The sequence below is a fragment of the Atractosteus spatula genome, chromosome 1 (assembly GCF_055471065.1).
Source record: "Atractosteus spatula isolate fAtrSpa1 chromosome 1, fAtrSpa1.hap1, whole genome shotgun sequence".
NCBI lineage: Eukaryota > Metazoa > Chordata > Actinopteri > Semionotiformes > Lepisosteidae > Atractosteus > Atractosteus spatula.
The window spans coordinates 49,826,760-49,891,077 of NC_142706.1; the positions used below are offsets into that span (position 1 = coordinate 49,826,760).

The window sequence follows — 64,318 nt, forward strand, 5'->3', positions numbered from 1 at the left end:
ATGTGCAGTCCCACCTGGATGATGCCAGAACGCTCACCACACATCAGCTATCAGTGGGGGGGAGGGATAGAGTAATGAAGCCAATTCATAGATGGGGATTATTAGGAGGCCATGATTGATAAAGGCCAATGGGAAATTTGGCCAGGACGCCAGGGTTACACCCCTACTCTTTTTGAGAAACAGCCTGGAATTTTTAATGACCACGGAGAGTCAGGACCTCCGTTTTACGTCTCATCCGAAGTACGGCGCCTTTTTAGGGTATACTGTATGCCGTATATATAATGAGGAACCGTCTATTTATTGTCCAATTCAGGAAAGGCACACAGATACAGATCAGTGGTAGTCACCGGTGTGGCGAGCAGACGCAGTGGGTTTCTAGGCTTCGCGCCCCAGCAGGTGGAGCTGCGGCTGGTTTCGCTGGTCCCGCCCCGGCGCCGCTCCTCCAATAAGGACCAGCAGCCTCACGCGCACGGCGAGGCATACAGGCCGAAAGAGAAGAGGGAGACACCGGGAGAGAAGTAATTACACCGGCACCGGGGGGGATGAGACTCAGTGGTGTGCAGGACTGTTTCATTAAAAATACGAGGAACCCCGGCGGAGTAAGACGGAGATTCGGAGCTGAGCCGCTTGTTGTTTAGCGCTGCGGATCCGCACCTGCAGACTTACCTCGGCAGGTAAGTACCTCTCGTCTCCTTTCGGACAGGAGCCTGGTTACCGCAGTTTCGTGAACAATGGCTCTGTTTTCTTCTTGGAAGCAGCGATTAATTAGTTCGCATGCAATTCAGCTATGAATGCGATAACAGGCTTGGTGCGGTGGAAGCAGACAGGCGAATTAAGTCTTCTGCGCCGTGGCAGCTGTGCGAATATGAATTATAATTCGGTGTTCGCTGTCGAGCTGTAGGGGACGTTTTGTAGATCCCCTATTGTAGAACGCAGCCTTCTTCCCCTTCCTCCTCCGCAGGCTGCTACCAAAGACTTAGACACACTGGTTATTGATCGGTCAATCGATAGCAAGTGAGCGCCTCATTAATATGGTGGATGATGTGGTTTAGCTGACGGTTCTGCACTTGATGTACGATCAGCGCTCATTTAAGAGGGTGCTGTAGCTATGCAAACTGCGGTTTAAGCGGCGATGCTATCTTTGCAGAGCGCTTTACCCGTGACCTGCTACAAGAGCTGAGCACAGATAAACATGCAAATAACTACAGCGGAGCTCCATTTTCTCTGTCGCAGCTGCCGGAGCGGGGATTCCTTCAGCCACCGAGACTGTGCCTGCGGTGCGAGGAAGGGAGGCAGGGCGCACGCTATAGGAGCGCTCCACTGCTGACGGCCAGCAGCCCTGCTTCGTCCCTGTGTCCCGCTCTGAGGCAGGAGGCAGGCTCCTGCTCGTGTGTGCGGCTGTATGACTGGGGAGGCCCGGCGTGTGCGGGGACATCATCTCCAGGCACACCTGGAGGGGAGGAGGGGGTCGCTGTCACACTAAAACACGTACACGAAGCCACTCGGAGAGACAGCACCGCTGCATGGAGGTTTCTTCTGTTTTTCTGAAGGAGAATGCTGCGACCTTTTAAAAAGACTTGGGGAATGTACAGGACACAGCCTACCAAGGATTTGCTGCGCTCGCTGTCTGTGTGCATCAATTCAGTAGATCGGTTTAAAGTCACTGGCGTGGAAGTCGTGCTGCTTTTTCCTGTGTAACAGACGGAGCGGGAGAGAATTGTGACCCTGGGTTAATATTCGGGTGTCTTGACTGCTCTCTCCTGGGAGTACATTATTCGTTAGGGAAACGCTGGTGTCGTGCGGTGAAGTAAAGGGAGATGTAAACGCTGCTGAAAGGATTTTAAAGATAAGTGTTTGCTGTGGGATTAACAACATGGACCGGGCCGAGCCGGACCAGGAGTCCAGTGATCCCTCAGTCATTGGGGCGGCCGGGCCAAACCGGCTCCGACCCTCTTCGTACCGGGCTCTTAGAAGCGCCGTATCCAGCCTGGCCCGCATCGATGACTTCTACTGTGAGAAGATCGGCTCCGGCTTCTTCTCGGACGTGTTCAAGGTAAGACCGGTCTTTCTGACAGCTTTAGCCTGAGTGCGTCCTGTCCGGGTATGGACGTACTTGTACCTGTTCACCTGTCTCGTTTAAACCTCAGCCCACTCGCTTCTTCCAATCCTCACTGTCGGCCTGCTTATCTTTCAGTTTGCTGGAGAACCTTGGCGATGAGTTCAGACGTTTGAATTGAGACCTTTGTGTACAGTTGTTACCCTTTATGAAATGTGTGTGATCCCTCGCCAGTGAGTTGACAGGCGGTTCACCTCAGTTCTTTGCGATGAATCTTGCTCTGGGTTCTGCAAGTGGGGATGTGTTATTTGTGCCAATACAGCAGATTTGACCTCGTGGCGAGCTTTAACGCAAAGAAGCCAGCTGGGCTGATCAGCAGCGAGCGCCGAGCTCGGAGCCGCTGTCCCGTGACCTCGGTAAGGCGCTCACCTTGACGGAAATTATCGCGTGGCGCCAGGGCTGAACAGACGGCGGAGCACTGTGGGAGAAACTTTCTATCTAGTATACCTATGTACTGTATATGACAGCCGTTTGAGCCATTTGTAGGATTTTACAAGTTGCAGACTGTTTTCACAAACTATGGATTTAGCAGAATTCAGTGAAGTCCATTTTTACATAACTCGCTGCTACAGAAGACAGCACCAGGTAGACACATTGGCCAGTGGGAGTCCAAATCATTGTCTTTTTTTCTGGCATAAAAGACCCCAGTTCCCTGCCTCATCAGTTTGCCTTGCTCGGGACCCTCCAGCTAATGAAAGCTGAAACAGATACAGCTGCGCGTCTCTAACTGAATTTAAAAGGGGTTTGTTGGTTTGGGAACAGGCCCCACAGCTTCAGCAGACTGAGAATCTGCTGGGTATGGGATGGCCCTGCTGGAGGTGAGCCCTGGCCTTCTCCACTGAGCGGGGAGTAGTGAGCTTTGCTGGTGCATCACAGCTCCCTGCCAGCTCCTGTCTTCCCACAAGGCAGACCCACAGTCAATTACAGTTTGGGTGGTGTAATTATCACCACAATTAAGCAAATCTGCTTAGATGCTGCCATGATATTAGGTCACCTCCTTTGCTGTGATTATCTGCTATCATTCATATTGCAGACAAATTACAGCTCTGTTTCCTATGCTCATTTTTTTTCAGAATTTAATTTGATAACTACATGTGATCCATGTCCTATCAAAGTGTTTGTGGAGAATGACAATTACAGCAGCATTGTTAGTGTGGCATTTGGAGCTGACTGTACAAACAACAAAGGACAAACTCTGCATAATCATAGCCTAGCACTCCTGATTACTTACACTTGAGTTCAGGGTAATGCAAAGCAGTAATTATGAATGCTAGTAAGGTCTCACCTGACCCAGCTTAATTGTCGTTCTGTGCTGCGTTTTCAAGTGAGTTGATCTTGTGCCATCCGTCTTTGTATTTTCCAGCACTGTGTATACAGTCAGGAGTCACTTATGTGCTCCTGGATGCTGAACAGTTACAGACCCTGAAGTCCCCCCCTATCTCACAAAGCATGTGGCAGTGCCAGCTGCACTGTTGCCCAAACCCCAGGGTGCCCAGAGTATCTGTATCTGTTATAAACTCATTCCGACGGAGGGCTTGAGCTGTTAAATTAGGATGGTGGGCATTTGTACTCCATCTGAGCAAATACGTTGTGCTGTTTGTCTGTAACTGTCTCCATGATCAGTGCTTGCTGGGTGTCTTAGAATGCATGTTCAAATGTATAGCTCTGTGTGCACATTGGAAGGGTTGTGCGCAGTGTCAGCGGGCTAGTAGCTTTAATATCAGTCTCGGGTCTGCCGAGTGTTCTGGCATGGCTGGTGTCAGTACTGAAAGGAATGTGTTGGAACTCGTTTGTTGTAAAATGAGACCGAGATAAGTTGGCAAATTAAAGACAGAAGCTTTCTCAGCAACCGTAAACAAGAATGTGAAACACTCAGCTCCAACTATTCAAGGATATCTTTCCTTATTCTTGAGAACAGGGTAACTATTTGTATTGTATGTGCTAAGACATGGGCCATGCTGTGTGTTACATAAAATACACATCATAGCACTGAATTTATCATAAATAATTTTAGTTTGCAATGATGAACTGGCTCTGCGTGTCCTGTTAGTGTATGTTGGACATACACCATGGTGCTCAAGTTCTATCTGCTAGATTTTTCAGTACCAGTGAAGGTAAGGAGATACAATGTAAAGACAAATCTGTAGAGAGGCTATTTATTTTGACAAGGGTTTTGAGAGTTCCTATCTGCAGTGGAGCACACAGCAGCCATCGTGTCCATTACTGTGGTCAGTCTCCTGGCCTGGAAGTCAGGAGGACAAGGTACCACTCTGAGGGCTCTGCGGTGCTCAGTTGAGCCCAGTGTTGAGTAAGATCTCTGCTCACTGGTGCTGAGCACAGGGCTGGTCTGCTCTTGTTAGTGAGATTCACGTGGAGACTTGTATTTTGTCTGTCCGCTTGCAATTCTGCTAGTGAATTTGCTAATTTAATTTCCTAATAACATTTCCTAATAACCGTTGTAGAGCTGGATTAGTACCCACTTATGTCATTATGTTCTACTTGCTGAAATAAACCTGCAATACCCATTGTAGTCAACCTTACTAATTCCCTTTAAAATCTCTCTGGATTTGGGAACCACTGGTTCCTGTGCAGGGATATGACTCTAGCAAACTGTTTCCCAGCTCGCAGTAAGATCTCTAGGAGCCCTGCCTCCTTTTCCTGTGCTGGTGGTGAGCTCTGTGTCAGACACACTGGTGCTCAGGCGTACTGTGGAAGCTCACTGGTGACGTGAGCTTCCTCCTGTGCTACTGTTCTCCTAAGCTCAGCTAGCATGAAGGGTAATTCAGTCTTGAGCTATAGTTCTATACGAAATGGCAGGAATCTGTTTATTTGCGAGGGCGAGACGTGCAGATTTGTGGTGGCGGTGGGGGTGGTTAGGGCTCTGGGCTTGTAACAGTGCGTCTGTTGGTTCAAGTCTGCACTACAGCCACGTCTGCTGCACCCCTGAGCAAGGTGATAACTTAATACCATAGAAACCGGGCTGAGCTCTGGCTCTGGACTAGACTATGTGTGAAGGAGCAGCAGTGCGAAAAGCTGACCCACTGTGTTGCTTCCTGAGACTGGGCAGTTCAGCAGGAAGTGAGTTCCCCTCCCCCCTCGCACAGGAAGTGGAGCAGTCCACTGTGTTCTGAGTGCGACCTTGAGCCCGAAGCAGATCGCTGAGGAGGACTGCTGGGAAGGTGATATCTGGACTGCCTGCTCCGAGCTGTTAACACTGGTGCTGGGCGCGCTGGCTGTGTCTCACAAACACAGCCTGCGTCTGCATTCTCTAGAGACGTCGAGCTGGGCCATGAAGTCCTCCTCTGACAGAGGAACTGCTTTTGTAGGAGGGGCAGGCACAACAGCCACACCTGGGTCTGTCATACTGTGCATCCAACCGAAGATGAGACTGCGAATTGCATTATTAAGCATCTGCAGGTTCCAAGAAGCGAACTGTTAAATCTGTAGGAAACTAATAAATACGGTCCTGTTCAGGCTTCCGTCATTGCTTCTTTGGCAACTCAGATGACGTCAGAAGCCAAACAGTTTGTCACCAGCTTGCTCTGGGTTGGCGTCTGTCTGGGAGTCTCACTGAGGCCTGCCCGAGCTTGTCTTGCCTGTTGTACTTAACAGCGATGGGTTTTGCAGATAAGATAACACTTATGCTCTTAGTCCTCTTCACTGGGCTGAGATGCAGAGACTCTTGCCCTCTGAGGCCACACCAGGGTCTGGCTGTGCTGAGTCTCCTCTGAAAGAGTGGCGTGTCATATAAGCTGTGCTCACAGTTTCTTGGAAAAATGAATATCCATACCCTATAGAACTCAGTATGTGAGCATTTGTGAATGGGGGGGGGGGGAGTGTAGCTCTTTATTGTAATGAACCAGCCCAGTCTTCAGTACACCTGTACGATAGTTGTCGGACAGATCCAGCCTTAATTACGGTAACAGATAGCAGGCTTCCGCAAGAACATACGACAGGTTGCAAACCCATCCAGCTCGTTGGGTTGTTTGCTAACATGCATTGTTTTTATTTGTGCTAAAATTAATAAAAACAGGTGCCCCTGTAATGTGAACCTGCAGGTAGGAACTAATGTTCTCCCCTGGGGGCACATTTATTTGAGAGCAGTGCAGATAGATATCACAACTGATGGCAGCTGTGGCTGAAAATTCGGGCCTCCCTGCCTGCCCATCTGCTGGTGGAGGTTTGTGTGAGCTGTGGCGATGCTGCACTCTGATTGCTGTCTGGATCCTGGAGTCTGGCTCTGCTGTCCGGTCGATCGTGGGGCCTGGCTGGACTGTTGCTCCCTGCTGGATGATGGGAATGTCGAAGACGTGAACAGCCTGGTGCAGTCCTGTCTCACAGACCAGCAGTTCTTTTTGTCAGAGCTCTGCTTGACCCGGTCTAGCAAGACACTGGCTTCAGGGGGATAGTCAAGCAGCTCCTCTCTGTCCTGGAGATGCAGCAGCACCAGGTCAAATTGAGTACCTGGCCTGGATGCTGACCTGGCGCCATGCTCTCTCTGCATTATTGTGATTCCAAAACTAAAAGCACTGGAATGGTGGGTGAGTCTTTTCCTCGTGTTGTCAGAGACGAGAGGTGGATCATATTGACAGCATTATGAAAACAAAAGCTCCTGGGGTTGTCAACATTAATATATGGGACCCAGTTCTTAATGATAACCACCCTTCTACTTCTTTGTATTGAGTCTGCTTGTGAAATCGTGAGCATCTGTTTTTTCCCCAGTGTAAAACAAAATCTTGTACAGACAGATTGAACAAGATTATTAGTTAATTCTGTCTCGCGTCGCTCTTAATGTTGTGGTCTTTCTAATTCCCACGGTTAAAACATACTGCTATTTAGAGCAAAATGTGGTGGGCCCCATCCAGGCACTGTTCCAGCACAGTTTAGTCAGCTAGAAAAGTATTTGTTTCTATAGAAATTGCCAGTCTGTGAGCTCTGAGGACAGACAGCAGGTCCCTCAGTGGCCAGATCCGTGATGCATGCTGTGCTGTGAGCAGGGTGGACAGGCAGACAGCAGGTCCATGATGCAGGCTGTGCTGTGAGCGGTGTGGACAGGCAGACAGCAGGTCCCTCAGTGGACTGATCTGTGATGCAGGCTATGCTGTGAGCAGTGTGGACAGGCAGACAGCAGGTCCCTCAGTGGACAGATCTGTGATGCAGGCTGTGCTGTGAGCAGTGTGGACAGACAGACAGCAGGTCCCTCAGTGGACGGCTCTGTGATACAGGCTGTGCTGTGAGCAGTGTGGACAGACAGACAGCAGGTCCCTCAGTGGATGGCTCTGTGATACAGGCTGTGCTGCTAGCAGTGTGGACAGACAGACAGACAGCAGGTCCCTCAGTGGACTGATCTGTGATGCAGGCTATGCTGTGAGCAGTGTGGACAGGCAGACAGCAGGTCCCTCAGTGGACAGATCTGTGATGCAGACAGCAGGTCCCTCAGTTAAACAGCACTGCGATGCAGTCTAGGCCAGGCAGTTCTGCGTGCTGTCAGCCTGCTCATTGGCCTTTGGCTCGTACCCTGCACGGTCCCACAGGGTCCTGGAGAAGGTAAGAAGAAGTGATGGAAAGAGACGGCTGCTGGAGGTGGTGCAGTGAGCCGGGGGCGGTGCTGTGTGGCTGGCCTGGGTGTTGATGAGGGTGGGTTAGTCTCTGTAGTGTGTGGGTTAGGACACGGCATACTGTAGCTGGTTCGGGATGGAACAGAGCAACAATGCTGGGCGAGTCCTGACTTGAATATTAGGCTTAAAGCAAAACTTTTTGTTGTGTTTTCTTCTTCCATTCAACTCAAGTTAAGGCTTGCCGTCAGTAATGCAGAGAGCGGTGCTGGATCTGACAGGACCTTATACAAGCTTTTCGAGCTTGGGTTGTAAATGCTGCACTCCCACCTCATCCAAGCACAGGACAGGAGAGGAGGAGAAACAGGCTTCTGTCCCAGAGCCTTTCTGCTGCAGTGCTATAGCCCATCAGACTTGGGGTCAGCTAGAGGGCCTGGGTCTGTCCAGAGTGCTGGGCTGGTCAGCGAGCAGGCCTTGTCCCTGGGCTCTGAGAGCAGTGGTCCAGGAGGACTGGAGCGGGACAGCAGCCTGTAGTAGGAGTTAATTTCACTAAACATGGGAGGAAATAATTGCTACTGTAAACGGGCCTCTTTTGCTCATGCAATTAATAATAATAATTGCTTTCACTTATATAGCTCTTTTTCTGGACACTCCACTCAAAGCGCTTTACAGGTAATGGGGACTCCCCTCCACCACCACCAATGTGCAGCATCCACCTGGATGATGTGACGGCAGCCATAGTGCACCAGAATGCTCACCACAGATCAGCTATCAGTGGGGAGGAGAGCAGAGTAAAGAAGCCAATTCATAGAGGGAGATTATTAGGAGGCCGTGATTGGTAAGGGCCAATGGGAAATTTGGCCAGGACGCCGGGGTTACACCATTACTCTTTTCGAGAAACACCCTGGGATTTTTAATGACCACAGAGAGTCAGGACCTCGGTTTTACGTCTCATCCGAAGGACGGCACCTGTTTACAGTATAGTGTCCCCGTCACTATACTGAGGCATTAGGACCCACATAGACCGCAGGGTGCGCGCCCCCTGCTGGCCCCCCTAACACCTCTTCCAGCAGCAACCTAGGTTTTTCCCAGGAGGTCTCCCATCTAGGTACTGACCAGGCTCACACCTGCTTAGCCTCAGTGGGTTGCCAGTTGTGAGTTGCAGAGTGATATGGCTGCAGTTGGTTATAATACTGCAAAATCACCAGCTATATCTGTACCTTTATAGGAGATCATTCTGCAGTGCACTGGGAGAAGGCGGAGCTGTGATGGCTCCAGGTACAGGGCAGCTCAGGTATGCGGCTATCATCCTGTCACTGTTTGCTTGTGATACAGCTGGGTGATAGCTGGACAAAGAACTGGTGGAAAGTCCAGCTCAGCCTGAGGCTGGATGGGAAGGACTATGTTTTTGCTCCAGCTAGACTCCTGATACAGTGCTGGAAGAAGGGTGACATTCTAGCCTTCGTAAGCTCGTAAAAACCAAATGACCTCCTCTTGTCTATAACCTGCCAGCCTTTCCCTGCTCCCTCCCTGGACAGCCCGTACGGGGGCGGGGGGTGGCACTGAGCTCTGTTTCTGTTGGCAGTTATAGGGGAGAAACCGGGCCATTAATCAGTTGACAGCAAGCTAGTTCCCCATTGATAAGCTTTATTTTCCTTCTCGGCACTGATAAGGCCAGGCTGTTTTCCGTGTGCCAGTGTGAGTCTCTGCCTGGTGCCTGCTCAGTGTAGGAAACTCGGCTGCTGTTCGGCCTTCGCTTTTCATGAGCCAGCTACCCGGCTCATTCCAGGACTCAAGAGCACTCAGGTTCTTTGTAAATATACCTCTGGGCAAACTTGAGTGAGGATTTTACGTTTTTAAACAAATGTTGGCCCCAGCTGTTTCAGTCTAAGGGCTTTTGTATATACTGTATATATGCTACTCTCTTGCCACTTGCAAATGAGCATGCTGCTTGAAAAAGCGTTTGTTACTCTGAGTGTTTGCCAGAGGCGTCGTGACTCAGTGGGAATTTGACGAACCATCACAGGCTGGAACTATAACTGGTGGTTAGTTTGGGTCTTGCTTTGATTTAATCTGGGTCTTGTCAGACCAAACTGGAGGTCATGAGTGAAGCTCGTTAGGAGAAGAGTTTTGATCCCTGATGGACTGTGACCCTGGTTTCCTCATCTGCTATTGCAGTGCTTCACCAGGCTTTTAAAACAACTTCTTTTCCCGTTTTAAAATCCACTTTACCTTCCTCCACAGTGATGTGAGCAGTTGATCACCTTTCTGTAGGCTGTCTGCGGGATTGACGAATGTGTGTGGGTGCAGCAGAGCCCAGTCCCTGCGCTGCAGAAATACAGCTCGGTCTGTACGGTAGAGTAGCAGCAGTCCCTAGTGCAGAACTGTCTGATCCATGCCAGCTTTCAGAACTTCTGAAAAGCTACAGATGAAAAGAGGCCCTGCAGCCCCTCTTGCTAGTTTAGTCATTAAATAGCGAAGTGAAGGTGCCCAGAGTTTGGACTTCAATCACCTGTGTGGGAAGCCTGTTCCAGACACTCACAACGCCTTGTGTAAAGACAAGCTTCCTACTGTACATCTTTCATGAGCTCCTCTTTAGCTTCAGTTTGAGACACCATGTCCTTTTTTCACTTCCCAGTGTGAAGCAGTTCCCTTGGTTGACCCTGTCTTTACCCCTTGGGCTCTTCTGTTATTTATGTAAATACCTCTTCTCAATCGCCTCTGTCTAGATCGTGGAGATTTACCTCCTTTTACCCATCTCTATATGACTGTGCCCAGGCTGGCTGTAGTAGCCTTTCTGTGGTGTAGTGACCGAAACTGAAACCCAATTAACTGAGGTCTTACTAGCGTGCTGTAAAGCCAGAGTATAACTTCCCTGGACTGAAGGACTGTGCTTTATGGAATGGGGATGTAGTCTCACAGCACTGCTCATGTCAGTGCCGAGAGACAGAAAGTGCAGCCAAGATGTTTGGCCTCTCAAAACTACAGTATTCTTTCTTTTGGGTCCTTTGGGGCGGTTCAGTGGCTGGAAGGTTGCCGGTTCGTATCCCGCAGCCGGCAGAGGAATCCTATTCCGTTGGGCCCCTGAGCAAGGCCCTTAACCCCAGCTGCTCCAGGGGTGCTGTATAAATGGCTGACCCTGCGCTCTGACCCCAAGCTTCTCTCCCTGTCTGTGTGTCTCAGGGAGAGCAAGTTGGGGTATGTGAAAAGACAAATTCCTAATACAAGAAATTGAATATGGCCAGAAAAGTGAACTTATCTCATCTAGATGTTTTTAATTGGCTTTGCATTGTTTCCGTTCTACTTTCAATATTTTTTAAAGGAACGGTGCTTCTGCACTTGAAGGAGGTTTTGTAACTCTGGCGGTATGGTCTGGCCAGCGGGATAAGTGTTTCTCTCCTGCAGTCCTGATGGTTGGAATTGGGCTGGTAGTCACTGAAGAGTGTGATGTAGTGCCATCTCACCTGGATGCTCCTTACAGGCTAGTGATGAGGATCGTTACAGGATGTTGGCCAGCCTTTTCCTGGATCCCAGGTCTCCCATCCCTTGAGTGTGACACGGAGTGTGTGAAGGGCTGAGGATCAGCCGAGCTGAACCGCCCCGGTACCTACCCGAGACTGAGTGGCACAGGTCAGGACTTACCACTGCGTTCCCTGAATTGGTGGTGCATGACGGTCACCCCATCTTCCAGGAAACAGTGCTGCTGAGTCGCTCGCATTCTCTTGATTGTTAATTCTGGACTGAACGGAGAATTGGTTTCATTTTGGATTGAAGACCCCGACTCGAACTGTCTCAAGTGCCTGTACTACTCCAGCATACCAGCGGCACATGGGCTGAGCAGTGTTCTTTCTTTCTGTCCTGTGCTCTATCTGATGCAGCGCGGTGCTCAAAATGTTAACCCCACCCCTTGGCCCCCTTCACACCAAGCCAGTACTGGATGGGTTCTGGAGCTGGAGTTTCATGGGTCAAATTAGCCAGTGGAACACTCACTCAGAGCTGGTCCACAGGGTCTAGATCACAAGGGGAAAGGGGATGTGAGCTTCAGGCCAGTGGGCCTGGTGGAGACCTGTAATTGAGACAGACCCTTTGTGGGGTGTGCACACAGACAAGGGGGATACAGATTGATGGGATGAAATGATGCAATGGCAGGTGTGCTCTGTAGGCATGTGGTCTGTGAGGTCAGAGGCTCAGTGGCCTGAATACTGCTGTAATGCAGATCAGGGGAATGGTGGGAAAGCCAGAAAGCCTATTAGTGCAGAGAGCCTGGCTTTGGAGGAGAGAAGCTAAAAATACACATTACCCTAGGACACTAAGCACGCACACGTACAGTCATACACACACTGAGTTGCCTGTGTGCACAATGAAGGATGTTGCTGAACAAACACAGAGGTGACTGTTTGTCCTGCTCCAATAAACAGTTTCCAGGCTCTCACTGAAGAAATGTTTATTCTCCCAGGTTAGGGGAAGCTACAGTATTTGTAAGTTCAAGATGATTGAGATATGACATTCCTGAGTGAGTCTGAAGTATCAATCAGACTGTTTCCAGTCTGAAAGTGAAACCCAAGGAAATTAAGTTCTAGCATCACTCCTTGTAATGAGGGGAGTTAGGGTCATTGGAGTATAGCTGTGTTTAAACAGAAGACTTAAGTACAAGAGAACAGCATTCAGTTGGACAGAAATGCAAAGTGAAGCTGTGTGGGACAGTCTAATAACTGTAAATAAACAGACTGCAATGATAGTCATTCTCTCTTTAACAGAGCTGTATGTGCAAACACATCCAGAAGCATGAGAAACCTCACCTCTCACATGGGTCCTGTCATATTCACTCAATCTGACTTCAGTAACTGGTGCACAAGTCCAGTGGTAAATTATTGGAAATTCTTTTTCTATTCTATTTTAATTTACCTTGTGAAACAATTAGTTAACTGTATAATTTTGGCACTGTTCTTGTATATATGAGTTAGTTAAAACCTTAATACTTTGTGTCACAAAATTCAAAAACCAGTATGCTCTCTTACAATGCAGGACAGACATTCTAAATCATTGAGATCATTTTTTTTTTACTTCACATGATGAGGTAACACAAACACCCATGTCATGCTTATTTACTTTGTGGTGTAGCAGTTCCTCTTATGGGCTTAGTCGCTTTGAAAAAACAGCTAAAGATAAAAATATAGCTTAATAATCTCCAAGTAAATCTCTCATGTATTCTTGTGCCATGCATGCACCTTTTTCTACAAAGTGCTTTAGTGTATTTCCAAATTCCAACATTCAGACATTAAGAACACTATAGCATTGGAAAATGTAATAATATGGTGTTCATTTTGTAGCGTATTGAGTTTTTTAAAATGCATTAGACAAAAAAGTAGGTTTTCATTACTTTATTAAGCTGGATTGGTACATGGGTTCACTGGTAGAAGTGCTTAAGGAGACCTGCCCTTGACAGCCCCTTATTACTTATGCTGATAATGTTCCATTGTCCTCTGTATTGCATACTGGGTTTCCATATAGTCAGAATGTATGGTCTGTATTTCCCCTTATCTCCTGTGTTGAATGAAAACTCTACTGCTGATTTTCCTGGCCTGGCTGCCTAGTGAACACCTGCTCCACAGTGGTGTGTAGAGATCGGTATTGCCACTGCTACTGATGAGAGTTGGGCCTCGAGGGGTAGCCCGCTCACTGCATTAATGAGCAGGGAGTCGTCTGTCACCAGGACATAGTTCCTCGTTACAGTGCAGTGTATTAAGCCTGAGACACTCCTACTCCCACACCCTGGCTGGTAGCAGGACAAGGGTGGAGAGGAGATCTCCAGGTGGGACTGACTTCGAGAAACAGCCATGCAGTCCCAGGCAAAAAGGGAAAAAAATTTAGCAAGCTATAGGAAGAAAAAAGTTTTCCAGTAAGGCTGAAACCATTTCTTGGTGTGATTCACAGATTCACCTCACTAGTAGTCAGTGCATTGGCACCTGATGGGATCTTCCATGTGGCTGACTTGGCTTTTACTGTACGAGAATTCATCTGGTGATTCCTCACCTGACTTAGTGGAATAATAAAATCTGGGCTGGTTGTGGTCGTCCTTGTGTGCAAAGTGCTGGCTGGTGGTTAGACTTCTGCTCCATGGCTGCTGTTCAAGAGTGCACATGCCTGCCTGCCTAGCTGCTGCAACTGCTTGCCCTTGTTAGCAAGGAATTGTCTGCAGGGATTTTGTAACAATTTCAAAAGTGCATAGAAGAGTACAGTAATGATCAAATTACTCAGCCAGGTTGTTGAAGCCGACACCAGAAGTAAACAAGATGTCCTCTGGTGAGCTTCTAGAAGAGGATTTGAAGAACTTGTGATAAAAATGACTTGGTAATCTCTCTCCTTCGCACTTTAATAGTTTAAGTTGAAGTACAGTAAAACATTAAAAAAGTGTAAAATACTCATGTGCAAGCGTGGGGCCCTGTTGCCGTCTCTCATTTCCGTTGTCATCTTCAGAAAGGGAACAAAGATCTGATCTAAGCGTTATTTCTCTGTCAGTATTTCATCACCAAACCAATACTTCAGTATCTGTTCTTGCTTCATATCTGACCGCACTCCGCTGATATGAATGCAGAATATGAATGCAGTCCAATTCCTGACTTGTGGCGCTCTGCTAGAGTTGACGCATCACAGAATGGATGGGAGTGCATGTTCCCGCTCTGTTCCTCTGCATCTTTCCAGGGCTGAGCATGAACGACTTGGTTACCCCACTACCGGTGCGCTGGGGTGCAGACTAGCCTGTACTAGCCTGGTGACTGGGCTTGTGCAGCCGAGGGAACTTGGTCACTAGCTGTGCCCTGTTGGCACTGGTTACCGCAAGACCTAGTGTCGGAGCTGGTACTGTTGTTCAGAAAGGCAGTTAAGGTATCTTGTGGGTTCATGCTGACTGAAATCATTTGAGACCTTATTAACTCCATTGCTGCACTGCTTTGAACTCTTGTCACCCTGCACTGTGGATTCGGGTGGTGTTGCGTGTGATTAGTTATTGTTTTGGGCAGCTATTCTAAATGCTGTGCGGAATTTTATGTTACTGTTTGTCGCTTGGGTCTTGCAAGTCAAGTTGCCATTTTCAGTTATTCATGGTTCATTGATGCTGCTGTGTTTGTCCTGCTAGTTCGCCTAACACGAAGCTTGAGCCTGACCTGTCCTCCAGGTCATTTCCTAAACCAAGCTCAGCTCAATAGACAAACTCAGCAGTGAAGAGGAAGGTGGGGAAGCTCTTCATGTTCAGTCACACAAGCAGACTTGACCTTTGGAGACGTCACAGACACACTGGTTTTATTCCTGCCTCTCAGTGTTGTAGGGAGAGAACAGTGAAAGCATAGCTCTTTATCTGTTAATTCCGTTATTAAATTGCCAGGATCACTTGAGAAATGTCTCAACAGTATGTTATGGTAAGCACTACAGTCATTACTGTTTATGTATTGCTCTGAACTGTATTGAAGACAAAATGCCACAGTCTTTGTGTTTCTGTTCCAGCCAACATGCATGTACCAACATGCATGTACCACCATGCTGGGACCAAGTATGTACAGGAATGGCACAGCGAGGTCTGGGTGTGGAATGCTGTAACAGGACCGTACAGTTCTGTGTGCTCTGTTATTGGCAGCAGCAGTGGGATCCCCTTGTGTACTCAGTGATGCTTACAGTCTACAACCAGAGCACTCAGTAGTTCTGTTAAACATGGTGGTTCAAAGCACTGGCACAGCTGCGGTGATGTTACAGTAATACTTTGTTTGACTGGTTGTTATAGCACTTCGTTAATCTGTCAATGGCCGTTCCTTTCAAGAGTGTTTCAGGCAGTCGTGTTCAGTTATAACCGCACCACTGTAAGGAGTGATGATATGCCTGCACACACATTGTACTTGAGGAAGTCTTCCTAAATTTCATCTGGTGTGTGTGAAAGCACTGTCTTTCCGTCATTTACATTCTTTAGACATACAAACTGGTGAACAGGGCTCAGTTTCCCAAGGGACTGTGTTGTTCATGTATCACATCAGAGGTGTGGAAACTCCAGTGCAAAAGGTCAGATGGTAAGAGTCTGAGCCCTACTGGTGGACTCTGTTATGACTCCAGCCCTAGGACACTAAGCCTTTACTGACAAATAATATTTTTGCATGTTTAATTCCATAAAAACCCCACAGCAGAATTTCTAGAGCTGATGTGACAAAAGAGCCAAGAAAACAACAACAGTCCTGGAATCAAATTCCTGGTTTCCCTGCAAGTCCTTGCTTGACTCCGGGGGCTCGGTTCCTACCTGTTCTCTCTCTTTGCAGTGGCATCCTGACTCACACCAAAGGTTTGTTTACTGTTCCCCACAACTCCACTGGTTAAATCACGTTTATTGAAGTGGGGAAAATCCCCGTTGTGCTGATTGGAAGGAGTGTTGAATGATTTTCGAAAAATGATCGGAGCTGGGCCTGTGTGGAGGGAGGGAGGGAGGAGAGGGAATGGGAGAAAGAAAACGACCTGGTGAGAGAGCCAGCAGCTATATCACCCTGCAACTCACAGCTGGCACACTATACTGTAAAAAGGGACTTTCCTTCAGATGAGATGTAAAACCGAGGTCCTGACTCTCTGTGGTCATTACAAATCCACAGTGTTTCTCAAAGAGTAGTGGTGTAACCCTGGCGTCCTGGCCAAATTTCCCCTTGGCCTTTACCAGTCATTGCCTCCTATTAATCCCCAACTTTGAATTGGCTTCATCCCTCTGTTCTTCTTCCCACTGGTGTGTAGTGAGTGTACTGGCACACTGTGGCTGCTGTCGCATCATCCAGGTGGGGCTGCACATTGGTGGTGGTGGAGCAGAGTCCCCATTACCTGTAAAGTGCTTTGAGTGCAGTGTCCAGTGTAAGGAATTTCTTAATTGTTTACCCAATTTCTTCTTTTCCCTGGTTGAGCAGCTGATTCGTGTCTGAAGGGACCAATGCATAAGCATAGTGGGTTGAGTGGAGAGGGGTGGGTTCACACATCCCCGTGAGTGTGTTGGAGGAGGATACAGGGCTACCTCACTGGGTGCAGGAAGAGGACTGATATTGCACAGGGGTGGGTGATATGTTGCACTGGCTCTGATGAGGACAGGACTGGCCAGGTCAAAGCAGTTTCTTTGGTGCATGCACAGGAATGAGTGCAGTGTTCTTACTGGGCCAGGATCTGCCTCATCTCTGTTGTCGCTACACCCTAGGATCTGGGGGTCTCTGCTCTGGCAGGGTGTGGGTGTTTCTGGTGTGGTTAGCGAGAGGGACTCGTGGATGATGTGTGGCTGCAAGGATCAGAGAGGTGCGGCTCAGGTTCTTCTTGCCAAAAATGTGAGGGCCTGACTGTGTCGGAGCATGCCTAGCTTTTCCAGGGTAGGAGAGGGTGTGGGCACTCGTCAGTCTGTTTGTTTGTGTGGAGTGATGTCCATTAAAGTTCTACAGTATATCAATTCAAATGCACAGTTTTCCTGGGCTAATGACAGGCAGGGAGTTGTGGGACTGCATGCTCAGACTATTAAATTTTCTGAGAGGCTACAGTCCAGCTTGCCTTTGGGTAGCAGACGGGAAACTGTTGTTGGAACTGCATGACACAAATGTTTCCTTGCAATGTGGTTACACAGAAGTTTTATACAAAACTGTGGTACTTAAGAAAGCATCTCAATTTCTCTCGTTTGGTGATCATCATCTCCTGGAATAGAACAAGGAAATGCTTTGTGGAAGCAAAATGTTTCTGGATTTATTGCTTTGATATAAGGGAGTTTGACTACTGTAGCTCTGGTCACTTTAAAGAGGTGTGGGGTTGTCTGTGATCTGGAAGAGAGGACTGGTGTGATCTGCTGGTTGAAGGTTTAGTGAGCAGCAGCTGGAGCAGGTCCTACATTCTGCTGTGTGTGTAAATACACAGCCTTTATCTAGACCCAGAAACGTGTCCACAATTGCAGTCCAATTTTCCTGCTCCCCTGTTGTGTGAAGCACTAACATCTCGGTACTCTGGCTTCTTAGTTGCTCTCGGGTACCTGACTAGGAGTGAAGTGACTTTCCAGCAGCTCTTGACGTAGCTGGGAGAACAGTAGCTGTAGCAGAAGCAGGAAGTAAAGGACAGTTAGGAGCTCAGTGATACTACAGCCTGCTTCCTGTAAGATCCCAGGGAAGGATGTTTCTTTCTGCACCCTGAAAGCTCTATGTTGGAAGAAAGGGTGACACTGGACGATGCAGTATGCTTCGTCTTGGCCACTTCATGACAACGGTGAAGTTTGACTTTGTCCCTCCATGGCAGCATCTGCGTTCCTCAGTCAGACCTTTGCTTAAATGTATTGTTGATGCCAGCAGGACCAGATCCAGGACAAGCAGGAAGGCTAAATGATCCCAAATGTTCCTTTGTACTTCCCTAGAAAATGTGCTTGAGAGAGGGCTTTGATTTATTTACTTCTGTGCTGAATTTGTTCTGCTGTCTGAAGAGTCCTGGGGTGGTTGTATTGGATATTTAAGACTGGCAGCAGTACGTGCTTGTAATTAGGGAGACCAAACTAAGCACTCTAATGGGATGTAAAGTGTAATCCCTCAAGGTCCAGACAGACATAGTTCTGTATCTCAAACTGTATATGCTCATGGTACCAGGAAGTCTGCTGCAAGCCCATGAGGGCAGTACTGGCTGTACAGTAGTACAGGATTTATGAGGGTAGGTCGTGTGTATCTTTTGTAGAATTTCTTAGCTGATTGAGATCATTGCTGGTCAGCAGGACATTGGCATGCTTTGCTTGCAGCCGAAGATAATCAGGACTAGAGCATCTGGATTCAGCAGTGTGGGATTTAATGAGGCTGGATGCCAGAGTGGTAGATATTGTATACGAAGCATGAAGGAACAGACAGTTCTTGATATTGGGTAATCTCAACCCCCATCTTTGCATTTCATTTCAGTTTAAGTTGGAATCGTGCAAACCCAATTTGTTATAGCTCCCTTTGCAGCTGTTTGCCACAGAGCACTTGACAGAATCATGTAACACTTAACAACGATGTATGGCAGTGATAACAAATTGACGAGACGGGCTTGCTGCAAAGCGATGTGCAGAATTGTTTCTTTTTTCCTCAACACTGACAAGCTCCAGCTCCGCGACCGCATTAATAAGGAGAGGATACAGCTGTGGCCAGTGCGGATGGTCTTTCCAGACCACCACGCCTTGACGTGAGGGGCGCGTGGCCAGGCGGGAGGCGGCAGTGCAGTCACGTTATGCTTGTTCTCTCCCTGCAGGTCAGGCACAGGATCACCGGCCAGGTGATGGTGCTGAAGATGAACAAGCTGGCCAGCAACAGAGCCAACATGCTGAGGGAGGTGCAGCTGATGAACCGGTTGTGCCACCCCAACATCTTGAGGTCAGCTGCACCTGCTCGGCCCGAGATGACCATCTCTGAAGGGCTCATAATTGAGATATGATTTAAGCGCCACCTCATTAGCACAGTGTTTTCAGTCCTGCTGTTGGTTACTGACCTGGCACCTCCTGAGGTCATTTCAGCTATTAACTGCCTTAAAGTCTGATTGACAATGAAAATAATCTGTGTGTTTCCTGTAAAATCTCTGTCCCCACTGGAACATTTTAAAATATATCAGTTTGATGGTTAACTGCCTAATGTTAATCTGAATCATTTTTTCACTGTATGGCTCCTCTTGGGACTGTAGTCTCAGTTTTGTGCTTTTCAAGTGTCAAAAATCGCCTCTCTGTCAATCTGTGAGTTTTCAGAAAGGCTCCAGAAATGAACAGAGTTCCCGTGGAAAAAAGACTGTTGCTCTTAAATGCCTACATGGCCTCAATTACTTTGTGATGGTTTTCCTTCTTTACAAATAACTTTATAAAGATCAGTTTTTATAATTGAGAGTTACCAGCTTCGTTAGTTACAGTTGAGTGTATTTCAATTCTGAAACCTGTGCGTGCACAGGGGAGGATAAGGGAGCGTGCCTATAGTTCTGACCACCCACCTATGAACGCTTCTCAGATAGAAGCAGCTGATTTCCGCTCCAACCGGAAGAGAGAGACATGCCCCTCTGTCCATAACACTGGCCACTGCATTGCTGAGAGAGCTCACTCCGTCCTCGGTGGCGCTCAGTACTGGGAATCCCAGTCACAGTTCGCATGACCCAGGCTCATAGCCACAAACGTAGAGCTCATTCTGCACTCGGTGTGCAAATGTTTTGGTTCAGCCTTATTAGTTCTTTAAACAAATCCAATTAACTACGAGAATTAACTTGGCGAGAACAGTTGTATGTTGTCTTGCCTTGACTCGGCCATACACTGGTGCTTTCTCGCTGGCACCAAGTTTTTTTGACACTTGGCCCCCACCTCCCGGGCCTTCCCTGACACACTGGCATACTGGCATGGCAGCTCTGGACACTGACTAGCAAAGGCAGCTGCTGACTGCAAACATGGTTTGGAACTGTGCCCTTCAGCACGCTAATGTTCTTCTCTCTTCCTCTTGACCCCTGTCTGTGTCTGCAGGTTCCTGGGGGTGTGTGTTCACGAGGGCCAGCTCCACGCTCTCACTGAGGTACTGTCCTTGGGGCTGCAGCCTCTCTCCCTTGGGCACGTCTGCTCTGCACGGCAGTAAAACGGGGCTCTTCGAAAAAAGACTTTTTATATGGTCAGACAGCACTACACATGACAGTTCACTTGCTTGTTTGTAGTGTAGATTACTTGCACTTCGTGCTAGTTACAGATTACGTGGTGGACATAAATGTTTTCATTACTACATAATTTATTTAAAAAGAGAATTTCAGAACCTTTGCCAGTTATTACACATAGATTGGCAATGGTACTCAGTGTAGCACCAGACTGTGGACTTGTAACTGGGAGGCTGTGGGATCTAAATGGGAGTTCTGGGTGGAACACTGCTGTCATGCCCTTGAGCAAGGTGCTTCACTCGGATTGCTGTAATAACATCCCCAGCTATGTAAAATAAAACACTGTATGATGATACTCTTGAGCCTTTCATTGAATCCATAATAGTAATAGTAAATGTTTTAGAAGGTGCAGTTCATGCTTTTTATGTTACAGTAACTGACCAGTACTCTTCTGTAGCTTTCCAAGAATGTAACCTGATTGGATTTGAAATGAGACTGAAGGGGACAATAGCTCTGTCCTGACTCAGGGCTCTGCTGCAGTGTTCAGTTCTGAGTAGCTTAGGCAGCTGGTCTCTCAGAACAGCCGGAGGCTCTGCTGCCTCATGAAAGATTCAGTAGGCAGGTGTATCATTTTTCATTCAGCAAAGCAAAGAGCATCCTTTGTCACCTTTGACCCGGACACTGTGTGACTGAGTGGCCTAGGCACTGTCACTGTCTCCTTGTCGCTAATTGTGTCACTGTGGCAGTGTTTCACTGCAACCCTACCCTGGTGTCTTACTAATACCAGGTCTCTACCAGGTCTCTAGTGTTACTTCAGTGGGAAAAAGAGTAACATACTGTTCCTGCTCGGATTATTGCAGCACAAACAAGAGAGACATGGTGTTCCTGCTCTGATAATCGTGGTTTATTCTTATCTCTCGGGGCCCTCAGAAGAGAGTTACATAAACCCACTCTTCACTATTCCAGTTAAAAGTTGAGAGAGAATGTGACAGTGTCTGTCACTCTGTTCCTGCCAGTGTTTTTCAAGTTAACGGTTTGTGTTTCTGCAGAGTAATCGTGGTTGGTTTTCAGCTCTGTTCTCCAGAAAACTGTACAAGTGGAATTGCTGAGGACAGTCAAGAGATTGCTGGTTGTTCCAGGCACTGGTGGTGATTCTTTGGATTAAAGGGACAAGTGCAGAAAAAAAGCAGTTCATCCTGTTGAATTAATGAAGTTAAGGTTTTTTTCAGGCTTTACTTGGTTGATTAATAATTAGCAGTTTATAAAGCTTTTCAAGCATTCATTGAGGATACCCCCTTTTAAGATTTTACTGACTTAAATGGTGTTTATTGCCCTTTATTAGCATCTTTGTTGTGTGTGACTCTGTACTAGTGTGATTTGTTGTGGATTTTTGTGAAACCAGGGCTCCTCTGGGTTACAGTGGCTCCTGCTGTGCTGTAGCCCTGTTCTTTTGCAGTCAAGGTCATATTGCCTGGGGCAGTGAACAGTTAATTACCCACAGAGGTGCTCAGGTGGTCTAAGAAAAGTGAGACCAGCCCTTGGGGTTCAGACTGAGGGACAGAGTCATGCCCCTGTGGTCTCCCTTTTGCTGAGCCTTCATTTTTCACTGCAGTGTATCACTGTAAGGTTATTGTTCCTGCCACTCATGTTGTTGCAGTACATTAATGGCGGGAACCTGGAGCAGCTGCTGGACAGCGATGTGTACCTGTCATGGACGGTGAGGATGGGGCTATCTCTAGACATCGCGCGGGGACTGCAGTACCTGCACAGCAAGGGCATCTTCCACAGGGACCTCACCTCCAAGGTACAGCCTACAGGCACTGCATGATGCACTGTGCACGTATACAGTGCAAAGAAAACATTCACTGCCAAGGCACACTGTCTATACATACAGTACCTCACAGACACATCATGCACTCTGTATAGAGCCATGTATCAATAATGCATCTGGTCACTTTGTGTATACTGTACTGTACGTACTCGACACGGCTATGAGCACAGGAAAGGTTACAGTAAAGAGGAGGTCATTCAGGCCACCTAGCCTGTTTGTTAGTGCTTAAGTAGTCCAGGGATCTCATCCAGCTGTTTCTTGAAGGAAACCAGGGTGTCAGCTTCATATACAGTGTATAAACACTTTTTTTTACAGTGTATATACAGACAGAGAGGAACCTCCCTCTGTGTATATAAGCACTTCAGACTATTCTTCTGTAGACATGCACAAGTCTAGGTGAGGACAATGACATATCTGAAGAAAATAATGTCTAATGTTTGATGGGTACATCTTCACTGCCATTCTTTTGTTTCACTCGTGCACGTAAAAATTTTGTCCACTTTTACTGAAATATGAGGCTTTGGAAACTAGTCATTCTCAATGAAGCCCAATGCAGGTGAAGGCTGGTGTTCGCCAGCCCTGTTGTACTGTACATCTGCTCTGTCCACAGAGATACTCCTTCATTCACCCACAGTGGAACTCCTCTAATGAACCAGATGTGAATATCTCAGGAGCCTCTTCATTTTGTTTCCAGTCTTCTCCTCTCTCGATGTCCTCCTGCTCTTTTTTTCTCTCTCTGCCATGTCTCACTCCTCCTCCTCTCTCTGTCCCTGCAGAACTGTCTAGTGCGCTGTGAGAATGGGCTCTTCACTGCTGTGGTGGGAGACTTCGGGTTGGCAGAGAAAATCCCTGACTACAGGTCAGTCTCCTCCCATCTTAAATAGCAACAGCAAATCGGCGTTCAAATTACAAGTTTTGTTGGGTTTGCGTCTCTTGACTGTGGAATACTGCTCCACTACTGTCCTCTTGGATTGTCTTGTAGCTCTGTTGGCTTATGCCTCTCTCTCTACGTCCCACACATTCTCCTCTCTCCAGGCTGTCTGCAGACTGTGAGTACTTTATCCGTTCTGGTGGTTTGTCATCGGCCAATACTGCATAAAGTGTTGCCTCCATGCAGGATATGGTGCCATTTACGCTTCTTTACCAAGATGCCAGTGGTCCAGATGTTGTCTTTGTCTTCCCTCCAAGGCTGGTGGCTGAGCTCTTTGAGAGCTTGCCGGCCGATGGCGCTGTTTCAGGGAGAGGTCTGGGCTTCGAAGTGCTGTGTGGCGGCGGGATACAGGGTGGCTGCTGTTCAGTTGGGACAGAGAGCATTGATGAGAAGAAGCCCAGGGCGAGGTCTTGACTCGACTCCTGGATTGGTGGTGGAGGTGTTTGCAGGATTTTTGGGAAGCCTTTGCTTTCCTTTGTATTGTAGTCAGGTACATAATTTACATTCAGGTGGGTAGCTGTGTCAGCATGCTACACTGTGAACACCTCTCACACCTCTCTACCTCTCACACCTGAAGAAGGCTCCACAGCCGAAATGTTGTGTTTTCTTTCTTATTTTTTTCAGCATGGAATAAACCTATTACTTGTTCCTTTAAATAATTTACAACTGACTTGGTCAAATGACATTGTCACTAATTCTCCATCTGATTTCTCTTGGTGGCTTTGTGTTCTGTAAGTGTCTTCTGTGGCATACAAATGCTATCAAAAGAATTAGTTCCAGGGTAAGCTCCTTGCTGCACTGATTTTGGACTCCTTTAAGTAAAGCCTGCTAGGATGTTAGCAAAAATCAATATGTGTGTCTGTGCTTTGCTCGTTTTTGTGCTCTGCCAGTTCGCCAGCTCCCACTCCATGTGCCTGTTACTTTCTGCGTCTGTCACATCACACACTGCACTGCTGGCCTTGCCTGTGTCCGGAAACAGCTAGCAAGTTACTTAGTCATTCAGCCATTCTGAGACCCAATGGGTTCCGTCTTAGAATCTTAGAGTTAAATGTTTCTAACGTGTCCGGAACAGGCTGATTGATCTGTAATTCCTCTTGGCGCTGCAGCCCAGTGCTACTCTGTGCTCTTGTCTTTCGGTGTGTATACCCTTGCACTTCTCTTCTGTGAGGAGGGGAGCGAGTCTGTTCAGGTCGCAGGCTGGGTGCAGGTTTGATGTGTAACGTCTCTGCTGGACGCAGTGTTGATCAGGGGGAAGTTGGGGGTGTGTGGGGTGGGGGGGCGGGGCACAGACTGGGGAGGGCCAGCTGAGTGTTTGGATACATATCCAAATATGGAGAAACTATTCCACACTGCATGCACACTTTGTCTGCTCAGTGCTGTTTTCATCTGCGTTTCCCAGAAAGGGTATTCTTGGCCAGAGCTGGCTTTTCCATGCAGCTCAGTCTCTCTGATGACCCCTCCTCACTCTCGCGCTCTTTATCACCAACAGTAGTTGTGGTTTGATAACGGAAATAAATGCACAGAAACAGGATCTTACCCCACCACCACCATCACCCTTCTCTCTCTGTCTCTCTTCCTCTCTCTCCCTCTATCACGCCGACAGCGTTTGTCTCGGCTGCCCAGTGTGCTCTTTTTCCTCTTTTACTGCTGTGTAAATCGGTCAGTGTGCCTGGGCTGGTGGATGTGATGGATGGCAGGTGTCAGCGACAGCGTATGACCTTTGCGCGGTGACTCTGTCTCCGAGCCATCTCCCTCAGAATGGAGACTCAGAGCCTGACGACAGGTTCATCAGGAACTCTGTTAATTTACAGAGACCTGTCAGATAATTTGGAGCTTATCTCCAAATCTTTTGAATAGTGTAGTTTTTCCACATCCCGTGGTATCAGGTCTCCATCTGAACATCTGCATCAGGCCATGCACATGCAGATATAGCTGTACAAGTACTCTTCTGTATGACTCTGCTCCCTTCCAGTACTTGGTCGTGTGCTGTATTGTCTTCCTTCAACATTTATATCGGAGGCCAAAGCAGTAAAACTGTTGTGGGCAAGAAATGCAGAATAACTGTGAAGAACTGTTTCCAAAGAATGTTTGAAGAAAGTAGACGAAACCACATGTTGTAGATTACTGTGACCCTTAAACTGTCTTCATATCATGAATTTAGTGTCCTCATCTGCTGTGTGTTTAAATGCTAATGGAAAAAATTAAGTGTTCTGTTTCTTGTCAGAAATGCTTTTATTTCACACTGTTGGCCAGGGTAGGTATAAATCGACGACTCTGGCCACGGTATAAAGTCAGTGACGTAAGAGTTCTCTGGCAATGTAACCTCTGCAAAAAGTGGTCCACTGACAAATATAACATCTCAATCTTGGTAACCTTTTCATATTTGAGTTAAAGTAATTGCATAAGTGCTCTTTTCTGGTCTGTGCATTTATACATGTGGCAACATCAGGATAAATTATCCCCAGCACCTTATCCTGCCCTGGAAAAGGCCAGAATGAGCCAGCAGGGTGTTGAAGCTTGTATAAAATCTTCTTGTCGGGTGTCATTATGCTTTCTGAACCATGCCTCGAAAGTTGCATTTATAAATGTGAAGAGGTGAAAAAACACAAGGTTCTGGTGAAAGAGGAGGCTGTATCTCAATCGTCGGCCACCAAGAGGACGATCTATCCTCTTCTCGAACCATTTATTAAACAATCATTCCATTGTGCAGCTAAATCATCTCAGTCATTTAACTACTGCAGTTTATGTGCACAAAGATGTGATCTATGGCTGTTGACACTTAATCGTATGTTTATTCACTAGTCACAGATTATGCATCAATGGATTTAGCTGATAGTTGGGAATATGTATAACATGTCAACAGAATAGTTTTTTGCTTTGAAGAGATATAAAAATTATTGAAATGAGGAAAGTGTCATAACAAGCTACAGCGTGCTGTTTCGAACTGTATAAAACAAAAACTAACAGGCATTTCCAAAGAGCGTGTAAATGTCACAGCTTGATGAAAGAGTCCAGGTGATGTATTTTGCTGTTAAATCTAATCAATGACAGTTGGTTGGCCCGTTCCATCATGGATTAAGGTTGCTATGTGAAAACTTGCCTGTACAAAGCAACACTTCTCTCTGCATCTACAGAATTGGAATCAACTGACAAATATTGTTTAGCTTCATGTTAAGCTAGAAAATCATTTTTGAGCTTCATTTGTAAAATCCTCCAAACACATTCCTTCTGCAGTGTTTGTTAATTGGATTTCTATTCATCCCAAACGTCTGGAGTCGTTTAATGGTAAGTGATCTTCATTCATGCTGCTCCCTTGTTTTGGGTCAAATATCCTGGCTGATTTGAGAAATCTGTGAGCTTGACAAAACAAAACATGTTTTCTTTAATTGATCCATGATGAAAATGAGCCAACAGTTTTTCAGCAACTTCGCTAAAGGCTTTAACACAATTAAATGTCAGTTGCATGTCTGTACTCTGCCATTCGGGTATGTTTTTTAATTTTACAACAGAGTTGTGTTGCACAAGGCATGTGTAGAGCACAGCCTTTCTGTTCCATTTAATCTCCAAATTTGCTTTCCTGCTTGGGCAATGTTAAAGTTTTTTTAAGGGTTGCAATTGGATTAACATTAAAAAACTTGTCTGCTGTGGACAAACTGTTGTCCTATCTATTACCTGCAGGCATTACATGTTGGGTGTACTGTTATTGTTGCAGAATGTCATTGTATGCCTTGATCATACAATGAGAAGTCATTCTTAGAGTGCAGAGAAGCTGTTAGAACCGGTCACGAATATCTCATTGTCCTTGTAAAAAAAATCTTAGAGATCTGTAGGCTTGAAAGCTGCTACTAATATACTTAAGACTGTTTGATCAGTTCTTGTAAGCTGGCTGTTTGTGGTAAACACTCCCTCCCTGGTTGCCCTGTTGTAGGAATTGCTGCTTTGTTAATTCATGTTTTTTGAGAAACGCTACACATCTTGGGATGGTGGGCTTTTCCACCTGTACTGCAGCTGTAGTACAATTGTAGTGCATCCAAAGACCCCTGTCTGCTTTGGTAAATTACAGCCTCCCAGCATTCCAAACTCTTTCCCTCAGTGTCTTTACAGAGGACTCCCTCCAGTGTCACACACAGCCTTTCGTTTTTTGTGCATTTGTGATTTGGAATGTTTGTGTATTCTTAACTTTTCAGTGTGTTCCAGGTCTCACAAATATGTTGGTGTGCAGTTAAACAATGTATATACACTTATTTAAATGCTTTTGTTTTCTTATTACAGTTTTTGTGTGTTTCAGTAGGGGGGTATGCCTCAGTTAAGGTTTGTGTGTGTGTTTTTTCAGTGGGGGAGGGTGTGAATGAAGGATTGTGTGTATTTCAGTGTGGGGGGAATGAGTGTCAGTTGTTTCCATATAACCAGCCTCACCATATTGCAGTATAACATATTGGGTTTTATGGTACTGTTATTACTGCTCTGTTTTGTGCAACAAGCTTTGATTTACCTGTGTAACTTCATGCCAGTAAAGGCCATTTTGACTTTGGGTGTGTTTGTGTGTTATGGTATACCGCAGACAGAGGAATGTGGCCAGTTTTCATTCCATAAACCAGTGTTTCGGTGCGTCACAAAATTCCAATTTGTTTCATTTTCCAGGGAATGATTAAGATATCCATCTGTTTTTTGTATTCTGTTGTTGGTAACCTGACGGACTTGGCTGTGTGCCCTGATGATCTACCAAATTTCCCAAAGGCCTGATCTCCCGGAAACAGGCTAGCCTCTTGTTTCTGGTCTCACTCAGGCATGTCTGTCACTCACAGAGTGGCAGCTGATATCACAATGATCCTGCCAAGCAGGATCTATGTGGAGAGAGGGGCCTGGTTATTGCAGCCTGCACTGGTATCCATCTGAACTAACACCTTGCCCTCTTACGTGAGCGTGGCATCGCCATGGGCTCGCCCAAGGTGGCCTACTGTGGCAGGGGTATTTCCCTGGGCCCCACACCTTGCTGCACTAGTGTTGAAGACCTTAAGCCAGGTCCTCAGTGCCAGCAGTAGGTGCTAGTGCAGTTTCCTGGTGGCTTAGAAAGCCCCGTGCTCTTTCTCTGCTAGTGTTGCTTACCTCTGGAAAGCAGCACCCTGATGTTCCAATAGTCTAGTAGCGGTTATAGCTTACTGTATGATATGCAAGAAAGTTAAGTCGACATTCAGAAATAAACTGAATCATAACTGAATGTTTGTTTTGTAGACCAAAGTATTAGATGTCTACAAACAGGTAAGCCAGGTAAAGCTGAGTAATAAACGTGTTCATTCATTCATTGGGCTCCTCTGTTCAGCCTGTCTGGGTGCTGGTGGCCGATCTCATTCAGCTGCTTCTTGAAGGAACTTGCAGTGTTGTAGCTCTTCGTGGTTCACTTCTTTTGCACCTCACTTTGAAATACTTTCACGTTAATGCTAGAGATGGATGATTACAGTGATGATTATTTTTACAACGTTTACTATTTTTCCTGCATTTGGGGGGGGGGGTTCCATTGGGATTTCCGTAACCTGTGAGATTGTGTTCTGCTACCACGGGGAGCAACACTGTGGACAAATACAGTTGTGGTGAGGGAAGAGGACGGAGGCGCTGAGTCCTGTTGTCTTCTCTCCTGCAGTGAGGGTGTGGAGAAGCAGCCTCTGGCCGTAGTGGGCTCCCCCTACTGGATGGCTCCAGAAGTGCTGAGAGGAGAGCTGTACAATGAGAAGGTATAAGAGCAGATGAGTCTAAGAGATGCTGAGGCTTTTTGTTTTGGCTGGTGAGAAACCAGGAAGAAATGGCCAAATGTTTTTTAAAAGCACAGCTCTGGGCAGAAGCTGCTCTAGGCAGATCTGCTCAGGAATGTTTCTTATTCATTTTCTTTTTACAAATGACACAAAAGGAGAGTGTAAACCCTTCGTTCTTGGGAGCGTAGGCAGGAATGATATCCTTGCCCAACCAGAAACTCTAAATTGTTTAATTATATGCATCTTAAATGCTTACCAAATATAAATGAATAACTGATGAAGAAAGCCTGGTCAAGGGCAATTCTGAAAAGCCTTAATAAGCTTGGAAGGGATGATGCTGGTTATCCCTGCGAGTCTAGAGCCCTGCAGCTCCTGTGCAGCGCAGGAAGGTGGGAGACACCTGGGCCAGGTGAGGCCATGAGCTCGGCATGCAGCAGAGCAGGGGGACCTGCATCAATGTCCAGACTGGTGACTGTGCTCTGTGTACCTCCAGGCGGATGTCTTTGCCTACGGGATCATCCTATGTGAGATCATCGCCCGGATACAAGCCGATCCGGACTTCCTCCCACGTGCTGAGGTACGGCTTGATAGAGCAAGGGATGGGATACCCAGAGGGGAAAAGGAGGGAAGAAGGGAGATACAACCTGGAAAGGAAAGACTTCTAATAGGAGAGTTGAATTGCCTAGTACAAGCACTAGGACTGGCTACATTCCAGCTTCCCATCTTTCGGCCTTGGCTGGAGAACTGAGAGACCAGGACCCATCCTGTTTCAGGAGCAGGCAGGGCTAGGCTTCGCAGTTCTGCAGAATATCAGCATCCTCACTGGTGTTTGTGCAATGTTAATAGACAAATATCAAATTATGTTGACTGTGGTTTGGCATGGATTAGAAAAGCAGTTAAGTCCCTTCAGGGTGTCTGTCTCAATCCTGTAGACACCCCTCCCAGGGGTTGTGAAATATCTACGTCCTGACTCACTCAAATCCTTGGCATTATGTGCATTTCAGCCCGCAGATAGAAATGTTGGCTGCACAGGTATCAGTGCTCCAGACTCTCAGGACTTGTGTGTTTTGCGAAACTCTCACACACATTTGCGTAGTTTGGGTCAGTTCGTTACCTATGGTCGCATTGGGTAGCAGGCTGAAGGCAAACATAAACTACATGGCACTGTGCTTGACTTAAAGAGTTGTAAGAAAAATGTAAAAATTAAATGCCCAGTGTCACAAAGATGAACTGAAATTATCTCCAGAAAAACTTTTGCCCATTTTGTTCCATCCCACAGCACAAGTGAGTTTTTTTTTATGCTGTGGGATCAAAGAATAAGTGATTCTTTGACTTCTCAGATGAGGTAGTTGTAGACTCACCTGTCAGCAACAGCATCATGAGTGGCTGTGGGAGCAGCTCCACCTGCTGGTGACTTGGTGGCACTGTGGCCATGTCAATGGAATGAGCTGGGAAGCTGTAGCTGTACTGTACACTGCTGTGTATGCTGGTGATCTATTCTAGAGATGCATTTCTAGCGCAGAAAAATATAATAGGAAGTGATAGAGGAAGGTACAGACTGCATGTACTCACAAATTCCCCCCCCCCCCCCCCCCCCCCACTGTCCCTTGTTAAGATAGGACCATAATTTAAAATTGAGCTCACTGAGTGAAGACAGAGTAACAGATAGTGTTTACATTGTCAGTGTTTCCTTGGGCACTGAAGTAATGCTCTTACATTCCTCTACTCTGTCTCCCTCGCTCTCTCTCAGGACTTTGGTCTGGATGTAGAGTCTTTCCAGCACATGGTCGGTGACTGTCCTCCCTGCTTCCTGCAGCTGGCTGTGAACTGCTGTAATGTAAGGGTGATCGACTCCGCCACGCCTCTCTTGCTGGCCCCGTGTTACACACACAGACACCCCTGCGCCCCTCACTGAAATTGGAATGTTATCACAATGCTGTGCACCTGGTCCTCCTGTCTCTCCTCCCCGATGTATTCCTGTTGATCTGTGTCTTTTCTCTCCACACTGTCCTCCCTGTCTCACTCCCTCTCTCAGATGAGTGCAGACCGGCGTCCCTCCTTCTCCGACATCGTGGTGGAGCTGGAGAGGAGAGAGCTTGAGAAGGAGATTCTGAAGGAGGAGAGCAAGGAGCCTGCAGCAGGAGGTGGGCCACTCTGGTTGTGTGGTGCTGTGCTTGCTGATACTGATACACAGCTTAGTACAAAAATAAGTGGTTTGAAAGTACTGCTGTGTTTGCCCTTTAGTTACAGTCCAGTCCAGTCTGCCAAGTTTCAATGACCTGTAGTCTACGGTATGGGCAGTCAGCTGGGAGTAAATATATTCCCTGCCTCTCTCCTTTTTCTCACAGATGGCAGCCCGGTGAGGCCCCTGGTGGCCCCTGGCTCCAGCCCGGCTCAGCGGCGCTCTGTATGCCTGCCACATGACAGGGGGCTGTCCCGCAGCCAGTCAGACATGCTGCCCCCCAACTCTCCTCCCCTGCTCTCAGGCACACCTGCCCGGGTCAACCCCTTCTCGCAGCGCCACGATCTGAACGGCGGCAAGATCAAGCTGTTCGACACGCCCAGCAAATCGGTCATCTCCCTGACCTTTGCCCTGCCTCCGCCCCCTGATCCCTTCACTGGGTCCTCCCCCACGCCCCCTGACCTCTGGCAGGACTCCAGAGGAACCCCCCGCCGCTGTCGCTCACTTCCCTGTACCCCTGAGCTACCCCGTCCTCTGCGCCCTGTTGTGGCCCCCACTGAGAAGCAGAGTACCCCGGGACAACAAAGTAGGGGGGTGATGATGGTCAGTACCCTCCAGGACAGAGAGGGCAAAGGGCAAGTAATCCCAGAGGATGTTGGACAGATGCTTGGGCCGGGACACTGGGATGAGCCCATCAGGAGGCAGCCTGTTGTGAGGCCTCAGGACATGGGGGGGAGAGGGAAAATAGCACAGGATCTGGGTAGCAGCGGCGAAACAGCAGAGCATTCTGGGACCCCTGTGGATCTGGAGCTGGTGTCCCTGGAAATGTTTGGGGAGGGTGAACTGGAGACCCTTTGCTTGGGGGAGCCCATGGACTGTTCAAGCAGCCCGGACACCCTGGAGGGCTCTGTCTTCCTGGAGGGGACCCCTGCAGGCCAGACCTTGCTCACTCCTCCCTCCCCATCATCCTCCATCCTGGCCAATGGCTGGGAGTCGCCGGTCTCCAACGGCCCGCCCTCGCTGCCCCCCCTCCCTCCCCTTGACAACAACAACACCACTGTTGTGGTCAGCCGGCCATTGGGCTGGGGGGGCAATGGCTACCATGGCCACCCTGGAGGCCCAGCCTATCCACTGCACGGGTCCAGCACAGCCACCCTGGAGCAAGATGAGGTCATTTCCTGTCCGGGCTGCTGTCTGGCAGGGTTCAGCTTCCCCTCTGCCTGCCTGCGCCCCTCCCGGAGGAATCCCCCCCCCTACAAGAACTTGAACGGAGAGGCAGCACGAGGGCTATTGTGTCGAAACGCCAAGACTTTGGGACCCTCTCAACATACCCCCGGACACAGCGCCGAACCCAGCCTGCCCCTGCCAGAGGCGCAGACGTAGAGAGGCACCACTTGGTGCTTCAGGAGGAGCTCTGAAGGTCCAAACTGCTGTTGTTCTTGCTATAAATATCGGTCTCTTGTTCATATTTTTTCTGGGGTGGTGAGATGTAGATTGGCTCCTGGACTCTGGGTGACTATACCTGTGCAGCATATTCAGTTAACAGGCAGAATTTCCTCTGGAGTTATAGCAGGAGTGAGAGAAGGGATGAGAGGGAGGGATTTTCCAAGAGCCTGAGCGAAAATTGTTAACTCCAGGGTCCAGCACTGTCTCTAAGTAGAGGATTCAGCCCATTCACTCCCACGTGTCCCTCTGAGTAGCTTTGCTCCTTGACGAACCACAGACAGGCCTGTCCTGAGAATCCCTGACAGGTGAGCCTTGAGTGTGGAGACCCCAGCTCAGGAGAGACAGACTTGTCTGTCTTGGTACCATTAATGTGAAGCCACAGTCCAGGGTCACTCTGGCGTAAATCATTAGTGCAGTGCTATTCAGATCTACTCCTCAATGTCCAGAAGGTCCCCTGACAGGCTGGAGATAGTTCTGCAGGAGGGGGTAGGAGCAGGAGCCAAGCATTGCTTGGAGAAATATCGAATGCAGGCATAGAGGAATGGAAAATGGAAAGGAAACAGAGACATAAAGCGTGTACTCCACAGTGCCAGGGTCCACGTGTATGCCTTCCAGGGCTTTGTTGTCACACTGCACTATTCACTCCTTGTTCTTTAGATACAAAGTGCTGGTTCCTGGCCACTGAAATAATTTCCTAGAAGATGAACTATTGAAACTGCAATTTATTGGTGTAAGGCAAAAGAGTGGTCAGTGTGGCATGAAAAAACTTATTACTCCCACTTTATAATACAGATTGCACTCTTTTTCATGCCACACAGTCCATTTAGGTTAACCAGCTGGCTCTATGCTATATATTGGTGACCCAGTCTTGGCACTGCATAGCTCTGCCCACAGTCTCGCTGACCGAGCACCAAACACAATTTGCCCAGGGACTGGGAATGACCATTCATGGCAATGCATAGCTCTGCCTATAGTCTCAGATCCAATACTATACAACTCTGGCCACAGTTTGGTAATAACCTACTCCTGGGTCTGCACAGCTCCGCCCACCCACGGTCTCCCTGACCCAATCGTGGCTCTGCACAGCTCCGCCCACGGTCTCCCTGACCCAATCGTGGCTCTACACAGCTCTGCCCACGGTCTCCCTGACCCAACTGTGGCTCTGCAGAGCTCTGCCCACAGTATCGAACACATTGCAAGTGAAATGGGGGATCTTTTCTATTTATTTTAGAAAAAATAGATAAGAAAATAATGCAATGAAAAATGTATATTTTTTGTTACTAGAATTTATATTCTACATCCTGACTGCTGTACAGTAAAATGTTAAAGACTGCTTGAAACCCTGAATGCCTACTCTTTGTCCCCAAGTTTGATGTATTTATTTCTCTGGTTTGAGCAGGAGCCTGGAGGTGAGCTGGTGGTCCTGTCTGTCCACTGTCTGCAGTGTCTCTGTGTCAGCAGTCATAGAGCCGTGATCACAGCACAGCTCCCTCCGTACTCAGATGTGCAGCATGTTTCATTGCATAGAACTATTTAATCTCCACACAAAGACTTGTATTAGTTTTGTGAAAGCTGCGTGAGATACTCTGCAACTATAAGGTGCAGTTTTCTCACTGGGGAAATAGCAAGTGTGAACTCGGTGTGATGGGTAGTGTTTCCAGACTCTGACCCAGAGACAATGAGACTGAGAGACACACCAGCCAACCTCCAGGACCATCCCTAACCCTGATGTCTAGCACTTATTGCAAAGAACAGCTTTAATGAGTTCAGATGAATATTAACTTAAATGAACCAATAAAAATATGAAGAGGAAATCTTGTGTCGAATGTTTTCTTGGTAAATGGCTGTAGTTTTTAGTAGGTGTGATCCTTTACTCTTTAATCTCAGCCTGGCATTGTTCAGAGTCTCGACTTGCTCTCCAGCAATAGTGTGTTGTACTGTAGGTGTTAGGGTCTTAGTGATGATGGGTCACTTGAACCCTGAGCAGCGGTGTCTTTTGGAAGACCAGTGACGAGTGTTCTTAGTCTGAGTTACATGTGAAGCCGTCTCATAATGAATAGTAAGGTATGTTACTGAGTGTGGGAAAACTGCCTCTCCTTCCAAGGACAGCTTTACTCTCGATCGATGAGCAGACGCAAACTAAACTGCAACATGATGGGTCAAGAGAATCACAGTGCAGAATTTTTCTTCTGCTGCTCTATTCATCTTCCGATCTTTGCTCTGGTCACTATGCAGCTGTCTAATTAAAATATAAGTAAGACTGGCCAAGGGTTCCTCAAGATGCAGAAATTGGATTTGTAGTAAATGGAGGGTTAAGGTTATGGACTAGAAATCGTAACGCGTTCTGGAATGAGAAAATGAGAGAGATCAATCAAATTAGCAGAGGTATGGCCATTAAAGGGTATTCCTTACACTTAGACAGCAATGTTTTTGGTTAATTTATTTTCTATCCATTCCAGTCAGTTTTGTCAGAAAAAGATTTTTAACATTCAGCTTCTTTCATCCAAAAAAGTGTAGTGTTTCAACCTTTTATTGTATTTTGTTTGTGGTAGGTGCCTGAAACTACAGTACACACTATTGTGAGGTCTTAAAAATCTTAAGCATAATGGCCATTGATTTAAATTTCACAACTTTTTCTCAATGCCCAAGTATTTTGTTTGCTTTTTTATTGCTTCACCTTGTTGTCCTGATGAGGGCAGATAAACATCTACATATAACATTCACGTCTGAATCTTTATGAGAAAAAAATAAAAGGTAAAGTATAAAGTAATGGACCCAAAACTGATACCTGCAGAACACCACTGCTTACGTCTGCCCCATTAGATTAATGGTTTCCAACTCTGGTTTTGGGAGATGACTGTCTCTTGTGGGTTTTTTTCCCCAACTGAGCTTTTAATCACTGGTGCTCATCAAAGTCCTTAACTGATCAGTTGGCTTGTTTAAACTTTTGTTTACCTATTTCTGCTATCTGTCCATACTTTAATGATATCCAACACTTGTTACGACAACTTCAGGAAGCTGCAGTACAGAACTGTACAGTTTCTCATCAATTACCTTTTCTCCTTTATTACTGTATATATAGCAATAAATATAATTAATATCCCTACATCCAAGTTTGTCCATGTGATATTGTGGAGTCAAGTTGGTGAATGAAAACCAGGTCCAGTGTGCATGCTTTGTGAGTAGAGACATGCTGAAAAAAGCCAAAATTGAACAGTCAAAAAAGAACAGTCTGGAGAGTAACATGAAAATTATAATCTCCTCATCTTAAAATTCCTTTGAAATCAGGTACCAGGGAAACCAGAAAAAAACCAAAGTCTTCAGAGAACAGAACTCTGCTGTACTGGCCTGTGATAAGCACCAATGCTAGGAACAAGATTAGGTGCATACAGTTGCCAATCCAGTGGCTCTAGTTTCCCTTGTGTCTTCAGTCCGACACAGTTCCTTTCACCTATCTGTGTGTAACTTTCCATTTAGATCTGGGACTGTTCTTCTCCCTCTTATTTCCATTCTGTCTGTGACAGCTTCTATAATAGCTGGTCGCCTAAATGCACACAGTACTCTGGGTCAGCTCTGTGTAGTGATTATATAACCTTATCTTTTATTTTCTTTGATTCAATCACTTCACTTTCCCAGCATGTTCCAGGACTGTCTCATTGCTTAACCATATGGCCAGGAAGAGTGCAATAATGAGTCAGAACAAACTGCTGTGCTTGAGTTTTGGGGTGCAAGCGGCTTGTACTGTGTTGAAAATCTCGGCAGGCCAGCAGGCCTGTATGATGAAAGTCACCGCAGGCCAGCAGGCTTGTATGTTGAAAGTCGCCGCAGGCCAGCAGCCTTGTATGTGCAAAGTCACCGCAGGCCAGCAGGCTTGTATGTGGAAAGCTGCAGAAAGGTAGGAGGGGAGCTCAACAGCAGGCTTGTCGTGGGTAGGAGTACGCTACTGGGTATCTTACACTCATAAACGAGAAAAATCTGTGCCGACTCCTGAATGCAATACACTTGTGTTGACTTCTGGTGATTTTTTTCTTTCTAATGTGCTATTTTCTCTATAGCTTTCAAACCACAAGCGTGTGGGAGCTGCCCTCTGTGGGTTCCCCACACGGGCGGAAGCTGACAGTAGAGACCCTGCTCAGCTGTTGCCTCTCTCTCCTTCCTCCTCCGCCGCTCTGCCCATCCTGTTGTCACTCAGTGCCTGCGCTGGCCGGGAGCATGGCCTATCGCTGGCTGCCGCTGGCCGCTGTCGCCATGGGACTGTGCGCTCAAGGTAGGAGCCTGGGGTCATGTCTGTGGGAGAGGAGGAGGCCCGTAGAGCTCTCAGGATCAACAGGGAAGACACCGGGTTTAACAGCGGTATCACTTGACACATTTATTCATTTCAAATTAAAAGGCAGGCTCCTGCCTTTAACCTCTCCTCTGAATCTTGGTTGGGGATTGCACATTTAGTGTCTGTTAATGCAGGACGTTTTCTTGGTGTTTGAGCTTTTCTAGGTGGACACTTTCTCATTGTATCTTTATAGCAGGGCATTGCAAGGGAAGATCAATGCACAGACCCAAATATAACCAAATATAACCCAGATGAAATAAAACATTAGGAAAGGTTGAACTAAGTGAAAACAGCACTTTAGTAAACACAAAATTATTTTTTTTTTGACCAGATCAGTCATTAACATACACAAATGCTTCTTAGTTCTTTGAGTAACTTTGACTGTTTATTATAACTTCAGGCATAATATTCAGCGTTTTAACATGGAATCTTAGCTTTCTGATAAAGAAAGTGTCTAAAAGACAATGACAAGCACAGAAACAGTAAGAAACAGCAATAATATGGAATACAGTGATCATTTTATATTTAAAAAAGGGCAGAACATTTTTGTCTGTCTTTTGTTCCTTTTCTTTAGAACTATGAGATCATTGCTATTATGCTATTAGCTTAACAGCTACTGTATATACTGTAGTATTGTTTTTGATAATGTTGTAGAGTGTCACTTCAATTCCATAGACACAATTAGTCATTAGTTGCCGTTGTTTTTTTAATCTGAACAGTGGTGTTCAGTTAGGAACATTGGAAGCCTTAGAGGCTTCACTGGGGAACAAATGTGCTGTTTGGTCTAGGATGGGGTTTCAGAAGTGTTAGGCATATTTATTCTTGTTTCACCGCTCAACAATTGCTTTGATGTTTTCAGAACAGACTGGCAGGTATATAGAAGAACAGTGGTCATTTGGAGGGCAATAAAAAACTAATCAAATAAGGAGCTGTGTCAGCATGCCTAGGCTGCAAAGGAACAAGTAAAGTTTATTCCATGCTGAAAAGAGAAGAAAAGAAACACAACATTTTGGCTGTGGGGCCTTCTTAGGGTGTGACACCTGAAGAAAGCTCCACAATTGAAACGTGTTTTTCTTCTGTTTTCAGCATGGAATAAACCTTTACTTGTTCCAATAAAAAAAGAGCCACGCAACTACAGATCAGTAAGGTTTACTTTTGTTGTATGTCATTATGAAGATGTTAATTAAAGTAAAATTGGAAGCCAATGTTTATATAGTGCTAACGTCATTAGGGATTGTCAACAATTGTTTTGAAAGCGGTGATCCTGCGTGAAGATTCTAACTTATCTTATTTGAGCAAGCAAAAGCAGTGATGGACACAAGCAGTTCGTAATGTGATAAATATAGATTTCCATAAAGCAACTGATAAATTCCCACATACAAACTCAGTCCTGAAGCTGTAGTGTAGGACCTGAAGGTAAGGTATGGAATGGATTGAGACCTGGGTTAATGCTTAGAAAACAGTGAATAGCAGTAAAGAAACCTTGCTATCTGAGCTTCTCAAGCTACTTTCTAATAGAACTTACATTGTGAATTTAGTGCAAACAGCAATTTCTTCTGTTTCCAAATCTTTCCCTTCTCCCATCCATTTCTTGTCTTATCTATCCTGGGAGTCCACCCTGCTATGCAGCTCTATCAGGGACCCTCACTACAGTTCCTCAATCTCAGGTGTCCCCACTGAGAACCATGCTGTGCTATAAGGGTCCCCATCCGTTCTCCGGCTCCACCTTGTGTCTGGAGTGGACCTCCAGCGTCTTCTCTTTGTTATTCTCCTGCACAAGCCCCTCTCCCTTGGCAGATTCTCTGTCCACTGCTCCAGCACACGCCTTTCCTTCCACAGCTGTGAAGAGCAGACCCATGAGGACCTGGTGACAACACATCTTTATTCCTCATCTCTTCCTCCCCATCACAGCGAGAACAGCTTTCCATCAACAGCCACTTTGCCTGGCTCCTTCTCTCCTCTCTGAATGTCATCAGTCTCATTCAACTTTTCAGACCCTTGCCTTGCTGGCTCTTCACTTTTCCTGAGCATCACAGAAAACTAGGTGTCTATGCGTCTGTAATCTACGATCTTACTACCCATTTGGCAGCTCCACTTCTTACAGTTTCCATAAGAAATCTCTGCCTTGAGCTACAGCTGTCAGCAGTGAAACCACTGGATTTACTACAGACCTCCAGAAAGTGCACTCTTCTACCACTTGCTTTTCATTTTGGGCAGAGGTTTGTTTCCTTCAGTCTGTCCATGTAGGACATTCATTTAAATCCAGGGATGTATATGTTTGCTGTTCTCTGGACTGATTCCAGAGCAGCATGTTCTCACACTATGGTGACCACAGCACAGTAATTGTAACACAAACCAGAGGGCACAAGTGGAGACTAAATTAAACTGAGAACAGGAGGTAGGTATTTACACAAATGTTTGTGGAAGTCTGGAACATGCTATCACTCATGTTTTCAAAGTTAACACCTTGGCTTCTTTAAATAAATAACCAGATGAGATCCAGTAACTACTTACTACCAGATGGGCTCTATGGGTCAATGGCCTCCTCTCCTGTCTAACATGTTCTTATGTTCATAGCAATCTGAAGGAGGTCTTACTAGTGCATTGTATAATTTCAACATAACACCCCATTTCACTTTCTATTTACAGACTCAAACAAGACTTCTTTTTCTAACGCCTCTCCAGAAGCTGACCTCAGGAAGTAACATAAAATATTCTCTGAGTGCAGAAAAAATAGATAAAGCAAGCAGAAAAAAATATAAAGCAAGCAGGAAAAAAAGTCACACAACTGAATGGTTTAAGCGCTTTGAAAAGCCACCTTTAAAGGCGCTATATAAAATAAAGTTTATTATTTTGGGAATGGAGAACATATTCACTATTGATCAGAGAACGGAAGTTAACTGATCTTAGACAGGACTGGAACTGATGGGGAGAGTCAGTGAAGTAATTTTAGGAAACTAGATAAGATGAGAGTATCACATCTGAAATGCATAACATGAAAAAGCCAACACTAATTTCACTGATTTCAAATCATATCTTTAACTTTTGTTTTCACTGCAGTGTCGTCTATTTTAAGTACAGTTAAAATATAATAAAATGATATTACTTTCTAACTATGTGGAACTATAGTTCTACTTACTACAAACTCAAAATAAACTGGATTACAGACAGCACTGATTATTGTGGGCAGTTATCTGGAACAGTGCTTACACATCCGTGAGGCTGTGAGTATCTTTCAGCACTTTTTGAAGTGTGAACCAGTCTATCGAACAGAGATTATAAAACAACGTTCTTGTTAGCTCTGTTGAATTGCGGCTGACTTTTTTCCTTTCCCACAGATCTTGGCCCCCAGAGCCAATTTTACGCCTGGAATTTTCTCCCCTTAAACAGTTATATCTCTGCAGCAAAACATAAAGTGGTCTAACCCCTTGTACATTAAGTGTAAACAATCAAATTGCTGTTATCTCTTACTGTGTCCACTCAGCAGACACAAATATACAGGGAAAAAAAAAACGACAGACAAAATTTATTTTGTTTTGTCTGAAAATGCTTGTAGATCTTCCCCTATGTGTCTCCTAGCTTGGATAAAAAAATTGGAAAATAATTGCAATTGCTATAAAAAGCTTCAAAATTTTACACGATGTTCTAAATGAAGCCTAACTAGTATGTTGGACAGTTGTAGCAAAACATCCCTTGATCTTCACTTTTAACATCCATACTAACATGGAGCTTTCAATTCTTCCTTATATTTTCTAGAAGATGTAAATGATGTGATAGCTTAAACACTAGTTTTTTTAATTCAATATCCTCTTCTTGCTCAACTTTTCCCGTTTTGTATTTCTAGTTTGTTTTTACTATCTGCAAGCTAAACACTGCACTTCTCTACATTCAATTTCAAGTGGGGAGCTGGATCAACGTCCATGAGCTGCAAGAGAAGTTTAATTCCACTCTTCTACTCACGTAGAAAGAAAAACTAAGTGCCAAATCAAAGCTATAAAACATGGAGACAAAGGGTCAAAATACAGTACTTCTACAAGTTATCTTTCAAATATATTGGATTTGGAAAAGTAATTGTCTGGTGAAACATCAAAGAAGTACTTTTTTCTGGAGTGCAGGTCTTGTCTTTATCTAATTTGTTTTCTTGATATAGCTTTACAGTAAGTGCAGATTCAGCAAATGATCTTTTCCTCTAGCTGCTACAGAGGTGCTGATTTTAGAATTTTCCTAATCAGCTCTGAGGTCCCCTCTGAAGGAGAACTCGAGCTGTGGATCAAGACAGCTGGTGTTCTAGCAAGGCTGGGGCTGTGTGCAGCCTGGCTCAGTGAGTGACCCTGTGTCCTCCTGTCTGCAGAGCTCGGCACGTCCAACTGGAATGTGGACCAGCCATCCCCAGTGAAGGGCTGGCCAGGGGGCTCTGCAACCCTGTCCTGTAACTTCACACACCCTCCGACCTTGGGCCCCACACGCATCCTCTGGCTGAAGGACAGGCACAGCCTGACCCCCCAGCCAGACTCGGGAGAGGTTGGAGTGGTGGTCCTGAACTGCACAGTGAAAACGCTGGGACAGGAGTGCAGTGCAGGGGCTGGCTGGAAGGGGCGCGTCTCTCTGGAGGGGGACCTCCAGCAGAGGAACGGAGCCCTGAGATTGAGAGATCTGAGGTTAAGTGACACTGGACCCTATTACTGTCGCCTGGAGTTCCTGGAGAACAGCACAAGGGGCTACACCTTTGTCTATCCAAGACTGCTCAACGTCAGCATGGTGGGTGAGTGCCTTCGCGGTCTCCTGAGGTGATTAACGGGAAGGGCTTGAGCAGAGCTGGGGCATAGGGCCACCAGCCATGACTCTGCTCTCACATCTCCTGTGTGTCAGCTCTGCCTGCGTGTGGCTTCTTTCGCTCTGCTCTGTCGAACTGGATGTCTCTCTCTCCGTCTTCCTCAGCTGTCTCCTTCTCCCACTTTCCCACAGAACCAGTCTCCATTCGGAACCTGTCCTTGAGCGCTGGCAGCTCTGGCGCCGTCCTGCTGATGTGTGTCGCAGGGGGGAGCCCTGTGCCCTCCCTCACCCTCTTCAGCCCCACGGGCAGCACTGTTCCCAAGCTGCCCGGCACCTCCCCGGGACAGCTGAGCGCAGTGCTGCACTCTCCTGTGCCCCCTGGTAATTACACCTGTGTGGCAAACAACACAGCTGGCCAGGAAACCCGCACCATCTGGCTGGAGGGAGATGCCCCAGAGGCAAGCCATGGGGGTCACTCTGTGTGGGTGTACATACTGGGGCCCCTTTCTGTGCTCGTCGCCATAGGTACCGGCTTGGCACTGTTCCTCTGGAGGAGGAAGGGTGAGTGACTCTGCACACTCTATGGTCTATTTACCATTAATATCCTCCCCATGTGGAGGATTAATTAATTTTAGTACGTAATTGTGAAAATGTCCATCTTTTTTCAAACTGCTTCTTCCAGTTCAGGGTCGCGGGGGAGCCAAAGCCTATCCCGGCCAGCAACAGGCAAAAGGTGTGGTACACCCTGGATGGGACGCCAGCCCATCGCATGGGCAGAAACAGACACACACTGACCCCGGGGCTAATTTTCCCAGACTGTCAGTATGTTTCTGGAGTGTAGGAGGAAACCAGAGCACCGGAAGGAAACCCACACAAAAACAGGAAGAACACACAAACTCCGTGCAGATAGCACCCCAGGAATTGAACACAGGCCCCAAGTGCCACGCAGCAATCCTTAACTGCTGCTCCATGCCTCCCTAACTGTTATAACAGCTTTTACTAAATATTCAGTCTTTAGGTGCTACCCTCTGGTCTAATTTAGGTGCATATCAGTTAGTTCCCATTTACACTTTGAGACAAAAAAAGCATTTAACCACTGTGTTAGAGGAATTCTCTAGTTAGAAGAATAACCTCTTTTAGTCTTTTGGAAGCATTTTCTAACAACTGAGAATATCCCCCAACTCTTGAGTTGACCTGTTTGTGGAGGTGCTGTTATGTATGAAAAATCTATTATTTATGGAAGGTCTCGGAGTCTGTAGTTCTATTGATTTAACAGGAATTATTACTTTCAGGGTTTTCAGGGCCTGAAGACTCTCACCCAGTGATGTAAGTGTATTATCACCTCTAAAACCTCTTTTCTTGTCTTTGTCATTTTGTTTCTTGTTCTTATTGATCATTCATGTAGTTTACAGATGTCTTATTAACAAGTTAAAGTGATTTAAAATCTTGTATTACATTGGCCTACAACTAGTTTCTCATTCACAACACATTACATTGACCCACTGTTAGATTGCCATTTTTGCATTTAACAGTGATTTCCAGAAAACACAGAGCAAACTTTACTGAACAATTTCTTGTCCAGTGAAATGAATGCCTAATGTGTTGTCTTTAAGGTCTTGTCAAAATGCAGATGTGTTAAGTTCTGCACTGAGCAATGTGCCTCGTGAGATAGCAGAGCCCAGCTCTGTCTGAGAGAAGGGAATTCTGGGAGCCCTGCTTCCTGCCTCACTCTCTGGGACACTGCAGGCAGAGCTGAACTGAAATATTCTTTCTTGCTACACAACAGCAGTTGGTAGAATTTGCTGTGGGTACAGTAAGAGAACATTGCTGAAGCAGACATACTGTACAACACATACAATATTAAAAAAATAAATGCAAATTGAAATGAAAAGACAAACAAAACGCATTTACAATCAGATGCATACATAAACATTTATTTTACTGTACATCTGGCAAATGGAATTTTGAAAAAGATGCTCATTGGAGGCTAAAGAGCTAAAGGGAGAGGTCAAATTCTTACGGATATGGGAAAGAAGCTAAGGTTCAAGCAGGGCCGATTTAAAGTGTTTTCCCAAAGGGCTTGATGTGCGCAATCTAAAATAATCTTGTAGGCACAATTGGAGGTAAGGCTTGTGTAAAGGGATGAAATGGAAGGGAGATCTTGGCCTATTATTTTTGGGACTTTGGACACGCTCCTCTTCAGTTTTCATTGTGCACCGGGGGGTCAGGATGGCGCATGTAGGCAGAGCCTGTGCCAGTAGTACACTAGGGTGACTTTGCTATGAGCGTGTGTCACACCCTGAGGCCTGTGCCACTGAGTGGGAGCAGTGGGGTGCGAAGTGTGCTGGGGAGAGGGAGAGCGGTGTGTCTTCAGCGCTGACTCAGGAGTGTCTGCCTGCAGGGGTGAAGAGCACATCTACATGAACACAGTCTGCAAGGCTGGACAGCTCGAGAGACCCCAGGGCAGAGGTGAGTGTCAGAGAGAATAAATGATGTAGAGTTTGTATAATTTATGAGGCGAGGGCTTTTGTCCAGCCTTGTGATTTGTTTACACACTTCCGGAGTTGATTTGAATCATGAATTAAATTGAGAAAATTTAGGATACTGCTCTGTACAGAAAATGTGTGTGCACTGACTCATTATTTCTGCCCTGTGTGTTTCACAGACCTCGTCTATGAAAACATGAAGTGGTGAAGCAAGGATTTGTTCCAGTTCCATGTTCCTCTTCCCAGCTTGAGCCTCGGTTTTCAATGTTTTACTTGGTACTGTAGATTGTTCCTTCCTCGCTGCATTGTGTGTTTTTGCTGGTGAAGTTTGTTAAAAGTAGCTTCTTGGACGCCCTTCTTCCTGAGCACCTTCCCAGCTGACATCAATGTTTTCATCTATATCGTGTCTTCATCGCAGGTTAAGACCCTCTTTAAACTGACACTACCAAACCTGTCAAGCTCCTTCAGCTCGTAGCACAAAGAAGCAAACTATATAAACTATATCCAAATGGCTTTTCGCTCATTCTCCCGCAGTCTTATAAATAAAATGTTTTAAATTTATGAAGAGAATGAAGTACAGGGCTAACAGTTGCTATAGATGCTATGCAACCTGTGTGGTACTGTAGCATTGCGGCCTTCAGAGTGAGAGCTGCAGCTGTGAGGAGACTCTGGGACACTGGGGCACGGGGAAAAGAAACGCTGTTTAGGAAAGTGCGTCAGACAGGCATGCATTTTCAGAACACACCAGCTCTAGTCAGCCTTGCCTTAGACTGACGTGGCATCTAGGTCATTTCTGCAGCACCTGTTCGCCCACAGTTCACCGCATTTGAAGTGAATCTGTTCCCGTAACATGACTTGAAAATGAAACCCATAGTTTTAAGAAACCTTCTTCCCCATTTGCTGGATTGAGCATACAGTTCAGGCCTTTACATTGATAATTGGATTATTATTGCATGTGGCTTAAGAGTAAATCACTTTCTAAAGAGGTCTTGTTAGGTCCCAGTAGCATTCAGTTTGTGTTGCATGTGTCCCAGTGGGAGAGGTAGTATTGTTCAGTTTGTGCTGTAGTAGTGTTGATGCTGATTTGTAGTGTTTTAGTAGTGCTGTGAAGAGGATGTCTGGTGCCGGTGTGGCTCTGACTAGCTGACTGTGGGGGCTGAACTCAAAAAGTGGACTGGGTGAGTGGTAGGTTGTCAAAGCTCATCCTGACCCTTTCCACCCTGTTTGAGCTCTTCCTTTCACCGTTTCAAAGATATAAAGGCAATTCACATCACACATTATCTGTTTTAAATTAACATCTTTGGATTTGCACAAGACCTAGAAAAATTACAAAATGCTGATGTAAGAGATACTGTACATGTAGCTAATAGAAAGGTAGGACTTAGACTTAAAGATGTCAAAAGTTAGATGTACAAATTGCTCTACAAGAGACTGAAATCGATGGACCTAAGGCTAAATATGTCAGTATATGAAATCAAATCAAATTTCTACACAATTTCATTACACATCACTTATACCAATTGGGGGCCCGTTTTTTACTGGGAGATTGTATGATCTTTATCACTGATGCAGAACTGAAGGCAACCTGGCAGTGTCATTCTGTCTCCCTCAGGTGCTCCAGTATCACTCTGTAATTTTCTTTAATCAGGCAGTGTGCCCAACTGTGATCTTGGTCATAACAACCACAGCCAGGCTCAGCAGTGTATCACAAATCTGTGCAATGTCAGCAGGACTGAGTATCTGTGAGTTATATTTGCTCTTGAATGCCCCCTTCTGCCTGCTCATCACACTGTTCGTGGCAACATTGGACAAACACAGACATACTAGGCTTTAAGAAACAGCACACAGACAGGGGGATGAATACTTATGCAAACAGTTATTTTCTGTTTTATATTTCTAATTAATTTAGGTGTGTCTGTAGAATTTTGTTTTCAGTTTGACATTCTAGAACATTTTGTGGCACTCAATAGGAAGAAAGAAATCTCACTTACATACTCTCTGATTAAATGTTGTAACAGAAAAAAGTGAAAAAAAGTCAGTGGGGGTGAATACGTTTGATACGCAACGTTTATTCTTATTCAAGTTCTAACATTTATTATGGGATGAATACATGAGCTGTGACTCCTTCAACCCGCCTAGTCATGCACATACATGAACAGATGATTGCAGCACAGGCTGTAGGACATTGTACTACAGGACTGAGATACAGCATTAGGGCTGTGTAGCACAGGGAGTCAGGCACTGGTATGTACAGTAGCATGATTACAAGTATGTGAGATACGGGGTTACTGGATTTAAGGTGTAAAGTACACCTTGACAAAGTCATGTTTTAGACTCCCATTGCTCATTTTAATTAAAAAAAAACACTCATTAAAGAAAATACAGTGTAAGCCGTGAAAATTCTAATGTCGCTCTGATAGGTTAAACAGGAAGGTCTGTGTCAGAAGAGGTGTGGCAGAGACTTCAGCACTAAACGTACAGTACACAGCCCTGGGCTGCAGCTCTCTTGCCGGGGCTCAGTGCCCCAGCATCCAGAACACCATCAGGATAAGCAGGAAGGCAGCCAGCATGGCGACATAGACACAGAACCACAGCCAGTCCGTCGTCTCCATCAGCTGCAGCCGAGCTCTGCGCCGGCCTCCTCTGTGCGTCAGGATTCGGAGCTCCTCGCTCACCTCCAACAGCTCCGCCTCCAGGGCCTGCACTGCGTCTGCCAGCGTGCTCCTGGCCTCCGAGCCCTGCCCCTGCCCCTCTCCCAGCCTGTAGGCCCGCTGCAGATCTGTGGCACACAAACAGACTGTGACTTAGTGACTATAAGGAAGACACCACTGTACCACCCTCCTCTTCCTCCACCGCCCCAGGGAGTGAGAGTCCATCAGGCATGAAGAGGGAAATGTGTCGGGTACGAGAGTGTCTGTTGATTCTTGGGACTGTACGGTGTTTGTGTGTGTTGGGTCTGTGTTCTACACAGCTCCAGGGTGTAGTTCAGCCTTGTGTCTCTGCTGGAGGAGGAAGAACTCCTGGAGCTGGAAAAATCAGCTTTCTGATAATGGGTGAGTGGATAGGTGTCACTTCACTAGTCTTCATCTGGACAAGAATGCACTGAAACAAAAGCCAAACAAGTGAACATTTGGAACTGATGTCAATGCAAGTGAACAGTATTAAAACTAGTAGCATTTTTTTCTGAAGACTTTATTTAGAATGCAGGAGTGACTTGCTCAGTGTTGAGGATATTGTAGTTATATTCCAGACAAAGGAGAGCAGTGGGAACTGGAGCTGCTCAAGGAAGTCCTAGCCTGGGTTGGATGGGAATACTCCTCCAGGAGTGCTATTCCTACACATGAGCAACATACAGTATGAGGGCACGTGGGGCCAAGGGTGCTAATGTAATTTTTGAAACAAAATAAAATTCCATATTATATTGAAAAGAGCGTACGTATGCTTAAAAATACAGAAAATGTGACTGTGCACCAACCTATCCTGCTGGAGCTTGAGTAGATTAACCAGTGTCTGCCCTAGGCTGGCAGGAGTGCGAGATGTCTGACAGGAGGGGGCAGACTGTGGTTCTTTTTGAAGAGCAATTACAAATAGCACTGGCCACACAGTGAACATACTGTATGTATCACACTTAAAGAGTGGAGCATGATTGGGACAGATTTCCTTGCCTTCAGCAGGAATAAGACAAGATGCAAAACTCCAGCCTGTGCTGCGTGCAGTCTAGTTTAAGCACATCAAATTCAATCAGCTTTTATATAGCTGCAGGAGTAATTCATTATGGTGAAGCAACACTAATCAAGGTGTTGCTGTATCACACACAGCTCTGGTTATATTATAAATTGTTTTGGTCTTGGACAGGGGAAACTGCAGGGGGATTGTGTACAAATGCTCCAAATCAAAGCAAAACCATACCAAAGCTAAACTATGAATCCAACCTGGTGACAACACTAATAGAGGAATTTAGACCTCTGCCCGAGAAGGCAATATTGTGCAGAAACAATATAGTGTCTGTACATCACCCAGGTGGGGCTACAGATCAGTAGTGGGTTATGGAGAAAAAGTGAACATTCATAATTTCTCACAGCACACCTGAGCATATATAAATAAAAGGAATTCTTATCAATATGCCTACATTACTAGCAACCTAATGAGCATGATAGGCTGAATGGCTGAAAATGTATTTTTATCATGCTCATAATTGCAGTGCGACATCGAGCTCTCCCTACCTCTGATGAGCCGGCTCTTGTCTCTGAACTCTGAGTCAAGTGGTGTCTGTGTTTCTGCCCATTTTTTATTTTTCATCCAATCAGGGAAGAATAGGGTGGCGAGGCGGGGCAGAGGTGGGACATGGTGTAGGATGTCAGGTTTCCCCAGGGCCAGCAGGATCATAGATTCGCCCACACTGAGAGACAGGAATGCCAGGCACACTACAAAATACACACCTGCACAGAGACACTGAGTTAACTTGCTGTGACACAGATATAGTCAACACCACATCAAATACACGATCACACACAGATACAGAGTCAACACTGCACAAAATACTCAATTTCATTCAGCCTTTTATATAGTCTGATATATAGTATACTTTAAATATTTTGATACCCTTGAAGAATTGTAAGAAAAATTGGATTCAGTTTGAAAATCCAGTTGTAAATTCCTTACTTTTTGATAAAAGTGAATCAGAAACTACAGACTTATATAACCTTCTATTTTTACTTTATTGATACACCATCTTCATTACATCATTTTCAATAATCGTTCATGGGAACCTCTGGAAACTGTCCCCCCATCCAAGTTAGGATACCATGACATGAGGCTGCAAACTAACATTAAATCAGGACAAATCATGTTATATTCTTTACAGAAAGCTTTCAAAACGAGCTTTGTCTTTTCTGATTGCACCCCAAGTTAGTCTGACCAAAACCTAAATTAGTGCTTCATGTGACCCAATCCTGTGGTTCCATTTGACTTGGGATTCAATTTGTTGCTATGTGGCAAGTTCATGTCATTTCTTTTCATGCACACATGGAACTCAGCCTCCTTTAATAAACAGAGGGGCATTTCACTACCTTTTAGAAACCGAGGCTTTGAGAAACAACCAGCTTGATAAAGGACATCCACCTATTCCTCCATTTCTAGAAAACTGCCCACTCAGTGTAATTCTTGTGGCAACACAGAGTCTATTCTGAAAAAACAGGGCGTGGGGCTGAAACACCAGTGAATCACCTGCGAAGCAGAGATCACTGAGACACCACTTAACCCAGTAGAACATCTTTGGATGGTGGGTAGGACACCTGATCTTCTCATGAGACACAAGCACAAAAGGTTAGTTTAGAAACACTAATCTACCAGCATGTCTAAGGAAGCTGGGAGGAAACCGAAGCACCTGGAGAAAACCCCTGTGAAAACAAACTACGATTCCCCTGTCTGAAATCAAATGATGCACTTGATATACTTGATATTTATTTGCATGCATGCTTTTTATTATTTCCTAATTAAAAAAGTTTTTATGTTGCCAAATAAGTTCTCCGTTCAGTACATCAGGGACATGAATGCACGTGAAGACCTTGGTGTGATGGTCTCTTCCGAACCCTTCCCTCTCACCTAGTATTGGAGTGTTTTCTCTGAAGGGCGGCAACAGGTCATTGACCAGCACCAGGAAGACCGTGTAGCCCAGCAGCAGGGTGACCTTGAAAGGGATTCGCTCAGCGCTCTCCACGGGGATGGCAAACCCTGCCAGGTCAATCAACATCACAAACCCACTGGGCACGATGAGGTTCACCACGTAGAAGAGAGAGCTGCGGCCCATCTCCACCTGCAGGCACAGGGGGTCGATGAAGAGCAGGAGAAGAGGCAGACGTAGGAGAAGGCTTGGATGATGATTTTACAGACACCAGCGATAATGACTCAGATTTTGACAAGCAAGCTGGCACAACAGGGACAGACTTTAAAAATGTCCTTCAAAAACGGATGTCCGGCCTAATCATATATAGACACATGGATTTTATCATGATTAAACAAGATGGCTGCGCTACTAGATGAGGAACAGAAATAAGATTAAATGCTTCTCGGTCTCTGGTAGTTTACATCCATGTGCTGGGCAGTGCCTTTGGTGTCAGTACCTGGAAAGTGATGCGGGAGTAGCTGTGGCTGCCCTGAGTCTCGGTGAAGCTGTAGGTCCGGATAGACAGTAGCTCCCACTCCCCGTGGCGGATCGACTGTCGACTGGCATTGAGCACCGCGCCTGCAGACCTCTCAGGAACCAGTTCCACATCCTCCACTGCAGGGCAGGCATGGGCTGACATAGACAGCAATACACACACCCACACCCTGCAGCACAGACACTCAGACAACGCTAGAGCTGGGCACAAATGCAGTATGGAACGTGCGTAGCTCTGCTCAGCCCTTGTCAGGATTCAACCATGGGTGCTCACCATCTCACAGAGTGGACACAGAGCCACCCTTGTCCCTAGACAAGAATGAACTCCACTGCACCGGAACACTAGGCCCTTTGTCACAGCAGGTGCCCCAGGTGTATACAAGTGTTGAGGTTGTGTGTCTGGAGTGTACCTGTGTTGAGATGTGTGGTAGGTGTATACAGGTGTTGAGGTTGTGTGTCTGGAGTGTACCTATGTTGACATGTGCCCCAGGTCTATACAGGTGTTGAGGTTGTGTGTCTGGAGTATACCTATATTGACATGTGCCCCAGGTGTATACAGGTGTTGAGGTTGTGTGTCTGAAGTGTACCTGTGTTGAGATGTGCCCCAGGGTGTTTACAAGTGTTGAGGTTGTGTGTCTGGAGTGTACCTGTGTTGAGATGTGTGGTAGGTGTATACAGGTGTTGAGGTTGTGTGTCTGGAGTGTACCTATGTTGACATGTGCCCCAGGTGTATACAGGTGTTGAGGTTGTTTGTCTGGTGTGTACCTGTGTTGAGAGGTGTGCCAGGTGTATATAGGTGTTGAGGTTGTGTGTCTGGGGTGTCTCTGTGTTGAGATGTGCCCCAGGTGTATACAGGTGTTGAGGTTGTGTGTCTGGAGTGTACCTGTGTTGAGAGGTGTGCCAGGTGTATATAGGTGTTGAGGTTGTGTGTCTGGGGTGTCTCTGTGTTGAGATGTGCCCCAGGTGTATACAGGTGTTGAGGTTGTGTGTCTGGAGTGTACCTGTGTTGAGAGGTGTGCCAGGTGTATACAGGTGTTGAAGCTGTGTACCTGTGTGCAGGTAGGGCCCGAATGTGAGGTTGCAGCGCTGGCTGTCGAAAGGGAAGCGGAACATGGCCAGGTCACAGCGCAGCACCAGCAGCAGCGGCTCAATGCGCTGCACCCATCCAGTGGAGTTCACTGACACAAAGGCGTCAGCCTCCACCCGTCCCACACTCACCCTGCGGCACACACACACAGGACACTGGCTGAGAGACTGACTCTAGGACCATTCGTCACTAAGGAACTGCTGTGTTTCAAAGAAGTAAGCTTGTCTTACGCCTCTCGGACAATGATGTCAGGTGTCCACACGCTGGATACAGGGAGGGTGAAATGAGAGAGGCCACTGAATTCTGCAGGGTCCCATGACAGAAACTCATCTTTCCATCTCTATTGTGAGAAAGAATGAAGAAAAGCAGTATCATATATGAAAAGGAGAAAGAGTGAATGTACAGTAGGACACACAAAATGGAGTGCTACTGAACACACTCAGACCACACTCTGACTCCCTATCTGACCAGTAAGCAGTGATCGCCCACAGTGGAAACAGACTCATGACACAGCCTGACCACAGAATCCGGGCAACACAGGCAGACCTGGCTGCTAGAGAGGATAGGCTTGGACCTGGATAGGCTTGTGACATGGAGTGAAATAAATTTAGTCTACATTATTTCATTTATTTCAAAAGTTCAGTTGTTAATATTGGATTTCATTTTTGAATGTTTTGCTTGTTTCTCATAGCAACGTCTCTGACAACACTGTGAAAGTTCATACCACCACTTCTGAATTTGTGGTGGGGAGGGCTGAGGGCTGTCAAACTCACCTGGGTGCAGAGCACGTGCAGGCTGACCTTCTCCTCCTTCTCATTCTGGGGAGAAATAGAGAAGAACCAACAGGAAGGGGGTGGGGAGGAGAGGTGTTAGCAAACAGGGGTCTTGAGGAATCTAATGATCTGTTACTGTCAGCAGCGTAAACGAGTCAACAAGCTTGTAGCTATATATATTACCACATCCAGTATGGAATACAACCGCAGGTCAAGCTGCACAGTGAGTGTGGTGTCCCAGTGTCTGACTGGCCTCAGTCTTGGGGAGGAGTGCTGAATGATGGAGCTGATCAGGGAGGCCATGTCTGCTGGCCCCTTCTCACCCAGCACACTGGGACCTGGAGAGACAGGAGGTTTTAGCCTTTTGGTACAGGTTGGCATTCCAATCCTTCAATAATATATGGGTCCACATTATGCAGAAATTAATCAAAGAGCTTAAGAACATGAGTATTCTGAAAGCCGCCAAATTCAGATTATGGTGAAAATACTACTTATATACAAACGTATCATAGACACCAGGGAGAAATTATAATAATGGTGGACTTTGACTTCCTTCACATAAATTATGCTGCACAATTACCTGTAGGAAAGATAGGATAGAAACAACAGAAATGGGATATGATGTTTTATGATTCTGATTTTGCGAAGTCAGACACAAGCAAAGGAACTGACTGATGTTTGTTTTGATGTTTTTTTCTGAACCAGGGAAAATCTGATCATGTTTCTCTATAACAATAAGCAAAAAACTTGATTTTATATAGCACCTTTAAAAGTAGCATCTCAAAGCAATACAGTAGGTGTAAAAACAGTTATAAGGACCACAGTGACAGATTGAGGACAATAGTCACAGGACTACTATGGAAAAGTGATCACAATTTGGTATCATATGATGCTTGTTTTAAAACTTTATAGCTGGTCCAGCAGTATGGCTTGCACTTTCAGAAAATTAGGCTGTGAAGGAAAGATCAAACAGTTAAAGCTGACAGTGTCTTTTTGCACCCAATCTAATGCTCCATTTTTCTCATCATCCACCTTTATTTCTGTAACTCTCTTTCTTCATCTCCCGCCTCGCTCTCTGTCGCACATCTCCTTACCTCCGGAAATCAGCCAATAGAAGCCCAGGACCCACAGAAAACCCAGGCCCATCGCTCAGATCCTGAATCCCAGTTCTCTCCCCTCTCCTGCCTGAGACTCAGCTCATCCAGGACCACTTCTCCAAATTGAATTTCTCCTCTCCCAGCGCAGGGAGTCAGCACCAGAACATAGATTCTCTGCTACCTCTTGGGGCAATCTGTTCTCTAGTTTGAAGCTTGAATCCTCTTCTACAAGCACAAGAGAAGAGAAGGATCTCTTCCCTCTCACCGACAGAATGCTTGCAGGCTACTCTCTGCCACAGACTTTTAAGTGTTGTAAATGAAGGAAGGGAGATGAAGCTTAATTTCAATATTCAAACTCACAGTGGCTCTCACTTGCACAGAGCTCCATTGTCACTTGCTATCTGCATGTACAGATAGGACCTGATTTGAATATTAATTTCTCAGAAGCAGTTTCTCTCCGACTCACTTATCCGGTCTGGTCGCTTTTCTGGGACCTAGGACTGCTTGAACAGGGGGAGCAAGCAGAAAGTGTCCTTCTCTGACAGTATCGAACATGTGCAATGCCCACCTGTCAGGAATCGATTCACTTCTATTTTTCTTGAAACCTTTTGACAAGGTCTTCAACAGCAATTCAGAATAAATAAGCCTCCACTGAGGTTATGAAAGCTATTGTACCCATAATGTTGCCCCTTTAATCTGTAATAATTCAGAATAGATAAATGACTAATCAGAGCTGTAACCTGATGTGTAGTGGTCAAGATGAATGCAAGATTCCATATACCAATAAAATTCTAGGAAGGTATTCAGTTAAACATACAGACCCACCCCCTGGTACAGTACAGTATATTATCATGAAGAGTCAGATAGGATAATGATGTGAGATGAAACCTGTTACATCAGCACAGGACTCCCGTTTAATACGCTCTGTTCTCTCCAGATCAGTCTGTCAGCTCTGAGTTCTGGAACAGGTCTGGGAGAGAAAATGCTACACATTCTGAGGGAAAACAGGTCACAGGGATTTGCAGGAATCCAATGTAAAACTGACACAAGAGAGCTCATCTGTGGGAATTTTCATATATATCAAGGATCTGCCACACGACCAGGAAAGCTCTAGAAATTGAAAGCAAGACTGCAGTAATCCCAGGTAAGATCTGACAGTCCAATATGGAGACCAGATTTCTGATCTGTCAGTCTATGCCAGTGAGGGGCATTGATGTTGAGCTTCGTGTCTCTTCAGATCTCACTGTGCTGAGCACGACTGCTCTCATGGTACTGTAGGTAGGTGTTCAAAGCTGTTTATGTCTGGGTATTTGTACTGCTGAGTGACTTAACAGTGGAAACATCAATACTGCCTAAATAGTGGTTGATGAGAGAAGGAAGAAGACCACTTGAGCAATCCCTGCAGGGCATGAGGGTGAAAGCATGGATGGATGTGCAGGTGTAGTGGCACACAGTGAATTGTATTGTTGCCATACTCATTTTTGATGTAATACTGTATAACTAAAATTTGAAACAAACTTGTAGGATATCTACTTTGTAAAACGTTAAAAGTATACTAATTTCACAGCATGTTATTGTTGATTAAATGGAGGCATTTGCTGAGCCACATGTCCAAGGCTTTGTTTTCTAAGGTGGGTGACACACAGTAAGAGGACTGAGGCACAGGGGAAGTGGAGGGTTTAATCCAGGGAATGTTCCCAGTTAATAAAGGCTTCTTTATATGTTTTTTGTGAGTGGAACGTGGGCAGTGTTAGAGACAGATGTTCATGGGAGCTCAGTGCCGTCTCTCTTCTCTGAACTCTGCCCTTTCCCTCCAAAGGGAACTGCAGTATAGTAGTAGAGGCTGACTCTTCTCCTAGTGAGTCTGAACCCAGAGGCCTCTGTGTATGGTGTACTGCATGCTCACAGCTCCAGTGTTTTCTGTGCATTCTGTGTTGTGAACTCTATGACATGCACTAGCATCTGTTATACAGTCACAGCACCAGCTCCCCTTCTTCAGGAGAAACTGACCTTTTTCGGATGCTTCTGCAAGGATATTTTCAAATATTATTTACCGTGAACTGTAACCATTGCAAATCACATAAAAGTGTTTCAGGATGAGTTTATCACCCAAGCTGAGCAGGCTGTGAGACTGAACCTCCTAGAATGAGTGTGAATCTCCAGCTCGTGCTGCTGCTCTCCCTCCTGCAGGGTAAGAAACGTTCACCCGTTCCTTTTTTATGTATTCAAATGCTTATGAAAACAGTCATTTCTCAGCCATGTCTACCGCTTCAGGACCAGATAAGGTCTCAATATTTTTTTCCAAAATCTATGTGAGAAAAGCTAAAATTTCCCATAATAACACCTACTTTCTTTAATAACCACCCCTGATTTGACCGTAAGAAGCCTGCATTATGACTGACACAACCAGAGTTTCTAACTGCATGCCTCTCATCCCATTGTGCCCTCCAGGTGTGTGTGTGAGCCCAGCTCCGCAGCCCCACCCGCCGGCCCCGCCCTCCCTGGCCCTCTGGCTAGACACTGTTCTGTCTGGACGCGCTGCCCAGCTGCGGCCAGTCCTGGACTGGAGGACGGCCACACTAGTCACCATCGACTTCACTGTGCTGGCAGTGCTGGACGTGGTGAGGCTGCTGCAGAGCTCCTGCTGCTTATCAACAGTTGATTTTAACAATGATTAACTACTGATACAAGATCTCCACAGGCACCAGGCATAGGAAGTGATGTATTTCATGCAAAAGACACCTGTGTCTTTCTCATAACATTTACATTTATCCATTTGGCAGCTGTTTTCATCCAAAATGACTTACAATCACACCCACCCAAGATGTAAAGGGTGAATACAATATTTAAACCACCAGAAGCAGTAAATGCATTGTTAATTGTTAAACATGATTGTTGCACAGGGTGTTGCACAAGCTTTAGTGCTGCTTCACAAACAGGAAGTAATGATAAGTAACTTCTTCAAGCTCTGTGTTTTATCATCTTAAGCTTGTAACTCTGTACTTGTCTGCATTAGATCTACAATGGCAATGATGTACTGTATATCATAGCTTTTTGCTCAGACAAGTGGAGGCATGAAAAGTATTGTTCATGAACATCATGTGTGCCATACCCTCCAGAAAAAATCCTGTTCTGTGCAAAGTGAAAAAAAGATAAAATTGTGTCTGTGGATCTTAAGGGGTGCATGTTACAACCTCAGAGTGGCATCCCATTTTAATCATTACAAATTAATAGACAGAAAATCTGGCTGCGACCGGCTGGAGGTGGGGGTGTGGATGGGCAGTTGCCATTAGCCTCACTACTTTCCCACTCAACCAACTCACTCTACTCTTCCTGCAGTTTGTCGAATTTTATTTATTACATTTTTTCATTGTCCTTTTCTGCAAGGCATGTGAGAATGGAGAGTGTGATAACTTAGGGGGCAGCTCTGTAATAATTTTTATAATTGTAATTGTAATAATTTTATATTTTTATAATATAACATTTCTTCTATTTCACAGCATAACATTCATTAACAGTATATTTTCATTAACCAAAATGTAACCTTTCTGCTGTGATCAATGTTGTCTCTCCACAGGATGAGAAGCATGAAAAGCTGCTACTCTATATCCTATACAGACAGGTAGGCCAGAGACAGGATGGAAGACAAGTGACACACTGGGACTCAAGGGATGTGACCTTATTCTGTGGTCATGGAGTAGGGTGAGAAGATGAGTATAGTCAGGGTGGTAGGAGTGAGGTCAGGTGGAGAGGAGTGAGTTTAGGCTGGGTTCAGGTGGAGAGGAGTGAGCTCAGGCTGGGCTCGGAGGACTGAGGTCAGGTGGAGAGGAGTGAGCTCAGGCTGGGCTCGGAGGACTGAGGTCAGGTGGAGAGGAGTGAGCTCAGGCTGGGCTCGGAGGACTGAGGTCAGATGGAGAGGAGTGAGCTCAGGCTGGGCTTGGAGGAGTGAGGTCAGGCTGGGCTTGGAGGATTGAGGTAAGGGTGGAAAGGGAGTATAATTTTCTGACTCTTAAGGTGGAATAGGAGACGAAGCTGACTAGAGGACATCTAGCCTGTCACTCATACTGGGTCTGAGAGATAATGTGTAATAATGGACATTCCCTGCTTTAATCTCTTCCTTCTGTTTTTCTTTCCCTTTTCCTCCTCTTTCCCTGTTCATCCTTCTCTCCTACTCACCCCCCATTCCCTCCCCTCTCTCTCCATAGGTCTGGCACAATGAGTACCTATCCTGGGACCCTGCTCTCTATCATGGGGTGAGGCAGGTGTCAGTGCCAGTGAAGGAGCTGTGGATCCCTGACATCAGTGTGCATGAAATGTACGTTGACTGAATCCTTATTACTCTGCCTTTCTGTCCATCCCCTGATTTACATGTCAATTCAACTGTTTAGAGAAAGGAATATGAACCCTGTTTCTGAGGCTGGTGTATGTTCCAACTCTTCTGGTAATTACTCATTTATAACATGGTAGTACTCATTTGTAACAATTGAGCTGTCCAGTGACTGACTCAGCACTACAGAAGAAAAATAAGGAACAACAAGAAAAGTCTCAGTTCTGAGTTTTTTGTATGATAAGATTTCAAGAAAAAAAAAATTACAAACTTCAACTTTTTTAAAATGCACAAATATCACTTTCGATGTTGGCACGATTCATTATACATAACACCATTCGGTGCTTCTTCTCACAAATGAGAGACCTTTCCATCCAAAGTCCAGCTTCAAGGACACCAATCTCTGTGCTCCCACTGACTGAACAAGCCAAGCAACTCCAGCCCAATCTGGACACTGAATCTTTCCCAGAACTCAACCCTTCCCAGACCTCCAACTTCCATCTGCTATTGACCCTAGATAATCTCATGCTCTTTGCATCCGTTTCTCCATCTCCAACACCTGCATCCCTTCTTCCATTTGCCAGGTTTTGTCCCAATCTCTCTACCTCCTGCTCTCCTTTCCCCAGTCCCATGCATTCTTGAGAATCTCCTGGCAGTCAGTCTTGTTACACTACTCTCCGTCTATGCCTATCTCTGTCACACCATTCAGGTTGCAACTATTCCAATAGCTAAATTGGCCTTTAGACTCATGTCTCTTTTCTAAACCACTAGAGCCTGATTTTTCCACGTGCTATGGAAAACAAGTCCTTGAAGGGGTTGTCATTCTGCCCTCCCTTATTTCTTGGCCCACTCTGTTGTACCTCCATTGTGCTCCAGGACAACTGTGTCTCCAGGGCTGGCCTTCATCCTACCCTCTGTGTTTATCCTGCCTGTCTTTCCTTCACTCTCTCACCTCTTCAGCGGTCACACCCAGTTTCTGATTCTTCCTCCTTCCCCCATGGGCTTTCAGTGTTTGTCAGGTCTGGGCTTCTCATTCACAGCTCCTGCTGCCTTTTAAGTGTTTCCCACTGGTATCATACATGTGTCTGCTCCCGACTTTCTCCCCCACCCTACCTAGGGCAGTGCAGTGGCTCTGTGGCTAAGGATCTGCGCCTGTGGCTAGAAGGGTGCCCGTTCAAATCCTGTAGCCGGCAGAGGAATCCTACTCCGTTGGGCTCCTGAGCAAGGCCCTTAACCCCAACTGCTCCAGGGGTGCTGTACAATGGCAGACCCTGTGCTCTGACCCCAGGCTCCCTCCCTGTCTGTGTGTCTCATGGAGAGCAAGGTGGGGTATGTGAAAAGATCATTCCTAATGCAAGAAATTGTAAAGGGTTAATAAAGTGATGTTATTATTATTATTACCCCTGGCCCCAGATCAGTACCCTGTGTCCCAGACTCCTGGATACAAAAGAAATAGCTTGCAGGCCCTTGGTTTTGCAAAGTGTCTCCAATTCCACTATCACATTCTTCATCAGTATTGTGCAAACTGTGTTCCTTCTTTGGGTGATTGCTCTGATGGAGTCAAGCTTCGCAAGCAATGGTGCAATGATGGTGAACCCTCCACCTTCAAATGATTTTCCAGTAAGCACTTTGTCATCTTCACTTTAACAATACTCTTTAGAGCATCATGTCCTGAGCTCTATAATCATGGGGTACTTCATAAATATTAATTTAGTTGCATTGGACATCTCATTTCCCCTTTTCTTCAATCACTCCAAGTTTCAATTCTATTTAAATGTTATAACTTAAGAATTCTGCATCAGCGTTACAGGGACCATTCATTTATTTTGAAGGTTTCAGCATCCTTGCCCTCTTAGCCAGGCAAGATAAGTAAATAAAGCAAACAATTTAGTATTATGCCTCTACTGTTCCTTTTCATTTATCTTCTCAAATCTTTTCCCCATTTGATCCTCCCAAGAAAACCCATCCCGAAAGATTATACAGTATATACCAATTTCATATGTCTGGCAACAAAATTCCCCAATTTTGTTGTCTTGGACCAGGTCCTAAAAGAGGACATATCAAAACTTGAACAGTACTGCAACACGTGGCAACTCAAACAAAGCCCTGCAAAACCAGTATCCAGATGATTTCACCTCCACAATTAAAAAGCTCAACATTCAGATGAATAATCAGAATTTGCAGCACCAGCATCTCCAAACGTGCTGGTACAACATGAAGCGCTGCCGCTACCACCCTCCAGACTTCAACACTTTCACTGTCTTTCTCAGCAGCAGAATACTGTGCCCCTGTGTGGTCAAGATCATCACATACTCACAGAGCAGACACCATGTGCATTATCACTGGAACCCTACACTCAACTCCTCTGACTCCCTGTCCTAACAAACATCACATATCTGACAACTCGACAAAAAATGCTCCAATGGGTCCTAATCACTCCTAACCTGCAACTTCACAAGAACATCTTTAACTCACTACAGATACATTTGCTTTCAAGAAAGCCAATCTGGAAAAACCCTCCCCAACAAGACGTCAACACAAACTCCACCTGGGCACAAGAATGAGAATCACTGGACTTATCAAACAACCTCCTCATCACATGCCCTACTTAACAACCTCCAGGCTCTCACCTACCAAGAAAAGAATGATCCACTTTAAAGTACTTTAGGACCGGTCATGCTCCAACTTCTTGCCAACTTCTGTAGATGGAGAATCAGTGCTGCCCTCTTTGTGCCTGTGGGTTGGAGTAAACCATACAGCACATCCTAAAGGACTGACCAATCCACAGACTCAGTGGTGGATTGCTCACGCTCAAGACAGTTGGACCTGAAGCCAATGCTTGGCTCTGGGATTTTGCATTCGCTAATTAAAATGAGCAAACTCCTCCTTAACTGGGTTTTGTATGAACTGTTGAACTCAATGTGGCTAGAGGAACAGATTAGTGAAGCATCTCAAAGATCACACAAAGAGTCAGTCAATCACAAACTTCGTGCAGTTATTGCCACAAAGAAATGTGCAATCAAATACTGACTTTGAACACTTTGAAATGTACTTTGAACACTTTGAAATACTAAATGTATTGAGTGAATTTGTCTCATGATTACTTGGAATTATTGTTAACATAAAGTATGTTTTTGTTCAGTTACTGTATGTTCAAATGTGATTGGAATTAATCAAGAATAAAATGCATACTGTACTGTGCTTATCATTCATTTCAAGCTCCTGATCACAAAATCAAATTGCTTGACTCTAAATCAAAAGTGACAGTTTTGACTTTGCTGTCTGAATATATTTTGAGGACAGTGTACCAGGATGTACTGTAATGTTTTTCACGGTGAATTGTGACCAGGGGCACATTCTTTTATTTCTCTGGTTATGTGATACAGTACTTTTTCATGAAAGGCCTAATGTTTAAAATTCACAGTTTAAGTTCTATATTGATGTAATATTTTAGATTATTAATTTAGTGCATAATAATTCTCTATATTGATTTGTGAATATGGGTCCCCTCCCAGAGTCCAGTGTTAATTCCTCAATGCCAGTCCTCTCTCTTTATTGTTCAGAGCAGGTGAGAACAGTCTTCCACGGTCACATCTGGTGTCTGTGTCTCACCTGGGACAGGTAGAGCAGATTCAGCCTCATCTTCTGGTGTCCGGCTGCCCACTTGACTTGCACCACTTCCCTCTGGACAGGCACACCTGCAACCTCACCTTCGGGTCGCTGGCACACACGTGTAAGGATCTGTGTCCCTCTGTCACTGTGCTTCTTTCTCCCTCTCACTCTCTGTCACTCTTCACTGTGCTTCTTTCTCCTTCTCACTCTCTGTCACTCTTCACTGTGCTCCTTTCTCACTCTTCCTCTCTCTGTCACTCTTCACTGTGCTCCTTTCTCACTCTCACTCTTCACTGTGCTCCTTTCTCACTCTCACTCTCTCAGTCACTCTTCACTGTGCTCCTTTCTCACTCTCACTCTCTGTCACTCTTCACTGTGCTCCTTTCTCACTCTCAGTCACTCTTCACTGTGCTCCTTTCTCACTCTCACTCTCTCTGTCACTCTTCACTGTGCTCCTTTCTCCCTCTCACTCTCAGTCACTCTTCACTGTGCTCCTTTCTCACTCTCACTCTCTGTCACTCTTCACTGTGCTCCTTTCTCACTCTCACTCTCTGTCACTCTTCACTGTGCTCCTTTCTCACTCTCACTCTCTGTCACTCTTCACTGTGCTCCTTTCTCACTCTCACTCTCACTGTCTGTCACTCTTCACTGTGCTCCTTTCTCACTCTCACTCTCTGTCACTCTTCACTGTGCTCCTTTCTCACTCTCAGTCACTCTTCACTGTGCTCCTTTCTCACTCTCACTCTCTCTGTCACTCTTCACTGTGCTCCTTTCTCCCTCTCACTCTCAGTCACTCTTCACTGTGCTCCTTTCTCACTCTCACTCTCAGTCACTCTTCACTGTGCTCCTTTCTCACTCTCACTCTCTGTCACTCTTCACTGTGCTCCTTTCTCACTCTCACTCTCTGTCACTCTTCACTGTGCTCCTTTCTCACTCTCAGTCACTCTTCACTGTGCTCCTTTCTCACTCTCACTCTCTATGTCACTCTTCACTGTGCTCCTTTCTCCCTCTCACTCTCTGTCACTCTTCACTGTGCTCCTTTCTCACTCTCACTCTCAGTCAATCTTCACTGTGCTCCTTTCTCACTCTCCCTCTCTGTCACTCTTCACTGTGCTCCTTTCTCACTCTCACTCTCAGTCACTCTTCACTGTGCTCCTTTCTCACTCTCACTCTCAGTCACTCTTCACTGTGCTCCTTTCTCACTCTCCCTCTCTGTCACTCTTCACTGTGCTCCTTTCTCACTCTTCCTCTCTCTGTCACTCTTCACTGTGCTCCTTTCTCACTCTCACTCTCTCAGTCACTCTTCACTGTGCTCCTTTCTCACTTTCACTCTCAGTCACTCTTCACTGTGCTCCTTTCTCACTCTCACTCTCTCAGTCACTCTTCACTGTGCTCCTTTCTCACTCTCACTCTCTCAGTCACTCTTCACTGTGCTCCTTTCTCCCTCTCCCTCTCTGTCACTCTTCACTGTGCTCCTTTCTCACTCTCCCTCTCTGTCACTCTTCACTGTGCTCCTTTCTCACTCTTCCTCTCAGTCACTCTTCACTGTGCTTCTTTCTCACTCTCACTCTCTCAGTCACTCTTCACTGTGCTCCTTTCTCACTCTCACTCTCCCTCTCAGTCACTCTTCACTGTGCTCCTTTCTCACTCTCACTCTCAGTCACTCTTCACTGTGCTCCTTTCTCACTCTCACTCTCCCTCTCAGTCACTCTTCACTGTGCTCCTTTCTCACTCTCACTCTCTGTCACTCTTCACTGTGCTCCTTTCTCACTCTCACTCTCACTGTCTGTCACTCTTCACTGTGCTCCTTTCTCACTCTCTCTCTCTGTCACTCTTCACTGTGCTCCTTTCTCACTCTCACTCTCTCAGTCACTCTTCACTGTGCTCCTTTCTCACTCTCACTCTCTCAGTCACTCTTCACTGTGCTCTTTTCTCACTCTCACTCTCTCTGTCACTCTTCACTGTGCTCCTTTCTCACTCTCACTCTCAGTCACTCTTCACTGTGCTCCTTTCACACTGTCAGCCAGTTTGCCTTGCTTTCCTCTCTCTTCATGTTTCAGTACCTCTTACCCATATCTCTCTGTTTGCCTCTTTATTTCTGCATCTGATATTTTATTTTACTGCCAGTCAGACCTAAATTGAAAGTCAGACTTAAATGAGCTTTTTAACACTTCCCATCTGTTTTGGTTGTCCACAGTGACTCTCATTCCTTTCTCCTTCTCTCTCATCCCTCGTTCCTCTCTGTTCCCCCATCATTTTCCAGGGGAGGAGGTGAGAGTCCAGCTGAGCCCCCAGTTTGTGGAGATCAGCAGGAACTGGGACAGGTCATTCTCTCAGGGGGAGTGGGAACTGGTGTCCCTCACTGTGCCTGGACCTACATCATCCATACTGTCCAAATCCCACAGCAACACCTCCACTGTCAGGGTGCAGGTCAGTGGGACTCTTTCACCTGTATCACCAACTATTATTCACTCCTCTGCCACACCTCTCTCTCCACTCTCAGTTCTATTGCTCCCACAGCTCTGTAGCAAAGGGTGCACTTCCATAAGTTCCAGAAGACTTCTCTTAGTCTTCTGGCTCCTCTCTCACTTCTCATTCCATCTCCTCTGAAAGAGGCCGATTAAACAAACAGATCTGGGTCTATAGTACTGGAGAACAAAATACTTTCCTTACAAAATGCAATGAAGATGCTCACTTACAGGATTTGATAAAAACACACTCTTTCTATTTGTGTGAGCCTGACTCTGCCTCACTTGTGTGTGTGTGTGTCAGGTGACTGTGCGCAGGAGGCCTCTGCTGTACCTGGTCACTCTCCTGCTGCCCAGCTCTTTTCTGCTCCTCCTGGATGGGCTGGCCTTCCTCATCCCCCCGTACTACAAACAGCGGCTCAGTGTGAAGACGACCATCTTTACCGGACACTTCATCTTCATCTTCATGGTGTTCAGCCTCTTCCCCCCCTTCAGAGGACAGCTGCCCCTCATTGGTGAGACAGAAGTGTGGGAGAGGGAGGTGTGACATGAAACTAATGCCCAGCTAGGGCTCTCTCTGGGCGGCTAAAGTCTTCCACGCCAGAAGACCAGCCGATTGGTGTGGGAGACATCAGCATTACTGGGAGTCTTGGGAGCAACATCACCCTGGAAACATTAGGAGACCTGTTAGAGAGAGACAGAGGAAGAGTGAGATGGGGAGGGAGGGGGAGAAGGAAAGATAGGGAAGAGGGACTAGCAAGAGAGAAGCATCAGGCAACAGGAGAACTGTT

General features: G+C 46.1%; 3 protein-coding genes across 4 annotated transcripts; 2 read left to right on the forward strand and 1 right to left on the reverse strand.

Annotated features, from left to right (window-relative positions):
- The first annotated feature begins 471 nt into the window (after positions 1 to 471).
- tesk1b (testis associated actin remodelling kinase 1b) lies at positions 472 to 34,231 on the forward strand. Its single transcript, XM_088909338.1, has 11 exons — positions 472 to 674; positions 1,234 to 2,053; positions 18,919 to 19,040; positions 20,159 to 20,207; positions 21,938 to 22,084; positions 22,888 to 22,970; positions 28,681 to 28,771; positions 29,283 to 29,366; positions 30,540 to 30,626; positions 30,825 to 30,933; positions 31,138 to 34,231. Exons 2-11 carry the CDS (start codon positions 1,874 to 1,876, stop codon positions 32,352 to 32,354), a joined length of 2,169 nt encoding a protein of 722 aa, XP_088765464.1. The 5' UTR covers positions 472 to 674; positions 1,234 to 1,873; the 3' UTR covers positions 32,355 to 34,231.
- Positions 34,232 to 36,609: 2,378 nt separating this feature from the next.
- LOC148841206 (sialic acid-binding Ig-like lectin 15) lies at positions 36,610 to 47,431 on the forward strand. 2 transcript variants are annotated; one of them, XM_088912525.1, is made up of 6 exons: positions 36,610 to 36,684; positions 41,096 to 41,506; positions 41,710 to 42,078; positions 42,810 to 42,843; positions 43,919 to 43,986; positions 44,183 to 47,431. In XM_088912525.1, the coding sequence occupies exons 1-6, from the start codon at positions 36,630 to 36,632 to the stop codon at positions 44,209 to 44,211; spliced, it is 966 nt and encodes a 321-aa protein (XP_088768651.1). In that variant the 5' UTR covers positions 36,610 to 36,629; the 3' UTR covers positions 44,212 to 47,431. The 2 variants fall into 2 exon arrangements, with proteins under 2 accessions (XP_088768651.1, XP_088768661.1); XM_088912535.1 differs by lacking the exon at positions 43,919 to 43,986 and having other exon boundaries at positions 44,183 to 44,216.
- Positions 46,055 to 53,169, reverse strand: LOC148841207 (5-hydroxytryptamine receptor 3A-like). The gene is made up of 9 exons (XM_088912549.1): positions 53,118 to 53,169; positions 52,207 to 52,361; positions 52,024 to 52,068; positions 51,481 to 51,590; positions 51,213 to 51,253; positions 50,126 to 50,283; positions 49,608 to 49,818; positions 48,227 to 48,442; positions 46,055 to 46,782 (listed from the first exon to the last, which is right to left on the reverse strand). Exons 1-9 carry the CDS (start codon positions 53,167 to 53,169, stop codon positions 46,520 to 46,522), a joined length of 1,251 nt encoding a protein of 416 aa, XP_088768675.1. The 3' UTR covers positions 46,055 to 46,519.
- Positions 53,170 to 64,318: the final 11,149 nt, after the last annotated feature.

Excerpts from the sequence above, each read along its gene's own strand:
- tesk1b (XM_088909338.1), top strand. The coding sequence starts at position 1,874 with ATGGACCGGGCCGAGCCGGACCAGGAGTCCAGTGATCCCTCAGTCATT. Across the intron at positions 20,208-21,937 it reads AGCTCCACGCTCTCACTGAG|TACATTAATGGCGGGAACCT; the intron begins GTACTGTCCTTG and ends ATGTTGTTGCAG. Across the intron at positions 28,772-29,282 it reads GAGAGCTGTACAATGAGAAG|GCGGATGTCTTTGCCTACGG; the intron begins GTATAAGAGCAG and ends GTGTACCTCCAG.
- LOC148841206 (XM_088912525.1), top strand. The coding sequence starts at position 36,630 with ATGGCCTATCGCTGGCTGCCGCTGGCCGCTGTCGCCATGGGACTGTGC. Across the intron at positions 36,685-41,095 it reads CATGGGACTGTGCGCTCAAG|AGCTCGGCACGTCCAACTGG; the intron begins GTAGGAGCCTGG and ends TCCTGTCTGCAG. Across the intron at positions 42,844-43,918 it reads GAAGACTCTCACCCAGTGAT|GGGTGAAGAGCACATCTACA; the intron begins GTAAGTGTATTA and ends GTCTGCCTGCAG.
- LOC148841207 (XM_088912549.1), bottom strand. The coding sequence starts at position 53,169 with ATGGGCCTGGGTTTTCTGTGGGTCCTGGGCTTCTATTGGCTGATTTCC. Across the intron at positions 52,362-53,117 it reads CTATTGGCTGATTTCCGGAG|GTCCCAGTGTGCTGGGTGAG; the intron begins GTAAGGAGATGT and ends CTGTCTCTCCAG. Across the intron at positions 48,443-49,607 it reads AGAAAACACTCCAATACTAG|GTGTGTATTTTGTAGTGTGC; the intron begins GTGAGAGGGAAG and ends GTCTCTGTGCAG.